The sequence below is a fragment of the Bubalus kerabau genome, chromosome 6 (genome assembly GCF_029407905.1).
Source record: "Bubalus kerabau isolate K-KA32 ecotype Philippines breed swamp buffalo chromosome 6, PCC_UOA_SB_1v2, whole genome shotgun sequence".
Taxonomy (NCBI): Eukaryota; Metazoa; Chordata; class Mammalia; order Artiodactyla; family Bovidae; genus Bubalus; species Bubalus kerabau.
In genome coordinates, this window is record NC_073629.1 from 33,911,180 (window position 1) to 33,963,322 (window position 52,143).

A 52,143-nucleotide genomic window follows, 5' to 3' on the forward strand; every position below is an offset into this window, starting at 1 on the left:
CCATCTTCTCAGGTCTTCAGGGTGGGGCTCTTGTTAAAGAAAACTCACGTTGATTTGGCAAGGAGGCAGCCAGGTGGGTCCATCCTAAGCTGTGTTTGTACCTCCTCAGTGCTGGCCAATGTCAGACACACGATGGGGTGCACTAGGAACTGCCAGGCTGGCAGATCGGCCAGTAAGGACTGAAGAAGGGGCACAGTGGATATCAATAAACTCCACGGTCTCCCCCAACCCCACACATTATTCCATGCCATCCTCCTCCCCTTTTCCCTCTGGGGCTCTCCCACTCACCCCCAAAGCCAGGCTTTTTATTCCAGTCCACTCCAGCTCCTTCCTTGCTCCATGGAGAGTTGTATTTGAGGGACTCTGGGACACAGGAGGGACAGGACAGCCTGGGGTCTTGAGCCCAGAGACATGCCCCACAGTCTAGACCTGGGGAAACTTCTCCCATAAGGCCCAGCCCAGGAAAAAAGAGAAAAGAGCCTGGGGGGCCCTTCTCTCTCTGGCTGTGTTCTCAAACAGTGGGAATGCAAGTACCAAGTTTGGGGGTTAGATGATTGGCAGGACAATTTCCTAGCCCACCTGTCTCACAGCCGGTGGGTCCCACCCAGAGCACAGCTTCCTGATCACCTGTCTCCCCAGCCAGCCCACGAGTGGTCTTCCCTCCCACCAGCCTGTCACCCATCAGCTTCCAGACCCTCTAGCCCTAGACAGCAGTCCCAGAACCACACTGGCTCCCTACTTCATCAGTTGCAGCCCAAGTGGGTGGGTAGGCTGTTTTCAGTGGGTCTTGAAATGGCAACCAAACATGAGAAAGAGGCTTCAGATTCTTAGCCGGGAAAAGCAGGCAGGATGGCCACCTTCCACTGCAGTAATCCACTACAGAGCTATCTACAGCATCATCTGATTGAATTCTTACAACAGTCCTGAGGGAATATAATTACCCATTTCACAGCTGAGAAAACGGAAGCTCAGTAATTACCCAAGTCAAACAGATCGTAAGTCACAAGGCTGGAATCTGACCCCAAATCTGACTTTAAATGCCTGCTTCCAAGCACCATGCTACCCCGCCTCTTACCTAGGCAAAAGGATGATAGAAGGAGGGTGGCTGAAGCTTCTTCTGTGTCACTTCAGAGGATGAAAGTGGGAGGAAAGTATGGAAGTTATCGGGAGGAGGTTTTAACCCAGGACAAGGATGACGATTCCAGCAGGATAAGAGCCCTCCAGGCTCCTCTGTCCACGGGATTCTCCAGGCAAGAACAGTGGAGTGGGTTGCCATGCCCTCCTCCAGGGGATCTTCCCAACCCAGGGATCAAACCCAATTCTCCCACATTGCAGGCAGATTCTTTACCAACTGAGCCACCAACAAAGACCCCTCTAGAAAATAGGGATTTGCAGATGCTGCACCTTAGGGACTGTCCTGGGGAAGAGGAAGCCTCCCATGGCTAGTGAGGTCCAACCAAGGGTCCCCCACCCTGTCCAAGAGAGCAGCTATTCTCAGCTGTCATATTCTGGGGTTCCACATGAGTTCCCTTAATCAAAGGACTTGTGCTTTGACTTGTTAAAAGACCACTGGGTGACTGGGTCTTGAATGTTCCTTCCAAGCCCTAGAGGCAGTTTTAGAAAGGAGAGCTCAGTCAGTCCCCCAGGACACCTGCTAAGATGGAGCCCCTCATCCAAGAGTCATTACTGAGGCCTCCTATACCAGGACACACTCCAAGCCCTCTGCCTGTCTAGTCATGAGGTCACATCAAAAAGAAGCATGGGGTTAGTATGTACTCTTGCCTGGATATTTTCAATAAATTTCTGGACAATCCTAGTATCTGGGATGGTTTTCTTCTTCCCGTAAGAGGATCCCCCAGGCACCAGAAATTTCTCTGGTTCATTAGCTGGTTGGTTCTCCTGTAAATGTCAAAGCCACTCCTCTATGGAAGCGTAACTGTGTCTTTGAAGTGGCATCGGCCATAAACAGCCCTGGTGCTGCCTTGCTGAGGGCAGGGCACGGAGGTCTGGGAGACAGTGGGGTGACTCCACCCTGCTTGCACTCTAATTACTCCCAGTTAAGCAGGAAGATGGCCCAGAGCTAGCAGACAAGCAGGACAATTGCTAAAAGCCAGAGGCCTAGAAACAAGGAAACCTGTGGTGGGCTAGACCCCCTTTCCTGGGCAGTTGGAGAGAGTTCCTCCTCTTTCTGCAGGTCTTAGCAGGGTTCTCAGGAGAGGGAAATTCAGGGGTAAATACTCCCAGCCAGTTCCCATCTGGTCCGGTCCACACAAGCACCTTCCTAGGCATAGATGGAGCCCGAGCCAAAGAAAACCAGAGTCCCTGAGGGATCCCCCTAACCCTGCCTCTGCATTCTCAGTGGGGTGTGGGGGTCTCCCCTGGTCCTTGGTTTTCCATCCATGGAATGAGGGGGATGCCCCTATGAAAATCACAGAATGCTAGGACAGAAATAGCTCAGAAGTCTTCCTTCAGCTCAACAGAAAGCAGGGGACTTACTGGACTGGGCTGTGGCAGTTTGCAGTGAGGGCTGGGACCCCTGCCCCCTGCCCAGTGTGCCTCTGCCTCCGGGCATGGACCCTTCTGAATCTGACTCTGCTGCCAGCTTTCTCCTGGCCAGACTCCTACTTGTTCTCTGCCTGTTCACCCAGCACTCCTCGGTCACTACCAAAAAACAGTGTCATGGCCCCTCTTGTTAACTCAAGGCTCCTACCCTACCCTCTCAGTACCTTGCTTCTCAGGCAGGTAGGTGATGCCCAATCCAAAGGACAGCACAATTACAAACAGACCTTCTTAAGAAGTTACTTCCATGTCAAAACTGAATAGTGCTTTTATTTCACAATGTATACAAAATATAAAATCATTACTTTGTATATTTGAAACTAATATATCAATTATACATTGAGAAAGAAAGAAAGACGGACAGTGCTCTAGAGCAGTTTTTCAAACTGTTTTTTACCATGATCCACCATATATGGCAAAACCAATACAATATTGTAAAGTTAAAAAATTAAATTAAAAAAAAACATGATTATAGAGAAAAAATAAATAAATAAATAAAATCAATTTTGATGTCTTTAAAAAAAAAAGAAATAAATTATAGCCCAGCACCCCCAGATATGGATGTATGTTTATATAAAACTGAAAGAAAGGGCTTGTGCAATAATATTCATTCTTATCACGTGCAATGTGTCCAGATAGTTCCTATTCTAGTCTAGTCAGTTTCATCCTTTAATGCTTATTGCAATTTTCTAGTTAGGGATCAACAAACTTTTTCTGTAAAGGGCCAGATAGTAAGTATTTTAAGCTTTGAGGACCATATAATCTCTGTTGCAACTACTCAAGGTTTCCATTGTGGTGGGAAAGCTGCCATAGACAACAGGAAAGAAGTGGGCCCTGCTGTGCTCTGATAAAACTTTATTTACAACAATAGGTAGTGGGCTGAATTTGGCCCATGGGCCGTAAATTTAAGTCCTGATTTCATGATCACCAATGGGTTAAACCATGGTTTGAAAAACACTGCTCCAGGAGATCATTCTCCACATCCTTCCCCCCAACAGAAACCAAAGTGTTTTCAGTGTGTACCCCCTCTCCATGTAGCACAACCCCCAGGGAACTTATAAACTGCGACTCAGGAAAGTGACCATACGCCCTGTACTGGCACTACGTCTTCATCAGTCACAATAGCCCATCACGCCACTCGCCTTTTAACTGCTGTAGCTCCAGCGTGGACACAGGATGTAAGCTGGCCCAATCAGCCTAAAGAGAAGGCTGTGGAGTCCATACCTGGGAGAGTGGTTTCTTTCTCCCGAGTGATACCCAGTGGCACTGTGCCTGTTTTCCCTGGCATCATTGGGGTTGGAGGATTGGGCCTGGCAGAGTAACCAGTCTTAGGAAGAGCCCAATCTGAGGAAGACAGAGAAGAAAGATGAAAACAATCTGGATTCTTGATTTGACCACATGTTAAACCGCTTTGAGTCAGATCTTTCCAGTTCTTGTGGCCAAAAGCACCCAACACCAGGGCTGCCCATTAGAGCTCTTGGGTGCTTGTCCACAGATGGAAACTTGCTCCATTCCAAACAACTTCCAGCTTCTGGGGAAAGACCCATGCTCACTCTAAGTAACTGGGGCCTCCAAACCCCTCACCCACAGAGCAGTGCCCCCTCAATCAGGGGTACCCACCCCACAGAAGCAGTGGCCTTCAGGGCATGTTAGGCTCGGGTCGTCCCTCAGTCACACGTGCTGACAAGAGTAGGTTGGCACACTCTGAAATCAGGACGAACTCACTTCAGCTTTTATCTGAAAAGTTTTCTGCTGGGAGAAGTCAGGCTTAGCAGGAAATTTATATCTATCAGATGGGCAATGGTTGGGAAATTAAGCAAGGAGGCCACTAAACTGGGGTGGCTTTGATGCCTTAGCAGCTACATAAGCACCCCCATGTCTAAGTCAGAGTCAATGGACTCAACTCTGAGAAAAAGACACTTAAGGAGATCTACTCACAAACAGACAACTCAGCTTTCCCAAATAAGACAACCACTTCAGCTACAGCCAAGCAAATCATCTCACTTTGCTTCAGCATCCTCTCTATAAAGACTTTGCCCCAGCTCCTGTCAGCGAAGTGCTCCTAATCACCTTTGGTTTGGTACTGACTTATTCAAATTGATACATGCTCAAATACACTCGAAAAACATGCCTCAGTCTCTTTTAAACATGGAATAGGAACCCAATTTATAAATGGGAAATATTGGGGATCCAGGGTTTCTCAGGTGGCACTAGAGGTAAAGAACCTGCCTGCCAGTGTAGGAGACGCAGGAGACTCAGGTTTGATCCCTGGCCCGGGAAGATCCCCTGGAGGAGGAAATGGCAACCCACTCCAGTATTCTTGCCTGGACAATCCCATGGACAGAGGAGCCTGGTGGGCTACAGTTCATGGGGTCACAAAGCAACTCAGCATGCACACATGGGGCATCAAGCTGACTTTCCCCTTTGGCCCAGGAAAGAGGTCCTCATTTAGGCTACGAAGAGCAAGAATGAAATAAAGTATCTAATGCCAGTGAGTTGTATGTTCAAAAATGATCAAAATGGAAAATTTTATGTTATGTATATTTTACTGCCAAAAGGAAAAAGGAGGAAAATAAGATAAACAAAAGACACTGAGGGCAGCAGGGCAGGGCGACAGCATGTTGAAATCCTACACAACCTCCTCGGAAAGGCAGTCACAAAACACCGTCCTGCGGGGCTGTTGACCTGGCTTCACTTCCAGGAAGGCCTGGGTGGGGACTGGCTTTGGGGACAGTAGGCTAATGGGCTGGGGAAATGGGGACCGGCCTGGAGCTGAGTCAGTAGCAGCAACAACAATCAGACCCTTTCAGCAGGCATTTTTCTCCCACACCCAGCCTTCTACACCGCACTCCCAACAACTCTGTTATGAACGGGGAGGCTAAGAGGAGCATTCTTTTATTTAGTTAGTTTTGTCGAAGTATAGTTGATTTACTATGTTATGTTAGAGTCAGGTATACAGTAAAGTGATTCCAAATATATATATATTCTTTTTTCATATTCTTTTCCATTATAGTTTGCTACAAGCTATTGAATATAGTTCCCTGCGCTAGGCAGGAAGTCCTTGTTATCTATTATATATGTATCTGTTAACCCTAAATTCCTAATTTATCCCTCTCTCCTCTTTCCCTTATAGTAACCATAAATTTGTTTTCCATATCTGTGCATCTATTTCAATTTTGTAAATAAGTTCATTTGTATCATATTTTAGATTCCACATGTAAGTGATATCATATATTTGTCTTTCTCTTTCTGACTTACTTCACTTAGTATGATAATCTCTAGGTCCATCCATGTTGCTACAAATGGCATTGTTCCATTCTTCTTATGGCTGAGTAGTATTTTGCTGTGTGTATGTGTATATATATCTCTCTCTCTCCTTTATCCAGGAAGAGCAGTCTATTGGCCAGTTACTGTCAGCAGGCGCCATGACAGGAAGTGTATGGAAAATGGCAAGAACTAAGAAACCTGACAGGCTCAGCAAAGGCCTTGATTTATTTCCAGCTCTTAACTTGCAGTTTCCCAGCTGGGGCCGGGAGGAGGGGAAGGAGGCAAGAGATGCCCAGATCACAGTCACCTGAGGCAGGACCCCTCTGGTTTTACTTGGATGCTGATGCTTGTGAGGAACGAAAGAGGGAAGGAAGGCAGGCGGCATCTCCCCTCACTCCCCCAGCAGCCCCACCTGGCAGAAGCAGGTCTCTAAGGGGATGGGCTGTGGTATGCGAGCAGCAAGCCTGAGCTCAGGAAGCAGCTCCCCATTCTTGGCATTTGGGAGGAGAAAGAGGAGATGGGTCCCCAACAGTTGTCCTTTTTCATCAACTACATCCCTGATAAGCAGGAGGTGGAGCCCCGTAATTCCAGATGTCCCTATATGACAGGCTATCTGCTCTTTCCTCCTGTAGGGGTTTCACCTAGGAATGAAATTCTACCACAATAAAACAAAACCTTGGGAGTGGTTGAGATGTCTCAGTGCTAGGCAAGAAAAGTCATGGAAGTAAGGTGCCGTCTTTCAGAAAGAAAGAAAAAATAGCTTTTCTGGTTCTGGGAAGGGGCCATCTGGGATTTCCAAAGAAAGTGGGAATTTGGAGATATAGCCAAGTGATGCCAGCAGCTAGGCAAGATGGCTAGGGGGCAAAATCCATCTTCTGGCCCCTGATGGATAGCACCTCCTCAGTGTGTTGATGCAAAAGCACCCCCACACACAGTCACCAGAAGTGCTGTTCATCACTAACATTTTCATTTTCCGACCTGACAAGCCAGGCTTCCTGACAGCTAACCCAGTATCCAGTCTTCCTGGAGGAGCTTCATCTCTGACTGGAGCCTCAGCAATTTGTCCAGAAACATACTTTAGCAGGAGGAGGCAAAAGACCTGAAGGACCAAGAAACACACAAAAGATAGGAGATGAGATGGGGGGACTCCCAGTCTGGTCACTCATTCATCACAGTGTGTATCGAGCTCCTGCTGTGTGTCAGGCATTATCCCCAATAACCCTGTCAAGTAGCCATTCTTGTGGGGAGCAGGGTACAGGCTGGTGGAAAAGATGTAAGCTTGGGAATCAACTCTTGAATTCAACTCCTGCTTTGCCATATATCAGTTGGGGAAGCTGGTGGACAAACAGGTGATCCACTCCAGGAAATGGACAGACTGTTACCACAGCACTAGATCCCGTGGCGGCCGAAACAACAGGCCTCATGGAGGACAGGATGCTGGAGCTGGAGGCAGAGTGGAGTTCACTCAACAGACATGGAGAGAAAATGCTCCAGCCAGAATAAGTCATGTTTATGAAGGCAGAAAGACAGACAGGGCCCAGTGCCCTTAGGGACAGCACTCAGAGATACAGACTGGAAGTGACGAGCATCAGAAGTGAGACTGGAGCCTGCTTGGGCATGCTGACACAGGGAGATTTCTTCTTGTGGATGAAGAATTATTTGAGAGAGTCTTCAGCAAGGGCGAGATGGATGAGTGGAATCAAGTGTGGAGATGCTATGCTAACCAGGAGGCTATGTCAATAGATGGGGTGAGAATGGAGAGGGCCCAGTCTAAGTGGGTAGAGGGGTGGGTGAGGGAGAAGGAAGAATAGCAGATGACGGAGGTTTGGAGAACCATGTAGGAGTCAATGAAATTCACCAATTCAGGGTGTGCAGGAGAAGGAACACACATCTATCAGTGCCTCCACAAGAAATGGGGAGATTCAAAATAGAATAATGCAGAGAGTACTCTCTTAAAAGTACATGTGGGTTTGGTGTAAGAGAGAGACAAGAGCTAATGCAGCAACGGGGGCCAGTAATAGCAGAGAAGATGTGCTTTCGGGCCAGAAGACAAGAGAGAAAACAGTTGCCTAGACCAGAAGGGGAGTCTTATAGAGAAGTTCTCTCGAGAGGTTCTACAGTCTTTTGGCCAAGATTCTGTCCCTTTTGGCCTAGGGACAGCCAACTCAGGTGACCTCACTGGGAGCATGCCAGGGAAATAAATACCTAGTTTCATTTTTCGCTTTCCTCCAAGCATTAGAGGTTCCCATTAGCAAAAGCCATCTGGAGGCCAGCCAGCACAGAAGCCCATGGCTGCCATTCCCCAGGGACACACCCTCTGGGACACAGCAGGGCAAAGAAGTGGGGGAGTAGACTTGAGGAGCAAAGAGCTGATTCAAAGGGTACAGCTGAGTGACGGAATCAACAGTGAAGAATCTGCTTCTGAGAACTGGGGGACAGGTCAGTGGGCTCCAGTGGATGGTAGAAGACAGCCTGGGGTTAAAGGTAGGATCTCGGGCTGAGGAATGACTCCAAGACCTTGCATCTACTTGATGGCCACCTACAAAAGATTGTGAAAAGGAAATCAAAATGGAGTCAGCTTTGCTGAGAGCTCTCCAAAACGGAACCAGGAGGCCACTGAGGAAGGGTGACTTATGCACATCCCAGCCCAGGTAGAATCTAATCTTTTGACCATGTAGTGTCCTGACAAAGGCATCAAGAACTTCTGCCAGAAACTCAAGATGTTTATCAGACCCTTACCCTAAAACAACCCACGATGGTCTGTCCCTGAAGGACGAATAAATATTTTCTTTTTGTGTCAGAAGACAGTCTCATGGTTTTTGCCTTTATAACCCCCTGATTGTTTCTTTTCCTCAGAACACTTATTCAGTTTTACCCAACTCTGTGTTTCCCAAATTGCAATTCTTAAGACCCCCAAATAAAGTTCTTTGTTCTTTGTAGCCTCGATGTTGGTCAGTACGCCACAGAATTATGAGGTGACCAGCACTGTGTTCAAGACTAAAGGCTCTGATCTGTGCTCAGAGAGATAGCCACCGGGGTAAGTGTGGCAGTTTCGACCACAGAGCTGTCCACACAGCTTCACTAACCACAGACTGTTGATAGTAGCGTGGGGTGGCGGAGGCAGGGATTAGGCAGGTTGGGAGGTGCAGAATGAGTACAGCCTGATTTGGGGGGAGCGGGCAGGATGCAGGAGAATGTGCAGAGGTGAACTCAGTTTAGTGTTTAATTTTTTTTTAATTTAGTTAACGATTTAGTGAAGGAATGAGAGGCTAGATTGGGTAGGTAAGCAGGCAGGAATTCATGAAAGACCTGAGTGCCCAAACTTGGACTTTTAATCAAGTTTGAAGCAGTGGGGACAGGAGAAGAACACAGTCAAGTCTGCTTGGGAGTAGTCTGTTGCAGAGGGATGTTCAGTAAGCAGCATCCAGACAGTATAATTACTGTGAAAAGCTTCTTTTAATGCAGCTTTTGTACTTACAAATACCAGCAAGTTCCCAACAACGCTGGGGAACAAAGTCCAGGTCCCTGGTGAGGGCAAAAACATGAAAAAGAAAAAATGCAACAGTTCATCTCATATTAGGAATCCATCCACCTGGAAAAGACAATATAAGCTCAAAACCCAACACAGCCCTCCTGCCCACTCTGCGTTCTGCTATTACAAACCCAAAGGGTTGTGGTCTGTGAGGAAGCAAATGATTATCTACCAGTCCCTGGAGAAGAGAGAACTCCACAATCCCTCACCCAGGATGGGCCATGAAAACACGTGGAAAATAAACACTCAGGATGGTCTGAATGAACATCAGAGCAGACAGTTGCAGGAGCCGTCTGCCTGCCCCACTGGTCAGGACACAGAGGCAGGGGGCTCGCCGACAGGAAGCAGGTATTATTTCCAGCCGGTGCCGATTGACGAAGGCGATACAAGGAAGCTGCTATATATTAGGTCATAAATCTGAGCTTGCCAATTTCCCACTAACATAGCTCAGCTGCATCCTCCTGGAGAGCCCCGGGGAAGCAAGGGACAGCGGGGCTGGCCCAGTTCAGGCCTGAATCACTCTCTTCTTCTCATTAAAGAATAATCCTTCAATTTCTGAAGCTGCAGCAAATATGTGGATGACATTTTTAATATTATTCTTCAACCCACGATCTTTCATTCATGTGAAATATTTCATTAAAATAAATAAAAGCAGTTAAATTACAAATAATTCTCTTGGTGGTAGATTGGGGACTCTCTTCAGCTGAGGGACCTGTGCTTCTTCCCTCTATTTTTTTTCTCTTGTTCGATTTAGTGACCGAACATTAACTCTTCTTTCTTTTTTAAAAAAAATATTTATTTATTCATTTGGCTGTGCCAGGTCTTAGTTGCGGCATGAGGGATCTTTAGTTGTGGCATGTTGAACTCTTAGCTTAGCTGTGGCATGAGGGATCTAGTTCCTTGACCAGGGATCAAACCTGGGCTCCCTGCATTGGGAGTGTGGAGGAGTCTTAGCCACTGAACCACCAGGGAAGTCCCGAACACAACTTTTCTTTAGGAAGTCCTGAGATCAGCAGGGTATGGAGCACAGTTGACTCCTTTAAGGTAGGGGGTCTTGGGAGGCATGGCTGGCCAGTGCCCCGAGGGCATGGGCCAGCTGCAAGGCACCAGGGACAGAGCTCTGCCCCTTGCCGCCCCTCAGGAAGAAGGAAACCCCAGCCCCACTTCAAGCTGCCCCACCTGGAGATGGGAGAAGTCCCAGGGCTTCATTTAGGAACAGACAGGAACAGAGGTTGCTTGTGGCAAGTGAGAAGGATCATGCGTGCAGGCATGCTCGGTCTTTTCAGTCTTGTCCGACTCTGTGTGACCCTATGGACTGTAGCCCCCCAGCTCCTCTGTCCATGGGATTCTCCAACCAAGAAAAGTAGAGTGGGTTGCTGTACCCTCCTCTAGGGAATCTTCCCGACCTAGGGATGGAACCCGTGTCTCTTATGTCTCCTGTATTGACAGGCAGGTCTTTACCATTAGTGCCACCTGGGAAGCAGAGACGAATCCGATCAAGTCTTAAATCAGAAAATGGTAGGACCAGATAAAGACCCGTGGCTCTCTTTAACCCAACTTCCTTCATCTACCTCCACCCTTCCCAGCTATCTCCTGCCCACATTCTTTTTTTTAATTGAAATATAGTTGGTTTATAATATTGCATTAGTTTCTGAAGTACAGACAAGTGTATATACATATATATATATTCTTTTTCCTATTCTTTCCCATTATGGCTTACTACAGGATATTGACTATAGCCCCCTATACTGTACAGTAGTTCAGTACTGTAGTATAATGTATAGTATAGTGTATAGTGTAGTATACAGTACTACATAGGCTGGAGCTATTCGCTCAGACGGTTAAGCATCTGCCCACAATGTGGGAGACCCGGGTTAGATCCCTGGGTTGGGAAGATCCCTGGAGAAGGAAATGGCAGCCCACTCCAGTACTCTTGCCTGGAAAATCCCATGAACAGAGGAGCCTGGTGGGCTACAGTCCGTGGGGCCACAAAGAGTCGGACACGCTACTGAGCGACTTCACTTTCACTTTCACTATACCATAGGACCTTGTTGTTTATCTCATTTCGAGTAGTTTGTTTCTGTTAACCCCCAAACTCCTAATTTATCCCGCCCCCCTCTTTCCCTTTTGGTAACCATAAATTTGTTTTCTATGTCTGTGCATCTGTTTCCGTTTTGTGAATGAGTTCATTTGTACCATATTTTAGATCCCACATATAAGTGATATCATTGATGTTCGTCTTTCTCTTTCCGACTTACTTCACTTAGTATGATAATCTCTAGGTCCATCCTTGTTGCCTCAAATGACATTATTTCATTCTGTTTTATAGCTGAGTAATACTTCGTTATGTATATATCTCCATCTTCTTTATCCATTCATCTGTTGATGGGCATTTATGTTGCTCCCATGTCCTGGTTATTATAAACTGTGCCATGATGAACACTAGGGTACATGAATTTTTTTAATTTGAGTTTTCTCCAGATACATACCCAGGAGTGGGATTGCTGGATCACATGGCAACTCTACTTTTAGTTTTTTAAGGAACATCCACATTCTGCCTTCATTCTCATTGGGAAAAACAAACAAACCAAAAAAAAAGACATCCTGAGGGCCTTCTAAGTATCCTTCCAATGAGAACTTGACACACAGCTCCTGCCTATGATTATAAACTAATTCAGGAAAGTCAAAGGAGTTCATTCCATAGGCCAGTGCTGACTGATTATAGTGGCTGCATAAAGAAATGTGTTGAGACTGAGATCTGGGCTCTGTGAGAGACTGCCAGCACTGAGTGGTGAGGTCTGCCATGAGAACAGGATGGGAAAGTGTTGCCCCTCATCCCATGTATTTTCTAATCAGGGGACTCTATTCAGAAATAATTCATTTATGCTGGGAGTATCCTGGAAAATGTCAATGAGATAACCACTGAAGGCTCACGATCAAGGAAGTTTCAAATCCCAGTGCGATTTTGTCTCTCATCACAGAATTGAATTCTACAGGGTATTTGTCCTCCTGATTCAGGTCAACAAGTCAGAATCACCATTCTTCCTTTGAGAGCTATGGGTTGTTGATGCTGGGAATGGAGTTATGGCTGATGATTACTTTCCTGTATCTAGTGGTTAATGAAACAAACTGCTTTAAAAACAAACAAATACCTCTTGGCAAAGAGGCCAGGGCTGAGCCTTGGAAAACCTGCCTAGGAACCTTACCCCTGGGCTACCAGTACCTCCTAGGGAGGTCACCGACCTGGGTGGCCACCCTGGACAGAGGCTATGAGACACACACACACGTGGGCCAAGATGATTTCTATAGGCTCAGAGCATTTGCCACAAAGTGAAGTACTGTTTATTTCCCCTCGGCTGAGGTGAAAATAAGACCTTCGCACATTCAGGTCTGAAGGACAATGGCTCCTACCTTGTCCATCCATACAACATCCCTTTAAGAATTGTTTCCAGAGGCCAACAATTCATTCCCTTCAGGAAACAGACACCGGAGTGGCTGCAAGGTGTCAGCCATCCTAATGGGGCCGTGCCTCATCCTCTGTACTTACCCTTCTGCTTCTACATCCACTGCAGGGGTGGGAGTCGGGGCGCACGGCCTTGAAGCTTGCTTGTGGTAAAGACTCTCCCTCTCTCTCATAGGGTCTGAACAAGATAACAGGTCCCTCTTGAATAGGGTTCGATAGATTTACAGGCAAAAGAAGGATGTGTCACTTGCAAAGCAAGCCCTTCATGTACAAGCCAGTTCAATCTCCTGAAAAGGGCTCAGTGTCCCCTGGAGCACAGTCCAGAGAGGAAGTGTGTGACTGAACACAGAAGAAAACCAAGCTGGACAGAACATGTCTTGGATGAGTTAATGAGCTTGGGACTGAAGATGGCTTATTGATGGGCAAATGTTAACATTATACAGCTAAGTGGGAAAAGCTGGAAACAAAAAAGGAATGTACAATGTAACCCCATTTTATGTGTGAGTATGCAAATGCCTGGACACACACAAAGAACAAGGTGGAAAAGAAAGGAACTAAACTGTCCACATTTCATCTCAGCAAGGAGGAATTACTAATGACCTTGGGTTTGGTTTCTCTTGTTGGTTCTTTTGTCTTCATATGTTACTTCTACATTTTCTGTTTTTTATATGAGCACACATACCTTTTGTAATAGAAATGAAGTAAATGTTACTTTAAAATAATTATAAAAGGGTGGGAAAGGGAAAATTAAAAAGAAAATGAGTATTGGAATTATTTAGAACTAATAGGAATCCTTATTCTGTCCATTTTTAGCTGGTGCCCTTGGACAAATTATCTGTCCCCGGCCTCTGTTTCCTCTCCCTAAACCACAGTGCATGATTAGACAGAGAAGGCAGACTTACTGTTTTTTATGATGGTTGGTTATTGGTTTCATAGCAGGGGTGCTTAGCAGCCAGCAAAAGATGGTTGTGGTGCCCAGGAGAGATTTGTGGTTTCTTCTGCTGAGATGAGGGTCTAGAGTGGACGTGAGGCAGCCCGGTGAATGACAAGAAATGGTACATCTGGGAGGCTCCCAAGCTCACCACCCAAACCCCCTACAATGCCTCCAACCCAAGCATGGGGAGAGCTGACCACCGGGGACCTTGGGGACTCCAGTCAACAAGATTCTAGCCCATCTGTCACCATGACTGATGTGAGCGGACACTCACTCACTGGGACCCAGTCTCCAAACACAGCCAGCAGACATTTCCTTGAGAAACACTGTGTAGGTGCTTACGAGTTGGGGGCCAAGTCAGGCTAGGAGAGAGGACAGACGGATTCCCCTGCAAGTTGATGAGTCCCACATCCAAGTAAAGCAGCTGGGCTCTCATGGCAGAGGAACAAGAGACACAGGGGATGCCAGGATGGGGCCGAGCATGGCTCCAAAGGCCTTTGGGGATACCGTACACCATGTGCAAGATCATCCAGTGGCCCAGCAGCTCCAGCCAAAAGGAGCCATCCTGGGGCCATTCTGCTGTGTAAATTTGGCTCCAAATCACTCACGTTAATTTCTGCATGAGCTCCAGACTGTCCAGAGTTTTCAGCTGGACACATAATTTCACCTTCTTAATAGATCACCGGAGTTTCTCCTGTCATAAGAAAAACAAGATTGACAGCCAAAATCTGTCAAGAAATTATCTGAAAGCAGTAATGAGAGTCTCATGAATATGTAATAAGACAGTAATTTCTCGTTTCTCATAGGCAGCCTTGGAGGGTCAGGAACATTTCCCCTGAGGATGGCTGACCCAAGGTCGCCTGGTTGCTGGGAGGAGATGATCCTGCCTCTAGCAAACTGTAGCTGTTCCTTCTCTAGAAAAACTACAAACAGCACATCTTTGTACCCCTCCCAAGCCAACCCAGGAGCTGAGGCCATAGATATCACATGGCATCAAGGATGGTTCTAAGAAAAGCAAGGAAAGGAAAAAAAAAAAAGCCTCTGTGTATTATGTGCATCTGGAAAAGGCTCTTGTGTTTGTTCATTATATGTTTCATTTATGTATTTGCATTCAGTAACTCCTTTCTTGTATGGATGATGACCAAAGTAGGATCCAAGCATTTTAGAGCTGGAAGGAAACCCTGAGATTAAACAGCAGCCCGCACCCTCCCCCGCCCCGCCCCCAGCACAGCATCCTGGACTCAAGTGCAATATCCTCTCTTGATGGGTGAGACTAAGGTCATGGTCACAGGTTCTAACCACAAGTCTGCTGCTCCCAATGGCTCTACCCTAACATTCCTGCTTCAGTCCCATTCAAGAAACCAGAGCACAGTGAGGAGGCAAAGCTGAATAAGACAGAGCCCCTGCCCTCCCCCGAGGGACTGGTGGGAAAAGCAAGGATGTAAGTGACTGTGATGTTAAAAAATAATACTAAAAATTTAAAACCTGGAAATCAGGCCCTGAGAGGACAGTAAGTCCTTCCAACGTCATTTGGTCATTGTTTCTCAAGCCCACCCAAGGATTATTTAATCATCTAGGGGAATGTATCTTTGTTCAATGTCTATTTACTATTAATGAAGGGCTCAGACTCTGAAGTTACATGTTAACTTGAAGACCATGCCCAATAAAGGTACAAATAATGTCTATCCAATAGAAGACGTAACATCAAAGATTGATCCTTTTAATTACCCTGTAGGCCATTAACCAGTTATGCTTTGTTTTTTAATTGTGGTTAAAATACACATAACATAAAATTTTACCATCTCAACCATTTTCAAGTGCACAGTTCAAGGTCATTAACTACATTTGCCTTGTTGTGCAACAATCACCACTATCCATCTCCCGACCTCTTTTCATCCTGCAACACTGACACTCTGTACCCATTAAACAAGAACTCCCTACTCTTCCCTCCTGCCAGCATCTAACAACCACAGTCTACCTTCTGCCTCCATGAATCTGACTACTGTACATATTTTATATAAGCGGAGTCAGGCAGTATTTGTCCATGAGACTGGTTTATTTCACTTAGCATACTGTTCTTAAGTCTCATTCACATTGTAGCATGTGTCAGTTTCTTTCCTTTTCAATGCTGAATAATATTTCACTGTACACATACACCGCTTTTCGCTTATTCATTCATGCTTGGGTTGCTTCCACCTTTCGGCTATTGTGAATACTACTACTCTAAACCTGGGCAAATCTCTCTTGAGACTCTGCTCTCAGTTCTTGTGGATATATATCCAGAAGTGGGACTGATATACCCAGAAGTGGGACTGATGGATCATATAACAACTCTAATTTTTTTGTGGAACTTCCATACAGTTTTCCACAGCAAATATACAGTTTCACAGTTCTACCAGCACTGCACAAGGGTTCCAATTTCTCCAGATCCTTCCCACTTGCTATTTCTTGGAGTTTTTTTATTCTAATGGGTATAAGGCATCTTATTATGGTTTTGATTTCCATTTCCCTAATGGTTAGTTCATTGGAAGGACTGATGCTGAAGCTGAAACTCCAATACTTTGGCCACCTCATGCGAAGAGTTGACTCATTGGAAAAGACTCTGATGCTAGGAGGGAATGGGGGCAGGAGAAGAGGGGGACAACAGAGGATGAGATGGCTGGATGGCATCACCAACTCGATGGACATGAATTTGGGTAAACTCCGGGAGTTGGTGATGGACAGGGAGGCCTGGCATGCTGTGATTCATGGGGTCGCAAAGAGTCAGACACGACTGAGCCACTGAACTGAACTGAATGGTTAGTGATGTTGAGCATCTTTTCATGTGCTTATTAGCCATTTGTATGTCTTTTTCAGAGAATTCCAACTCATGTGCTTTGTCCTTTTAAAAATATCAGGTTGTTCGATTTTTGTTGTTGAGTTGTAGGAGTTCTTTTTATATATTCTGAGTATTAACCCCTTATCAGATACATGATTAGAAATGTTTTCTCCCAGTCCATGGGCTGTCTTATTACTCTGTTGACAGCATGCTTCCATGCACAGAAGTTTTTAATTTTGGTGTAATCCAATTTATCTATTTTTTATTTTGTTTCTTGTGCTTTGGGTGTCATATCCAAGAAATCGTTGCCAAATCCAATATCATGAAACTTTTCCCTTATGCTTTCTTCTAAGAGTTTTATAGTTTTAGCTTTTCCATTTTGGTCTTTGATCCGCTTTGAGTTAATTTTTGTACATGGTGTAAGGTAAGAATTCAACTTCATTCTTTTGCATGTGGATGTTCAGTTTTCCCAGCACTATTTGTTTAAAAGAAAAATCTGTCCTTTCTCCATTGAATGATCTTGGCATGCCTGCCAAAAATCATTTGACTATATATGTGAGGGTAATCGGTTTTGTTTTTAACTTAGAAATTTTACTAACATCTCCTTTTGCTAACTGCTAAGTCACTTCAGTCGTGTCCGACTCTGTGCGACCCCATGGACGGCAGCCCACCAGGCTCCCCCATCCCTGGGATTCTCCAGGCAAGAACACTGGAGTGGGTTGCCATTTCCTTCTCCAATGCATGAAAGTGAAAGTGAAGTCGCTCAGTCGTATCCGACTCTTAGCGACCCCATCGCTCAGTCGTATCCAACTCTTAGCGACCCCATGGACTGCAGCCCACCAGGCTCCTCCATCCATGGGATTTTCCAGGCAAGAGTACTGGAGTGGGGTGCCATTGCCTTCTCCAACATTTCCTCTTAAGTGCTTATAAATACCCAATTCCTCAAAATGCCTTTGAACTGGTTTTGCCATCTTCCTGGTTCCCTCATCCATGAATTTCTAAATCTCTGAACCTTGCCCATTCCATGTTTTATGAAATGCATGTTTTTAAACATTTGAACGTTATGCTTTGGCAGTGACATACAAAGTGCTGTGGGTATCAGGGTGAAGATCATTTCTAGTTGAGGGATTCAAAAACCTTTTCACTTTTGAAATTAGCCTTATGATTAATGGCTAGGCTTGGAAGATAGATATGGTGGTTTGGGGTGAACAATAAAGACCCCAGAAACAGCAGGAAGACCGTTTTCCTTGCTGGCTGTTCCTTTCTTGTGTGTCTTAGCCAGCAAAGGCTATTGGCCAACACAGGTGTTGATACATTTTATGAGAAAGCCTTGGGGAAAAAAAAAGCGCCTTGCCTCTTCCATATGGCATTTTCTTCACAACAGAATCCTGCCACAGTGCTGGGTCAGTGCCTCCTCCTGAGCCTGCACCCCTATCTCACCCCCTTCTCCTACCCCAATGAGAGACTTGAAAGGCCTGGGCCTTTCTCTCCCCATTTTAGATTCGTCTCTGATTATGCCTTAACCAGGGAACTGCATTTCCTGACTGTCTCCTTCCCACCACATGGGGCATCAATGAAATATCTCCCTGACAGAATCTAAATGTTACCAGCATCAATCACACGGATAAACCACAAACAAGCCCAGGACAGAGCAGTCATCTCTGTCGGATCCAAAGTGGTTTTAATTAGAAAACTTAACTTCTGGCCTCGGAGGATGAGAACTGCCACCCTCGAGTGACCTGTCTCAGCAGTGTGTCTGCAGCCACGGCGGGCAGCGAAGCCCCTCTTTCTGGGGACCTTTACTCTGCAGGGAGCTTCTGCCCCTGGTGGAATTTAATGCTGGAGCTTGGTTTCCTGGGATCTCAGGTGTGCACATGCCTCCTTGGGTTTTTGAGATGACATTATTGTGGTCCCCAGGCCTTCCCCACCTGAGTTTCCTCACCCATGGCATTCCCTCAGGCTCAGCGGCCACAGCAGCCTGCCTGTGGCTGGATGCTGGATGTCCCAGCTTCTGTCTTGCTGAGAGGCTGTCACTGGCCTCCCTTTCCTCCATGGGAATCCACACACAGCTGTGACCTAGAAGAGCCTCAGAAGAGCCTGCACCCCACACGCTGCTGTGACCCATGGCCTTGCGCTGGCCCATTCCTCTACCCTCCAAGAATCTCAGCTGTCCCGACTCTCTGACCGGGACCCTTCAGCCTTGGTTCAGCCTCTACAAAGGGTAAAGACGCCTCCCCGCTGGGAGGGCTCCCTATGGGGCCGACCAAGGAAGGAGTGAGTTGGGTGAAGACGCAGGGATCTTGAAGCAGGGCTGCTGGGTAACTTTCCCAGTTGGATAACCAGTATAGACTGGGTGGTTGAGGGCAGGCTCGGGCTCAGCCAGCCCACACTTGATTTGAGCCTACGCTAGCTGAGTAAACTTAGGCAACTCGCTCAACCTCTCCGAGCCTCAGTGCTCATAATAATACTTCACAAAGCTGCTCAACAGTAAATATAAAACAGTATAGCACCTGGCAGTACTCGATCCTCAACAAATGTTAACAATTTCTTGGGGATCAGGGGGTGGGTTTTGTCATGCTTGTGCTGTTGCTGTTGTATGTACACAAAGAACATAAAGTCCTAGGAGAAGGACAAGGGAACAAAGGCCAGAGATCCTGCCACTCACATCCCTAGACCCTCTCTTTGCTAATCAATGCTTCTGCAAACTCATAAAGGAGGTCATCCTACTTTCATATCTGCTTGTACAGAGAGTGATAAACTGTTATCTCCTTAAAGTAATCTGGGCTGTTTTCTGCTGGGCCCTGCTCCACCTTGACAGATGGAATTACATTCATCTCCCTTCCCCTTTGGCCATTGGAAAGATCAATGAGACATTAGTCTCCTTGCCTCCTACTTTTTCCTGGGGGAAATGCTGACAGCCCAGAATTAATGCGGCAATTGATTTACCCATGGAATCTAAAGGCAGAAGACAAGTCCTCCCACTGCTGGGTGGGGAGACGGGGAGACAGCACTTTATGGGTCTGGCTCACAGGCCTGCGCTGTCTAGACTGGTTGAGGAGACAGTGGCAAAGGGGCCGATTCACCTGGGATCTACAGCCTGGAGACTGGCCTGCCCTAGTCTTGAAGTCCCAAAGCCATGGACACTCTCAAGTTCTACAACCTTAACAAGCTGTAGGCCTCTCCAGACCTCAGTTATTTCATCCACACAATGAGGCTGGAGATCCCTGCCATGATGACTGGGGGAATATGAATAGATGTGCTTTGTAAATGTTAATTTTTTATCTAAGTACAAATGTAAATGTAATGTTCTTGAGTGAGAAACTGACCAAGTTTACAGATATTAAAACTGAGGCCTAGAAAGATGAAATCCATATCATTTAGGGAAGTTAGGAAGACTGTCCACCGCCTTCACTGCTGTTGACACTGGGATTGCCTCCCATTCCCCACTTTCTACCGGTTCCTTGGGAGCGAGAATAATGGACAGATGAAGGGTTGAGAGGGTCACGTTCTTGAGATTCTCAAAGGAGATTTCCTCTTGAATAGAACATCTGTTGGACACCTTCTGTGTATCAGATGCTTTCCTAGGGACCATGGAAAGCAGACTCTCCTTGAGAGTCCCTTGGACAGCAAGGAGATCAAACCAGTCAATCCTAAATCAGTCCTGAATATTCATTGGAAGGACTGATCCTGAAGCTGAAGCTCCAATACTCTGGCCACCTGATAACAAAGAGCCGACTCATTGGAAAAGACTCTGATGCTGGGAAAGACTGAAGGCAGAAGAAGGGGGCGACAGAGGATGAGGTAGTTGGATGGCATCACCGACTTGACGGACATGGGTTTGAGCAAACTCGGGAGCTGGTGATGGACAGGGAGGCCTGGCATGCTGAATGCAGTCCATGGGGTTGCAAAGAATCATATGAAGCAAGTGAACTCATAACCATGAGACCACCAGGGAAGTCCCCCCCATATAACTCATTACTCACACAAAGGATGAGATGGTTGCCTGGCATCACTAACTCAAATGGACATGAGCTTAAGCAAACTTCAGGACACGACTGAGTGACTGAACTGAACTGAGGGACCAGGGGGGTAAAGACAACACATTCAAGTTCTGAAAAGCCCTCGATCCTGAGGATTTGGTGATTCTCTTTTCACCCCCTCTCTCTCTCTCTCTCATCTTCTCCTTCCCAGAAGCAGCTCTGCCTGCCCCTCTGAGTCCTTTCCTCACAATGAGCCAGACATTCGGGTTGTTAATGGTAATGATCATTGGTCTGCAAAGTTTCTCTTACCCAAAATAAAACTTGGGTGTCTTTTTTTTTTCCTTTCATTACCTCTAGCTTATTTAGTGTACAGAACATAACTCCTCCAGTGAGGAAGCTCTGCCTCATTTACTACTACTATCCACATTGAATTTGGCAAACTAAGAGTGAGAAATTGATTTTAAAAAATGGAACTACAGATCTATTGGGGGGGGGGAGGTGCACAGCATGCAGCTGGCTGACATACAGACTCTGAGATGCAGAGTCTTTATGGCCCTTATCTTTGGAAGCACAAAGCAAAATGACCAGCCCCTTGAATTCTACATACTTCTTTTTTTGTTTTTTGGCTGCGCTGGCTTTTGTTGCTGTACTTGGGATTTCTCTAGCTGGACTGACGGGAGGTCCTCTGTTGCAGTGCTTGGGCTTCTAATCAAGGTGGCTTCTCTTGTTTGGAGCACAGGCTCTCGAGTGTGGCTTTCAGTAATTGCGGCATGTGGGCTCAGTAGCTGCAGCTCCCTGGCTCTGGAGCGTGGGCTTAGTAGTCGTGGTGCATGAGCTTCGTTGCTCCGAGGCATGTGGAATCTTCCCAGACCAGGGATAGAACCTGGGTCCCCTTATTTGGCAAGTGGACTCATAACCACGGGACAACCAGGGAAGTCGTCCCCCCCACACACACATAACTCATACTCACACTAAGGATGACATGGTTGGCTGGCATCACTGACTCAGATGGACATGAGCTTGAGCAAACTTCAGGACATAGTGAAGGACAGGGAAGCCTGGCTTGCTGAAGTCCATGGGGAGCAGCTGAGCAACAACTCACACAGAAGAAAGGGCAGAAAGCTCCCCGCTTCGCTTGCCAGGAGGCGGAACGCTGCCCAGGAAAGTTGCTCTTGGAGCTGTGGAAGGAGCTGTGGGTGCCCCACCTGAGAGCTTCCCTCATGCAAAGCAGGAAGCCCCCTATAGGAGACACGGGAAACACGCTCCAGCTGCCGCCCCCCTGTGAATGCCTTTGCTTTGCTCAGGGCACTTTCAGAACAGATAGAAAAGGCAGGCGTTTCCTCTTCAGCCTCCTTTGCACCTAAAGCCAGGCGTGTGATCCAGACTGCATCACTTAAGCCTACCCACATGAGACTTCAATTCAGAGGCTCTGTGAAAATCCTACCCTGCTAGCAAGGGCAGCAACAGAGGGGTCTGTCTTCAGGGGCATAGTGGTTACAGAACTGGGCTCCTGCCACAGTAACAGCCTTGGTGCCACAACTGCTGTGTGTGTTGCTGTGATGCCAGTGGCAGGGGTGGCATGGTGGGATTAGAGCTTTATCACCAGAAGCTTAGACTGAGCTCTCCAGCCCGCCTAACAATTGGGTAACCATGAACTACTCAGTGTCATTTTACTGATTTTTTTTTTAAAGCTCTGAGTTTTTTGTTTGTTTGTTTTTTGGCTGTGCTGGGTCTTCATTGTGGTGCTCTGGCTTCCCTAGTTGCGGCACGAGCCCAGTATCATTTTAAAATTTCCTTTCCTACTCTATAAGCCAGGGTCAGCTTCTGTTGCTTGCAACTAAGAGCCCCGAATGACAGTCTAGTTCAACTTCACCTCAGCCATCATTTCCTGAGGTCCCAGCAACAAGAGAAGCACTCACATGTTCACTGTCTGCGGTGGTCCCAGCGACTGGGTTAGGGGCTTTGTATGCATGTCTCAAGGAGTTCCTACACTGTGAGGTGGATACTATTCTCACCTTCCGTGAGAGGTGAAAAATATCTGAGCTATCAAGGCATTAGAGGACTTGTCCAAGGTCTTACAAGAGGGTAATTCAATGTTGCAGCAGTAGGTGAGCTCTCATAGTTACACTTGGATTCCAGGAGAGACAGTGGCAGTCAATTGCTCTGCATAGCAGGATGTGCAGAACTAGGCAGACCATCTGTCTTCACAACATTCTCTACTCTGAAGGAAGGACCCGAAACACTTCATTAAGTTCACAGAGGGTGAAGTAAAGACACAAAGATGGTTCACTGTCCGAGGAGGATTTTTCCAGGACAGTGGCAGAGATTATTAACAAGGGATCACATTGTAACCCCACAAGCATGTTTTCTGAAACTTGCAAGGGGAGGGCTAAGGGACTCCACGCCTGGTAGACAGTGAGGGGTAGCCAAAGAAGCTGAAAGCCTGCATTTAATTAAAAAGCATCAGTTTGCTCAGGCCTGCACTGCAAATACATTCTAATACAGGTAATTTCTGTTCCATTCATTTTCAAGCACTTATTTCATTTACACAATTCCAAGGCCAATAAATCTTGGCATTAAGGCTGGCTTGATGCGTGATGCAGACAGTCTAATTAAGGATAGGGCATTTTATCAGCTCCTCGAAATTTCCTTTTCCCTAGTATACAATTTTTTATACGGGGCTGATATTTTTTTTATTCATAAGGGCTTCATTGCCATTTGTCATAGCTGCATTAACTGGGCATCTAATGAAGACTTGGATATGGAAGTCTGCATCTCATCTCTCCTCAATAGGGAAATTAATAAAGCAGCAGGAAAATAGCTTCCTGAACTGAAATGTTTTTAGCCCACCCTGAGTCATCTAAAATAAATTTTGCTTGTGTCTTCCAAAATTGGGTTTCGTATAAACTTTAGGAGACAGTATTCAATTTCAGCTTGCACCCACTGACAGCCTGTACCCTACTCCCCTACCTAATACATCACTTGGAGAGGCTTGGATCAGAGTAGCCACAGCCTATTTTCCCACTACCCCCTCTACACACATTTACTGAGCACCTGTCATAGGCCAGGTTCAGGGACAGAAAACAGGCTCTAGAAGGCCACAGTCAAATGAGTCATGCTACCACTATTGGCCAGTGTAAGAAAAACATCTTAGTTAGCCAAGCATCAAGGTTGGGAGCAAGCTAGGAAGATTAGCTGCTCTATCCTTTTGCCTCTGAGAGTGAGCCTCCCAACTCTTTTCTCCATAACTGCTGCCTGTGATCACAGACATTAACTTTTATGGATATGTGAGTACACTGGTTTCCCAGGGATGTCACAACAAAGTACTACAGGCTGAATGGCCTGAACAACAGAAGTATATTGCATCACAGCTCTGGAGTCTAGATGTCCAAAATCAAGGTGTCAGCAGGGGTGGTTCCTTCTGACAGCTGTGAGAAAGGGTTCACTCTTTGGCTTGGAGATGGCCATCTTCTCTCTCTGTCTCTTCACGTTGTCTTCCCTCTATGAATGTATCTAAATTTCTCCTTTTTATAAGGATGTCAGTCATATTGGATTAGTGAAAGTCACTCAGTCATGTCTGACTCTTTGCGACCCCATGGACTGTAGCCTGCCAGGCTCCTCTGTCCGTGGAATTCTCCAGGCAAGATACTGGAGTGGGTAGCCTATCCCTTCTCCAGAAGATCTTCCCAACCCAGGAATTGAACCAGGAGCTCCTGGATTGCAGGCGGATTCTTTACAAGCTGAGCTACCAGAGAAGGACCCACCCTAATGACCTCATTTTAACTTGATTACCTATATAAAGACTCTGTCTCCAAACAAGCTGACATTCTGAAGTACTAGGGGTTAGGAGTTCAACATATGAATTTTGGAGACACACAATTCAACACATAGTAATGAGTGTCTCTAAAACTGGTTTAACTGGGAAATGCCCTGGTGGTCCAGTGATTAGGACTCCACACTCCCACTGCAAGGGGCCCAGGTTTGATTCCTGGTCAGTGATCTAAGATCTTGTAGGCTGTCCGGTGCAACTAGAAAAAAAAATTTTTTTTTAATTTAAAATAAAATAGGTGTAAATAAGCAGTAGCAGCACAAAACAGCTAGAACACTGCATAGAGGGCTAAGAATTCCATGTTCAAGTTCTAAATTAGCCACTTCCCCTCTCAGAGTCTTGGATTTCTTCTCTAGAGAATAAGAGAGCTGGACGGGGCCTCCAGAACCCTCTCACCCCCCGGGATCCTGTTGCTGACAAAGTGAGAGAAGTTGAAGCAGCACAGCAGGGAGGTTAATGATGAGGCTCCCCCACTCACTAGAAGACTGATCCTGAGCAAGGACTGATGTGAGCCTTGGGGATTTTTTTTGTTTTTAATACTCTAAAGTGAGGACAGTAATAATAACTACTTCAAAAGGTTCTGAGGACTAATAAGGCCTGTGAATTGCCTGACACATGGTTGTCATGACAACAGTTATGTTATGAACTTCTAAAGGTATTACTGCTCTTATTACTACCAGGAATCAGGCGTTGGACCTAGGACTCAGCTCTCAGGTGGTGTCCGCGATGATCGGAAGGCAGGGGTCTGTGTCCCAGGGTCCTATCCCATAGCTCACGTGGAGTGAGAGGCTGCAGCTGGCAGGATTCCTGTGAACTTTGTAGCCATTCTCTTCTCCAAGGGACCTTCCTGACCCAGGGATCGAACCCCGGTCTCCTGCATTGCAGGCGGATTCTTTACCACCTGAGCCACCCGGGGAAGCCCAACTTTCCCCACCTCCACCTTATCCAAATCCCATCCCATTCTGACATCCACATTCATGTCATTAGGGTTAGGGCTAGGATTTCAGGTGATTTTTTTTCTCACTGTTTTATCGATTTTATACACCCTAGAAAAGTTTAATAAAATCTATTTAATTATCTCATTTAAATGCAGCCCTGTGACCTCACCCCCACATGAACACTAGATTGCTTGGGGTCTGTAGTAATCATTCAGCTCTCACCTTCATTGAACTGTTAATTGTTCATATGTGTCTCCACCTAGACTGAAAGTAACTTGAGGAAACAAATGGGTCTTCTTAGTGATATTTAGCAAAGCTTATTGATTGACTCCCACAATGCACTGGCCCTCTACATAAACTATCTCATATCCTCCTGATGACACGATGAGGCAGGTAATGGTGCTCCTGCATCACAGATGAGACTCTGAGGCTCAGAGGTCGCATGGGTAGGCAGTGACCAGGCTCAAAGTCCAATTCCACATTTGTCTGACCCTGAGGTCACCAACCTAGCCTAGTGCTGTCCTCAGCAAGCTACCAGCTACGGAATCATGAGCGCTCCTGTCCCTCACCTAGGCTCCTCCGGCCTGATAGGGTTTTCCGTGAGCTTGCTGCCCCCTGGTGGCCTGTGAAGGCCTGCTCCCCCTCCCAGCTTCAGGCTCATTCCACTCCAGACCTGGGACCCTAAGCACCACCAAGAGTTACCAGCGGGGCTGGCCTTGGCGCAGCAGAGCGCTCTGCACCTACGGGAAGGCTAGAGCCTCTTGCAGAGTGTCACTTTTTAAATGGACCCCCCTACCAGGAGGATTCTGCTCCTAACAGCCAAAGAAGAGGGCTTAGTGTCCGGGGCCAACAGCTGTGAGATGACCTACAGGGTTTGGTTCACCCCACCCAGCTTCTCATCTCCCCCTTCCCAGTCAGGACACGTGGGCGTGGACACTCTCTGCAGTATCCTCCTGGGATTTCCATTTCCCAAGAGCTTGTTTACGGACCAGAGGAGGGAGAAAAGGATAAAGGTGGTTAAAGTGAAGAGCTTAAAGTTTCTTTACATAACACAGAGTCCTTTTCTCAAACAACCCATCAAGATTCTTCAATAAGTACTACTGGATTCCTATTGTGCTCCGCAGCTGCAGTGCTCAGGATGCAGAAAACACTCTGTCTTGAAAGTAAACATATAAAAAATTACAATTCAGTGAGACAAGTACTCTGATATTGGCGTCCTGGGACTTCAATCACACGAAAAATGGTTATCAGCACTCAACACTGAGAATAGTTTCATCACAAACTGAAGAAAGTAGAAAACAATGAGGGCTCAGACCTCCTCCAACTAACCATCACTCCAACCCCCAGCACTTCTGTAACTTATATAAGCCACTTGCTCCCTCTGCCTACCTGGGCAGGGGAAAAACAGCAGGAGGACACAGCAAGAGGGGGTGGTGTGGAATAGCCTGTCTCCATCTCTGGAGGGACGAGGATGTTTGAGCCAGCGGTCATCCTCTTCCTATTTGCTCATTTTCCCTCCAAAGACCTTCCTTAACAGAATAAAAAGTGATCACTACCTTTTCTGAGACTCCTATAATGACTGTGGAAAATTCTGAAAGAGATGGGAATATCAGACCACCTACCTGCCTCCTGAGAAACCTGTATGCAGGTCAAGAAGCAACAGAACTAGACATGGAACAACAGACTGGTTCCAAATTGGGAAAGGAGTACTTCAAGGCTGTAAACCATCACCCTGCTGATTTAACTTATATGCAGAGTACATCACGTGAAATGCCAGGCTGGATAAAGCATAAGCTGGAATCAAGATTGCCGGGAGAAATATCAATAACCTAAGATATGCAGATGACACCACCCTTATGGCAGAAAGTGAAGAAAAACTAAAGAGCCTCTTGATGAAAGTAAAAGAGAGTGAAAAAGCTGGCTTAAAACTCAACATTCAAAAACCTAAGATCATGGCATCTGGTCCCATCCCTTCATGGCAAATAGATAGGGAAACAATGGAAACAGTGGCAGACTTTATTTTGGGGGGCTCCAAAATCACTGCAGATGGTGACGGCAGCCATGAAATTAAAAGACGCTTGCTCCTTGGAAGAAAAGCTATGACAAACCTAGACAGCATATTAAAAAGCAGAGACATTACTTTGCCAACAAAGGGCCGTCTAGTCAAAGCTATGGTTTTTCCAGTAGTCATGGATGGATGTGAGAGTTGGACTATAAAGAAAGCTGAGTGCCAAAGAATTGATGCTTTCGAACTGTGGTGTTGGAGAAGACTCTTGAGAGTTCCTTGGACTGCAAGGAGATCAACCAGTCCATCCTAAAGGAAATCAGTCCTGAATATTCATTGGAAGGACTGATGCTGAAGCTGAAGCTCCAATACTTTGGCCACCTGAGGCAAAGAGCCGACTCACTGGGAAAGACCGTGATGCTGGGAAAGGTTGAAGGCAGGAGGAGAAGAGGACGACAGAGGATGAGATGGTTGGATGGCATCACCAACTCGATGGACACGAGTTTGAGCATGCTCCAGGAGTTGGTGATGGACAGGGAAGCCTGGAGTGCTGCAGTCCCTGGGGTCGCAGAGTTGGACACAACTGAGCACGACTGAACTGAAGATGCTCCAGCCCAGCAAAGTTTTACACCACAGGGGACCACTAGGGGGCGGTACTGCAGTGGCAAGCTGCCTGGGGCAGGACTTCCACCGCCAGCCCGCCAGCTCGTTACGTTTTCTAATGCTAATTTTTAAGGACAGTTTTAAACTGCTCTTTCTAAAATTTAAATGACCCATAGCACGTGACCCCTGCTGTTGCTGCTAAGTCACTTCAGTCGTGTCCGACTCTGTGCGACCCCAGAGACGGCAAACCACCAGGCTCCCCCGTCCCTGGGATTCTCCAGGCAAGAACGCATGACCCCTAAGTTAATATAAATAATTTCTCTAGGGCAGGAATCTAAAACTCCTGAATTACAACATTCAAGACTGGAATTAAGAAGGGGGAAAAAAAGTAATTTTTAAGGCAGCTGCAAGTTTCTCACGGTCACAGCTCGGGAACGAAGAGAGACTCTGAATTTGAGAAGAGCCTTGAAGCTGAGCCCCAGAACAGAAGGTGTACTGTAAAAGCTCGAGGTGAGAGGGTTGGAGAAAAGGTAGATCCAGGAGTGATGTAAGGAGGGCTTAAGCACAGGGAGTGAGTATCGGCTTATGGAGGATGGGAGAACTCGGGACATAACTCCCATTTTTATCAAAATGCTACCAATCTTATTGTAAATTGGCACCACCTTTCTGGGGTACAACATGTAAGTGCATATTAAGTCTTAAAAATGTCAATATCCTTTGACCCAATAATTCCATCTTAGTAACTTATAAGGAAAATTTTTAACTGCACAAATATTTGGCTATAAGGATATCCAGCATTTGTAAAAGCCAAAACCCCCAAAATAACAAAAAAACTATAAACAACCTAACTTCAGTTTAATATGAGTTGCTTAAATCAATTAAGGACTATTTTGTAAGTATTACAAAGGATGTGTAAATAAAAACTTACATGTGCGTGCATGTGTGCTCAATCGTGCACACTCTTTGGGCCCCCATGGACTGTAGCCCCACACGCTACTCTGTCCATGGGCTTTTTCAGGCAAGAATTTTGGCGTGGGTTGCCATTTCCTTCTCCAGAGTGTAAGGTATAGTTCAGACCGAGGCAGAAAGAGGAAAGACGACCTCAACAGAAGTAGGTTACCTTTATTCAGGCAAGGAGGGGAGAAAGTCAGCCTAACGACCAGGCTGAGCGCTGAGAGGGATCAGGGAGGCTCCATATTTATAGGGAGGTTTGTGGAAGCCATAAGGGAAACATTAGTCAGGCAGGATGTTTTGGGTATTCTTTAGTCGAGATGGCATTTGTAGTTGGGCAGGGGGTGATAAGTCTTCTGGGCAGGTGCAGGGGGTTACAGGTGAAGGTTTCTGGACAGGGGGTGATAAGTCCCAGATAGATGCAACCAGCCTGGAGCATCAGGGTGGGGCCTAAAGTTCTGTTTTGTTTTCTCTGAAGTTAGATGATTCAGCAAGGGCCTTTGAGACCGTTGTTTTCTTTTCTAGGCCCAAAAGACTCCTTCATTCCAGACCCTGAAATCATAAAAAAATGGGGAAAAGGGCGCCGTATCTCTCTGACTACTTCCTGCTGGATAGGGGTGACGATTTTGGGTCTGGAATGGAGGATCATCCTAGGGCCTAGGGTCTCCTTTTTCTGAGCTTGGGGTGAGGCTCTCGAGAAGAATGGTCTTGACCTGATCTCGAGAGATGGCCCAAATCCATTCTTGGAGAAACCTTTGAAAGAGATTGAAGAGACAGAGTCCAAATAAGAGAAATAGAATGATAAGTACCAGTGGTCCCAGGAAAGGGAGCAACCAAGGGAGGACCTGTTGGAACAGGTTTTGGGGACTGTAAAGGTTTTGTAACTCTTTTCTGCAGCCTTCAATTCTGTCTCTAAGTTCTTTGACTCTGCCCTGGACTATGCCTGTTTCATTAACAAAATAGCAATTGTCCTCTCCTAGGAAAAGACAGGTCCCTCCCTTTTTTGCGGTGAGAAGGTCCAGGGCTCGCCTATTTTGTAGGGCCACAGAAGCTAATGAGTTAATTTGTCTTCAGATTGAAATGAAGGACTCCACTACCTGCTCCATGTCTTCATTAAGTTCTTGGAACAGCTTGTAGTAAAAATGGGCCGAGGTCGAGATGCCCCCAGTCCCAGGGCCTAGGGCTGCGGCTATGCCGGTACCAATCAGGAGGGGGGCTATGACAGCTCGTCTTTTCCTGTGGGAAAGTTCCCCTTGGGGGTAGACTATTTGTTCTACCTCTTCCTCTTTGAGGAATGTTAGGCCCGGGGTCAGGAAGACCAAGATGCAAAGTCCAGGGAGGTCCAAGGGGAGACATGAATATGCATAGGTCCCGCAGAGAATGAAGATTCCTGGATTGGTGCAATTATTTGTGCTGTTCCAGAGAACCCAAGTGAAACAGAAGGTGGGAGTGGAGTTTATAAGACCAGTGTAGTTGGGACTAGAGTAGTTGATACAGGTTAGGTTTGAAGAGGCTGAGGGTAGGACATTGTCAGAGACTAGCCCAATGAGTTGTGTAGTTTTTTGTTGGGAAGGGGAGGTATAGTTGCCCTGTAACAGCCAGGATGAAGGTAAGGGAGTTGTTATGTGTGGTGAGAAAGACAGTGGCATGCATATCCAACACTGGGATGTGTGTTGTGTGTACTGGAAGAATTGGAAGGAAGAGTTGAGAAGGCGGGTAAGGTGTTGGTTGCCAGAGGGAGGTTTTAGGAGAGGCCGTAATTGGGAAAGAAGGTCTAGGCATTTATAAGGCTCAGGGGTCGCCTGTAACCAGGAAATTATGTTCTTTATGACTTGTTCTTGTTTCTTTTCCCGATTTTGATCTAGTACCCCGCCCCCGTCTGAGTTCCCCTAGTGGGTAATGGGATAGAAACATATGTTTCTTCCATTTGGCTTATGGCAGGTACTCACAAAACTCCCTCTCTTTTGTACTTTAACAGTGAGTAGGGATTTGGACTTCTGCCCCCGAGGTTCATGGTGCATGGTTTTGGAGCTGTATTATAACATGAGGAATGTACATAGGAATAAATGTCAGAGCAGGGGCAGGGAGTAGCCAGAAGGCTGTGGAGTGCAGCAAGGATAAGGAACAGAGGAGTCATGGGGCTGTTAGTTAGGCAGTGCACAGGAAATAGCACCCTAGGAGTGGAACACAGCTAGCAACGCAGGCGATACCCACGGAAAGACGAAGGATAGGTGGCCAGTCCTGAGGGGAGACAGTTACTAGACCTATAGCAGGATTAAGATTAAGAGTGCTATGATAGTTAGAGAGACAGGGAGAGGCCAGTCAGGGCGAGGGGAAAAAGGCTCCAAGTTGGTGGTTGTTTGAATCTGAGGGGGAACAGTGTTCATTAGGATGTAGAATGATGTAGAGAATGAGAGTAAAGAAATCAGTTTCGTCTGGAGTCAGGTTGTAGAAGGTTCCCTGGAGCCACAGTTGAGACACCAGTGTGTCAGGTCTTTGAAGGAGGTTCCTGTCAGGGTGCTGGTCCAGAGGGCTTGTAGTAGTTGGGTCAGGATCAGTTGTAGGTTAAGGAGAGTCCAGGTCACTCAGTGTCTTCTTGGATGGTTGACAGAACTTGTTGCCTGGTGAATTTTAAGGAGGTGGGTCCTGTGAGGGAGACCTGATAGGGGTCAGTTAAGGAGGGAAGTGCAGGGTCGGAGGTGACCTGTTTTAGGCAAGAGAGGTGTACCCAGGAGGTGACCTTCTCGAGTTTAGCTGCAGTTGGGGTAAGGAGGGTGATTTTGAATGGTCCCTGCCACTTTGGGTTTACGTCACCCTGGGGATTATCAGACAGATAGACCATGTCCCCAATTTGTAAAGGGGGCGGGGAGGCTTGGGGGTCAGGGGCAGGAAAGTTGTGGTTGACGTATTTCCAGAGGGCATTGCGGAGTTCCGCCAGCAGAGGGGAGTGTAAGAAGCTTGGTATTGGAGGAGGTTCAGGGGGGAGTCCAGGAGGGAGCATGGGCCTTCCATACATCACCTCAAAGGGGCTCAGCCCCAGGGGCTTTCTGGGCAAAGCCCATATTCTGAGGAGAACAATTGGCAAAAGTTTAGTCCAATACAGATGTACTTTGAGGGTTAGTTTAGTAAGGGTTTCTTTATTCTTTTCATCCTTTCTACCTTTCCTGAAGACTGGGGACGGTATGGAATGTGAAATTTCCAGGATATCTGTAAGAATTGGACAAGTTGTTGGTTGACCTTGGATGTAAATTCCAGGCCATTATCAGACTGTAGGGATGAAGGCAGGCCAAACTTGGGGATAATTTCTGTGAGGAGGATTTGGGCCACGGTGTGGGCTCTTTTGTTTGTAGTGGGAAATGCTTCTACCCATCCCTAAAAGGTGTCCACAAGGACCAGGAGGTATCTGACTCTCCGGACTGGGCACATATGAGTAAAGTCTATCTGCCAATCCTGTGCTGGGAGGCTGCCTCGCATTTGATGGGTTGGAAAGGATGTCGGTTTAAGGTTGGAATTGGGGTTAGTACGTTGACATGTTTGACAGGAGTGGGTAAGGTTATCTAAATATTGTTGGTCAGCATTGGATATGGGGAAGTGGTTACGCAACAGTTGAGGAACTGTTGGAGTGTCTTGGATGAGGGATGAAAAAGTGAGTGTAGACAAGAGAGGATTTCTCTGGTGGTGGGAGGGTCGGGTGGAGTCAGAGCTAACATGACAGGGGACTGGAGGGAAGGATGGGACAGGACTATATCTTTTGCCTTCTGGTCTGCAGCATTATTGTAGGCTGATATGAGACTTCTCTTTTGATGTCCCCTACAGTGGAGGATGGCGGCTTTATTTGGTAAGAGTGCTGCCTCTAGAGGTTTGTGGATCAGGTCTGAATTAATAATGGGGGATCCCTTTTGGGTTAGGAAACCTCTTTCTCTCCATATTAGGATGTTTGAGTGAAGTATGTTACAGGCATATTTGGAGTCTGTGTGGATGTTAACCCTTAGATTTTTAGCCAGAGTTAAAGCTCTGGTGAGAGCTATCAGTTCTGCCTGTTGGGAGGTGGTGTGAGGTGGCAGAGGTGAAGCTTCAATTGTCTGGGTCTCGTAATTGTGGCAAAGGTCCCCCTGGATGATGGTATACCCTGCTGCGAAGGGTGGGGATTTTTGAAAGCTGCCATCAATGAACCAGTGTGGGGTGTCTGGGTCTAGGATGGGCTGATCTGTTAAATGTTGGAAGGGGTTTTAGGTAAGATCTACTGTTAGGCTGCAGCTATGTAGGAGAGGGTCTGTTGTAGAGGATGTGGGTAATACGCTGGCGGGGTTAAGGGGAGAGCAGGGGGAGAATGAGAGCTGAAGGTCGAGGAGAAAGCCATGTAGGACCTGTACCCTGGAAGGGGGAAGAGAGAGGAAAGTCCAAAGTGATAGTAAGTCTCGGAAGGTGTGTGGAGAACAGACTGTTAAAGGGGCATGCCTAGAGAGTTTATTTGCTTCGGGTACGAGGGCTGCGATAGCAGCCATGGCCTGTATGCAGGGAGGCCACCCCTTGGTCACCATGTCAAGCTGTTTTGACAGATAGGCTATGGGACCCCAGGTGTCTCCAGCCCGCTGACACAGAAGTCCTAGGGCCTGTCCTTGGTTGGAATGGGCAAAGAGAAAGAATGGTCTGGTGTGATCTGGCAGGTGGAGAGTTGGCACTCGGAGGAGGCTCTGGGTGAGCTGGCGAAGAGGATTGGCCAGCGAGGAGGGATTAAAGAACGGCTCATCCAGACATCCTTTAGTTGCCTCATAGAGTGGCTTTGCAATGAGGGGGAAGTTAGGAATCCAGATACAGAAAAAGTTTAGGAGATCGAGCATAGACAGGAGTTCCCTTTTTGTTTTTGGAAGTGGACAGTTAATCAAGGTCTGGATTCTATCTGGGGGGATAGTTCTTTGTTGATGGGATATGGAGAGCCCCAGGTAGATGACGTTTGTCTAGGCTATTTGGGCCTTAGATTGGGATACCCAATAACCCCAGGATCCCAGGGCCCCAAGGAGTTTGGCAGTATGTTGGAGGCAGAGTTTTCTGGTTGGGCGACAAAGGAGGAGGTCATCTATGTATTGGAGGAGATGACTCGGGGCTAGGTCGAGTGTCTGTAGGTCCTTTTGTAAAGCCTGTCCAAAAAAGTGGGGACTGTCTCTGAACCCCTGGGGGAGAACTGTCCATGTTAGTTGTTGGGAAACGTGAGTCTTGGGGTCTTGCTTGGTGAAGGCGAAAAGGAGTTGGGAGAGGGGGTGGAGGGGGATGGTGAAAAAGGCATCTTTGAGATCTAATACGGTGAAGTGGGTTGCAGTCGGGGGTATGGTAGACAGAAGGGTGTAAGGGTTAGGGACTACTGGGAATGTCGATGTGATGGCCTCATCAACTTTTCGCAGATCCTAGACCAGTCTCCAAGAGTTTGGTCCCTTCCTTACTGCCAGAATAGGGGTGTTGTGTGGTGAATGGGTAGGAATTAGGATAGACGCTTGAAGAAGACGGTCTCTGATAGGCTTAAGTCCCTTGTGGGCATCTGGGGTGAGAGAGAGTACTGTTGTTGGGTGATTATAGTCGAGGGGTCTTTTAGGGTAATGTGGACTGGGGGTTGCTGTTTGGCTATGGAGGGGTGATCAGTGTCCCAGACTTGGGAGTCCAAGGGTAGATCCAAGGGAAAGTCAGGGGTGAGGGATAGGGACCGTCCAGCTGCCATCTGCATGCAGAATATAGAGACTGTATCGAGGTGGGGTATGGTAATAAAGACCCCCAATTTGGATAACAAATGTCTCCCTAGGAGTGCCATCAGGCATTGAGGCATTATGAGGAATGAGTGTATAAGGGTCAATTTTCCAAACTGACAGAGTAATGGAGGGCTGATTTTTGGCCTTAGGGGAACTCCAGAGACCCCCTTGATTGTGAGTTCTGAGTCTTAAGTTGGGCCAGAGTAGGAAGTTAAAAGAGAGAGAAAGTGGCTCCAGTGTCTACTATAAAAGAGGTCTTTTTTCTGGCCACTAACCCCATCTACCCTAAGTTCCAAGCTCGTGTTCGGGACATGGGCTGGGGGTTGGAACCCAGGCCCCATCATTGGAACAACTCTTGTAGTGTTGGGCTGGGGTTCTGGGGAGAAGTGGGGGTTTCCCCAGAGGCACCAGGGCGTCCCTGTGGGCATTCCACTCTCCAGGTCTGGGAGGTGGGGACCACTCCAGGGGCATCAGGGCGCCCCTGGGGACAGTCCATCTTCCAGTGTCCCCATTGGCCACAGGTTGGGCATGCTTTTGTGGGGGACCGCGGGTTTGGGCATGCCTTTGCCCAGTGTCCTGACCGGTTGCATTGGAAGCAGTGTCCGGTGGTGGGGCCGGAGGGGGGGAGGGGGTCTTAAGCCCCATTCTGGGATGACTTGGGCCAGGCTGATCTCTTTTTTTAATTGCTGCCGCCAAAAAGGCATATTTAGCTTTTCTCTCGTGTTCTTTTTTTCTCTTAGCCTCCTCTTTATTATTGAACACCTTGAAGGCTACTTCTAGAAGGTCTCTTTGGGAGTCTCAGGGCCCTTTTCTAGTTGTCCAAGCTTGCGTCTAATGTCAGAGGCGGACTGGCTGATGAATTAACGTGAAGGTAGAGTAACCCAGCAGGGGTGGTGATACCTAGGTTGGTATACTTCTGGACTGTGTCTGTGAGGCGTGCTAAGAATAAGGCCGGATTTTTGTCTGCCTCTTGGGTGATTTCCCTGACTTTATCATAATTGACATGGATATGAGTATTTTTTTGCATTCCTTTGAGAATGCAAGTAATCATATGATTGAGTCTCTTGATACCTGGGTCACTGGGCTGGTAAGTCCAGTGGGGATCTAACTGAGGCACCACCTCATCAGCAACTGGGCTATCCCAGTCTTGGTCGTGTAAATGATCAGCATGGGCTTTTGCCACTTGCCAGATACAGTCTTTTTTGTCAGGGGTGAGAGTGGCATTTAGGATATAATATATGTCACTCCATGTGAGGTTATAGGCCTGGGAGAGTCTCAGGAATTTTTTTTCTGTATCTGGTAGGATTTTCAGAAAATGATCCTAACTTTTCTTCTATCTGGCTCATATCTGACAATGAAAATGGCACATGGACTCGGGTGGAACTTCTGGTCCTGCCACCTCTCTCAGGGGAAACGTGTTGGGTACATGACCGTGGTGGTGAGGTGGGGGGGGGCGGGGCGGAGTCGGGGAGATGGGGTAGCAGGGTCGAGGCGGATTCAGGAGAGGTTTCCGGGCCAGTAGGAGAGTTGGATGAAGGGGAAGGAGAGGGTTGGCGGGGGGTGGCAGGTAGGGACGGGGCTCGTCCACGGGGTCAAACCCCGGGGGTGCGGAAGGTCGCAGTCTGCAGTTAGTTGAGGAAGAGAGCCCTTTTGCTTGGGAGGCAAGGTGCATAGAAGGACCTCGCGGGTGGAGCAGGCCTTGTATAGGAGGGCCTGCTCCGAAGGGTTCAAAAGGCTTGGGCATATGGGACCTCCGACCACTTGCCATTCTGTTTAAGGAAGTCAGTGAGATTTTGAAGAATGTTAAAGTCAAATGTGCCGACTTCAGGCCAGCGGTCTTGATTGTCTAATTGGTATTGAGGCCAAATCTGTGTACAGAGTTGTTTTAAACGGTTATCTTTGAGTTCAGTGAGTGAGAGTGGTTTGAGATTTTTGGGAACACAGGTCAGAGGGGAATCTTTTGGGACAGATTGGTCAGACCCCATAATTGAAAGGCAAGCGGAGGCTCCTATTGAGAGCTCGAGTCCTCACCCGTAGTCGCAATAGGAGTTTTGAGAGGAGCGCTCTGTGTTGAGGTGGAGCATCCCCCACCGTCGCCCTCAGAGCGGCCCTGGGCCGGGTTCCCTGGGACCCGGAGAAGCCTGAGTTCTAGGGCGCCTCTAGAACACCATCTGGATCTTACCTTAATCTAGGGCCGGCTTGAGTGGAGTGTTGCATATAGAGCAGTCTAATGGCAAGAGTTCCCTATTCCGGAGGTCATCAGAGAGAGAGAGAGAGGGAGAGGGGGTACAGCCGAGGCCTGGGGGTACGCAAATCATCAATAAAGCCTTAGCCCAAGGCTTGCACCACTCACGAAGGCACTAGGCGTCCCCGAGGGGAACCTGAGCCCCAGGAGAAAAGTGAGCTCGGCGGACGTTCACCCTCCCAGACTCTGGGAAAATGGAAAGCAATGAGAGGAAGGGAGAGTGAAAGAGGGTGAGACGAGTGTCTCGCCCCTTCCCGGTTTCGGCACCAAAAATGTAACGTATAGTTCAGTCCGAGGCAGAAAGAGGAAAGACAACCTCAACAGAAGTAGGTTACCTTTATTCAGGTAAGGAGGGAGCGACAGTTGGCCTAACGACCAGGCTGAGCGCTGAGAGGGATCAGGGAGGCTCCATATTTATAGGGAGGTTTGTGGAAGCCATAAGGGAAACGTTAATCAGGCGGGATGTTTTGGGTATTCTTTAGTTGAGATGGCATTTGTAGTTGGGCAGGGGGTGATAAGTCTTCTGGGCAGGTGTAGGGGGTGGAAGGTTTCCGGACAGGAGGTGATAAGTCTTCTGCGCAGGTGTAGGGGGTGGAAGGTTTCTGGACAGGGGGTGATAAGTCCCAGATAGATGCAACCGGCCTGGAGCATCAGGGCGGGACCTAAAGTTCTGTTTTGTTTTCTCTGAAGTTAGATGATTCAGCAAGGGCCTTTGAGACTGTTGTTTTCTTTTCTAGGCCCAAAAGACTCCTTCACAGAGGATCTTCCCAAGCCAGGGATCAAACTCACGTGTCCTACACTAGCAGACAGATTCTTTACCCCTGAGCTACCTGGGAAGCCACTTACTGACAGGGAAAGACATTTATGCTAAATATGTGAAAAAGATCAGCAGCAGAATTGTATACCCAGTATGTGTGTCAATTTTGCTTTAAAAAGATACAACAACATAAAAGCATTTACTTGCAAAGATAATTGGTTGAAGAATATTCTCCAAGGGATTAATATTCATCTTTGGACAGAGACTATGGGTGGGCTAATTAACTTTCTTAAAAGGTTATTCTAAAGTAGTCCTGCTGCTGCTAAGTCGCTTCAGTCGTGTCCGACTCTGTGCGACCCCATAGACGGCAGCCCACCAGGCTTCCCCATCCCTGGGATTCTCCAGCCAAGAACACTGGAGTGGGTTGCCATTTCCCTCTCCAATGCATGAAAGTGAAAAGTGAAAGGGAAGTCGCTCAGTCGTGTCCGACTCTTAGTGACCCCATGGACTGTAGCCCATCAGGCTTCTCCATCCATGGGATTTTCCAGGCAAGAGTACTGGAGTGGGGTGCCATTGCCTTCTCTGAAAGTAGTCCTACCTAGTCTTTATCACAAGGGCCAGGTTCTTTCCCTTGCCAAAGGGGAAGAACCAACATTTTCCTTAAAATCCCGACAGTTTCCCCAAACCTCCATTAGCCTTGTTCCATCTCGTCCTCTAGTCTGTGTTCAGTCATTTCCCCTACAAGCCTGGGGATCCTTCACTGGCGTCCTGTGTCGCTCTTGTCTGTCCCTGCCCCACCGCCTGGATGAGATCCCGCAGAACAGGGCAGGTTATTTATTGTAAAACTTCAATTAGATCTGGCCCGACTTCTCGGAGTCGGTGGGACTGCAGATCTCCCTCCGCAGGGAACATTCCACGCCATCCAGTCGCCCGTCGCCCGTCGCCGCGCGGGAAACAGAACCCCTGCCAATACGCGGCGGCGGGCGCGTAATGATGTCATCCTGAACATAACGCGCCGCGAAATTTGTCCCTTTGGAGGCGCCGTCCTTGCTCGCGGCCCGCTCACGTCATGTGACCGCCCGAGAAGCACCTGACACCAGTGGCGAAGAAGGAGGCGACCCGCGACGAGATGGAGGCTACCTTAGAGCAGCACTTGGAGGACACGTGAGTAGTATCCTTGTCGGCCCTTCCTGGGGTCGCGGCTGGAGAAGTTGAACGGGACAGAGTGCGAGCTGCGAGCGCCGGCTGGGCGTCTAGGAGACGCTCTGTCCCAGAGCCTCCGGTGGGGGTGCGAGGTGACCCGGAATTAAATCGCGCCGGGGCTCCGCACACTCCCTCCCGAGCCGGTCTCCGCGGTCCGAGCCCCAACCCCTCTGCTGTGCTGACATTGTCTGGACAGGGTTGTTCTTCGACAGTTTCAGGAACCTGGTTCTTTTGAGGGAAAGATGTACCACCTGTGCCGAGCCCTGCCTTTATAAACGTAAACACACATGCATATTTCCTTCCGGGTGTAACCAGTTACTTGTCGCCTAAGGAAATGAAAGGCATCCTTGAAATTTTTCGAATGAGTAATATCTACATAAAATCCAAAATTGGAAAAATATAAGACAGCGTACAGGGGAACACCTCCTTCCCATCAGTACCGCTGAGCTTCCCACTTCCTCTGTATGAGGCAACCCATTGTTACCTAAGAGTTTCTCAGCAGTTCTTTCAAGTGAGTAGGTATGCTAAAGTATGCATTTTTAACAAAGGCAACAAAATCCCAGCTATTGCAGCGTTCCTGGCACTCCAGAGCTCAACAGTACCGTGCCAGTCTTTTCTCTTATGAGAGAGAAATTGGTTTAACTTCATTCAAAATAGTTGTAATTGAAGTTTTCTTGGGGTAGGAGTGGATGATAAGTGAAAAAAGATTGAGTAACACGAATTTAATGTCTGGTACATAGAAAGCCTCTTTGTGTTATAAGTAATGTCATTTTCCCACATCATTTTCTTCCTTTTTCCTGTGTTTCTGGAATTAGAATGAAGAATCCATCCATTGTTGGAGTCCTGTGCACAGATTCACAAGGACTCAATCTAGGTTGTAAGTATATCACATCATCCCTTTTGGTGGACTGCATAGCACTTGATGTTGACTGAGAGCCTGCTGCTAAGTCACTACAGTCGTGTCCGACTCTGTGCAACCCCATAGACGGAAGCCCACCAGGCTCCCTCGTCCCTGGGATTTTCCAGGCAAGAACACTGGAGTGGGTTGCCATTTCCTTCTCCAATGCGTGAAAGTGAAAAGTGAAAGGGAAGTCGCTCAGTTGTGTCCGACTCTTAGCAACTCCATGGACTGCAGCCTACCAGGCTCCTCTGTCCATGGGATTTTCCAGGCAAGAGTACTGGAGTGGGGTGCCATTGCCTTCTCCGGACTGAGAGCCTAGTATGCTATTGTTCTCTAGTTTTTATTTCCTGTTATCCGGACACTTTCTGGGGACTTTTATGAGAGTAGATATCATCTCCAAATAACAAGATTAGAAAACTGAAACTTCTCAATTGACATTTATAAAAGTAGAAATGTTCCTTGCAGTTCTGGCACTGCACAGTTGCTTCTACTGAAGTAGTATTTGAATCATTTTAAATTGGGTCTAGAAAGGACTTCAGATGATGACAGTAGTTACTATTTATTGAATAGATGTTGGGGCTGCTAAGCTCTGTATACATTATCTCTAATTTTCACAGTAACCCTGCTAAATGTGTGATGGTGTTATTTTTCAGTTCAACTTCACTTAACGGTAAGTGAGTAGGCAATAAAAATGTGGGATGCAGGGTTGGACACACGTAGGTTCAACCCCTTGCTCTTCTATTTACTAGTAGTGTGAACTGGGACCAAAAAGAACATCTCAGAGGCTCAGTTTCTTTACTGAGTTGTTTTTTTAATAATAAATATTATGGAATTGCATCCATGAGCTCTTACTGTGTACCAGGTACTATTCTAAGTGCTTTACATATACTAAGTCATTTAATCCTCATGACAACCCTATGAGGTAAAGAAACTGAGGCACAGAGGTTGAGTAAACTTGCCTAAGGTCACACAGTTAGTAAATGGTTCAGCTAGGATTTGAACTGGCTCCAAAGTCTTTTAATCACAGTACTATAAGATTATATATATAATACACTCAACACAGAGTTCAGACATAATGCTCAGTAAATGGTAACAGTTACACATGAGAAAATAAATCCAGAAAAGTAAACAATGGAAGGTTTCAGCTAAGTCATGTCAGAACAAGTAAACCCAGGACATCTTGTCTTTACTCCTCTGTACTATAGGGCTTTTTAAAGCTCAGAATTGTTGCTGGGAGAGTAATTGAAAGTAGTAGTCTGTGTCACCCAGTTAGATTTTGCACACAAACCGGTTGGTTGGAGGAAAAAGGGCAGATTTTTTTGAGGTGCTTGCCACGCTCACAAATGGAAAGGCTGAAATTCAAGTGCAGAAATCTAAAACTAAATGTATTCCTTCAAGAAACCTTCAAGGCCCAAAAGACTGCACTGTATGTCCGATTAATGTTTTACATAATAACAATAAATCCATCATCCCTGCCATAGTGGCATATCTATGACCTGACTTAGTTTCAAGCAGAGGGGCTTGTGTTGCCTTTATATACAGAAAGATATTGTAAACTTAGTAATTACTTTTTGGACCTGGCAACTAAGATTTAGTTATTATTTACAGGCTAAAACAAACATTAGTAAAAAGTCAATTCTGTTGCTGTTTGAAAACAATCAGCTTATTCTAGTGGAAATAACTGCTCGCAGAATATTTATATGTGCTGTCAAGGTGATCTGACAGCTGAACTCCTGAGTAAAAATCTTTATATCCCTTGAGGTTGAGCTCAGTAAAAGGAAATCAGATTTCCCATGAGGAATTAGTTTCAACAAGTCTCTGGCCCTTACCGGCTGCTTTTTGTCAGTCTCACCTCTGAATTTCTTCTTGGTTTCAGTTTGCTATCAGATTGACTTGAATTATAGCTTACTCATATGCTTGAGAAGGTGTTTAGAGATGGTGATGGGAATGATCTGGAAAACTGAGTAGTTAAGACCTTACTGAGTTAAAAGCTGTTGTTGGCTTTCTCGCTAACGTAACCAGCTGAATATCAGGGCAGAATGATTTTGTCACCACATAACCTAAGAGACCATGAGAACCCTCTTTTTGTGAATAATTCAATTCAGTTCTATGGTACCTCTGTACTCATGTTTGGACAGTCAGGCAACATGATATCATCTCTGTCTTCCAGGCCGCGGAACCCTGTCAGATGAGCATGCTGGGGTGATATCTGTTCTAGCCCAGCAAGCAGCTAAGCTAACCTCGGACCCCACTGATATTCCTGTGGTGTGTTTAGAATCAGATAATGGGTGAGTAGATGGCAACAGATCCTTTCCTTTCCTATTTATTCAGGAAAATGCCTCAGAAACGTGACCAGGGCTTGCCCTGTGTTCATCAGTGATTCCTCATTCCAAGTACTTGGAGGGAGGTTCCACCCTTTGGACGATAGGACCAGATGGGTTGGTCTCTGAAGCTAATGTGCTTTCAGACCACAATGACATTTAAATGAAGAGTAAGAGTTGTCATGAACTATCAGTAAAAGAAAGCAATAAATAACACAGAGGAAGACTCAACAACAGAAACAATGTCTGTAATAATAGAAGTACTAAAGACATTCCAAGTGAGAGTCCTCCGAATAATAGTGAAAAAAGCAGAATACAAAAGTATGCACATTATGATCACAGTTTTATATCAATAAAATGAGAGAAAATGTATATATAGTATACATGCAGATGAAAAAAAGGAAAATATTAATAGTGGTTGTCTTTGAGGGATAGGATTATAAGATTAATTTCACATTTATATTTTATACTTTTCTGTATTTCCCAAATGTTTTATTGTGTTTAGATATTGCTTTCATATATAGAAAAATAAGTATTACTTTTTTAGTTGTATCCTAAATCAAACAGCCTCTTTAATCTTACATTGCCACCCACTTGTAGCACTGTACTGATATCTTCCACGTTGCCTTTCAGGAACATTATGATCCAGAAACACGATGGCATCACAGTGGCAGTGCACAAAATGGCCTCTTGACATCTCGTATCAGTTCTCCTGCATATCAGTTCTTCTGCAGCCTGTCACAGGGATTCAGTCGTACCTTATGTTAATTATCTCATAGAACTATTAAACCATTCATGTAATATGCATTGGGCACTTTTCTGTTAATTTTAGAGTAGGTTGCTTTTTGACACTTTGTGGATTTAGTTAGGAAAGGATCATGTTTTGAAGCAGCAGGTTTAGGTCACCTTGTATATAGAATTTTGTTAAGTTTAATAAACCTGGTTGGAGGAAAGCTTGGATCTTTTCTGAATTCTTTAAACTCTTAACAAATGTTCATTTTTTCAATTATCAAATTGTAATTTTTCTTGAAAAGGTTAACTACTACAAATTGTTCTCTTTCAGAAGCTCCTGAAATACATAGATTCTCACAGAAGCATCTATGGATATGTAAACCAAGTCAAGCTTACTGTTACCCCATAATAAAACATAATAGCAGATATCATAAGTATTTACTATATGCCAGGAACACATTTAATTCTCATTAACAACCGTATATGGGTTTTCCTAGCAAAAAGGTGAAAGCAACTCAAATGTCTTACCAATGGGTGAATGGATAAGCAAAACATGGTATATACATACCATGGAATATTATTCAGCCTTTAAAAAGGAAGGAAATTTTGACACATGCTATAGCATGGAGGACTCTGGAGGACATTATGATAAGTGAAATAAGCCAGTCACAAAAAGACAAATACTGTATGATTCCATCTATATGGGGTGCTACCAAGAGCAGAAGAATTCATAGAGACAGGAAGTAGAATGGTGGTTGCTAGGGTGAGAGAGGGGAAAAATGGGGAGTTACTGTTTAATAGGTACAGAATTTTTGTTTTACAAGATGAAGAGTTCTAGAGATGGATGGGGTGATGGCAGCAACAATATAAATTATTTAATCCCACTGAACTGTACACTTAAGGATGGTTACGATTAAAAAAATGATTACAATAGTAAATGTTATGTTTTATGTATTTTACCACAATAAAAGTTTTAATTTAAAAACATGGATAAAAATACCACATGAACTAATAAATAATTCAGCACAATTACAAGAGCAAGATCAACTTATAAAAGTGAAAAGGATTTTTCTATATCTCAAAATAGAAAATAAAACATTTGCAATAATAATAATAATGAATTTAGGAATTTAATAAAGGATGAAAAAAACCTGTATAGGGAAAAAGTTTTTACTCAAGGATTAAAAAATGAGCAGCACTAAATAATTATACAATGTAACAAAATATCAAATCTGCAAGGAATTTTTCCTGAATATAGTTTTTCTAATAGTAATATAGTTTTCCTGATTTTTCAATATAGTCCTAATAAAGATGGTGGTAGAAAATTTTTTTGTAAACTTGATACACTTTTCTAATATTTCATGGAAGAATAAAGTTTTCATAAATAGTTGTAAAAGAAAAAACCCATATGGTAGGTACTCATTTGTCCCATTTTGCATTTGTATAATTAAGAGATCAGCAGTCACCATTTGTACCTAAGATTCCAACTCCTGATCTTACTTGTCTTGGTTTCTCCCATACAACAAGGCAAATCAATCATAATTATACATAAATTCCTTCCCTCCAAAGCCTCCCTCCCCTTCCCTCACCCCATCCCTCCAGGTCATCACAGAGAGCCAGACGGGGCTCCTTGTGCTATACAGCAACTACTCACCAGCTATCCATCTTACACCTAATAGCATGTACATGTTGAAATGGGCAGAAGACCTAAACAGAGCCTTGTTTTTAACAGCCCAATCACTGCAGAAATAGGTATGATTGGCCAGAAGAAAATCTACCGTTCGAAATACATGCTATCTTCTTTTCAGCCTTTATCATTCTCAACAACAGAACGGTGCACAAGCAGATTAAAAAGTCTTCATTTTGTTGAATTTGAATGCAGCTTCTGTTGCGCTCTAGCAGTTTAATATCTGACAGTATAAAAAGAAATCTCTAGAATAATATTCAAAAATACCAAGCACCTACAAATAAAAAGTGCTAAAGTAAGCCCAGTGGCCTACTCTTATAACTTAAGAAATGGTGGGAACTCTCCCCATATCTTAACTCTTCTGCACAAAGAGTGAGGACAGAAAAATTCAGCTAAAAATAAAATCTTGGTAGTTCTGTATTAACACTCTTAAGTCCCTAAGTGCCAAAAAGTATTCATGGGCTATGTTTGTCAGTGGATTGACAGTGGTGACAGGAAAATCATGCTGTATTCTTGCTGAGTAACTTTAAGGCCAAGAATTAGAAAGTCAGAGGTTGAGGGAATTATTTATGCTTAGTTCAAGATCCTAAAAGCTTTATGAAATCGATTGGGTACAGATGTCAGAATTTAACCAATATTCCAATGGTGGCTTAAGAATTCTGCTCTTGATATTAAGCCCCACATGATTAATAAGAACCATTTTAAATGAACTAAGTATACCAATAGCAGGTCATTTAAGTGCAGTTACTATATATACAGAGTCCTCACAACAAACTTTCAAATAATATTAGCCACATTTTACAGGGCTGGAAACAGATTCAGAAAGGGTAACTTGCCCGGAGTCTGCAGACTTAAATAACGGTAAGGTGGAGATTCTGCCCAAGTTTGCATTTCCCACTGTATTTCAGAGTTTTCTGTATGAAAGATATGTTTCAAGGGGTTCATCTCTTACAGCATATTTGCAGCTTTCCTAGCCTCAGTGAATGACTCACTGTTCTGCTGCATTTTAAATCGGACCCCGCCCTCAGTATCAGACCTGACTATCAATACAAAGCTAGCTTCTTGTCATCCTATTATCAGAATCAGCCCTGCTTTAAAGAGTAACAAGTTCCTACCCTTACCCCAAAAAAAATCTTACAGATGTTTACTAAAAAGTTATTTTTAGAGTATGATCAGTATTACCAACCACACATAACTGCCCACTTAGAGGGCATCTTCTCAAACCACAAAAGCTCTGCTTCTGGTAGCACTTTAGTCAAAAAGTATTATAGAGTTGGTTTTAAAAGCCTGAGAAGCCCCTTACTTTTTAAAAAGGAACATGCATAAATATGTGCAGATTTTCCAGATAAGAAAAACACACATTGGCCTAAAACACGCTCTGGTTTAAAACCTGGAATGTTGGTGCTGGGGAGATGAAAGGCAATTTCCTATTTACTTTTTTTTTTTTCTTTTTAATGTGGAAGGTGGAGCAGAGGAAGGAAATGGGATAAGAAAACTGAATCATCCCAGTTATTTTCTAGGAGACTCAGCCTTCACCATTTCCAGAATGAAATGGGAAAAAACAAGTTGCATTAAAATTACAAGTATATACCTTTCATAGGAGGTGTTTGAAGTTAAAGTAATCAAGTATAGAAAAGTAATTAAAACCGGGCTTTGAACTTCAAAGTACTAACCAGAATCTTCAGTCATACACAGAAGCACACACAAATGGGCTGCAGATTGCCATTTGTAGCCCAGAAACTATATCTCTCTGGAGAAAGAAATGTCAGTGCACTCCCGTATTCTTGCCTGGGAAATTCCATGGAGAGAGGACCTAGTGGGCTACAGTCTATAGAGTTACAAAGAGTCAGACACAACTGAGCAACTGAGCATACACCTCTCCTGGACTTTACAGGTTTCTCAAACTCCTACAGAACTCAACTCTCCCCAAACCTGTTTCTTTGTTTTGTTATCTGTCCCAGCTCGGGACCTTGGAATTATCCTAGACTTCTCATTCCCTGCATCCTGGCAGTCTTCAAAATCTGTTTCTCTTAAAGAATTCATGGGCCTTGTTCATTCTCCTGCTTGATTTTCTTCAAAAATACCATGTTGACTTAATTTCCAGGTTTAAATGTATTATTTGTAGAGGCAGTATTTTCTTTAGACATTCTTTAGGAATTTTTTTTAGGTATTCTTTAGACAATGCGAACATACAAGAAAGGTAGTCATTCATCCCACCAGCAAGTGATAGTTTATATTATTTTACTGTATTACTTGTCTTTCAAAAAACAACAGCTTACATGCTTGGGAACAAATGTATGCTTGCTATATCTTTTTTTGCTTTGTCACTTAAGTAGCATTTTTCTTGTCATTAACAATTCTCAGGAAGCACGGTCATACTCTTGAGAGTCCCTTGGACTGCAACATCAAATCAGTCAATTACAGGAAATCAACCCTGAATATTCATTAGAAGGACTGATGCTGAAGCTGAGGCTCCAATACTTTGGCCACCTGATGTGAAGAACCGAACCGACTCATTGGAAAATATCCTGATGCTGGGAAAGGTTGAAGGTAGGGGGAGAAGGGGACAACAGAGGATGAGATGGTTGGATTGCATCACCAACACAATGGACATGAGTTTGAGCAAACTCCAGGAGATGGTGATGGACAGGGAAGACTGGCGTGCTGCAGTCCATGGGGTCACAAAGAGTCAGGCACAACTGAGCGACTGAACAATAACAAACTGTTATACTCTATGTGTTGTTCTTAAGTTCTTGCCAAATAACTCTGATAATTATCTTTGTAAAAAAAAGAACAAACTATTTCCCAACTCTGGGGCCCCACCCCCTGCCTTGAGCATAGAGTTAAATGGTAAATCAAGGCATATTTAAAATGATAAAGAGTTTTTTTGAGCAAAAAAAAAAATATTTGAAGCAGGCACTGACAAACCTGAAGAGGTTAGGAGCAGTCTATCATCAGGAGTTTAGGGAGAGGCTTTTATAGAGAAAATGCAGAAGCAAAGCAAGGCAATTATTGATTGGCTACAGCTTAAAGCCTAGTTCAGTTCAGTCACTTAGTCATGTCCAACTGTTTGTGACCCCATGGACTGCAGCATACCAGGCTTCCCTGTCCATTATCAATTCCCAGAGTTTGTTCAAACTCATGTCCATCGAATCGGTGATGCCATCCAACCATCTCATCCTCTGTTGTTCCCTTCTCCTCCTGCCTTCAATCTTTCCCAGCATCAGGGTCTTTTCTAATGAGTCGGTTCTTTGCATCAGGTGGCCAAAGTATTGGAGTTTCAGCTGTGTGTGATTGCTTGTCTCTAGGTTTTAGTTTAAGAATCTTTAAGCATTTACAAGCTTAGGTTTGGGTTTGTTTATGTAGGCCACACAGCACTAGAGCCACCTTGTTTCTAGTGGCTTCCTTCTGCTTTAGCCAAGTGACTTCTCAACTTCTTGTATTCGCTACAGTATCAGAGGTGTTGATCCAGGTATAGCAGGAGGTGTTTGCCATGGCACAGACTCTTCCTGGTTTAGCCAACATGTAATTTAAAGCAATTCTACTGTCTCAAATCATCTTACCAAAAGCCTAGGAACTTTTGTTGTGTAGGTATGGCTTTAGCAAGATTCAGTGAGAGTTGCCAGAGGAGCATTGTCTTCCCATGTATTAACAGAGAGAAAGAAAGTAGTGAAAAGGCAAAATGAATAATGGTTTCAAATAGGCGATGAAGATCTTGATCCATGATCTTGGGAGAGCTGTCCACCTCAAGATGCTATCTGCTTCTGGGGAGGAACTTCCGTAAGCCAATTTTAATTTTAGGTCTCCAGTTAGCACACAGTTCTTGGAGTCTGGAGGAGCCCTTTTTAATTGGGAGATATGGACCCAAGGTTTAAGGCTCTGAAGTTTTACTGCTGACTTGGTGTGGTCCCTTCTAAGGAGGTTCAAGGGCAATCTTTGTTCTTAGTGATTTCAAATCAGAAGGGTGGGACAAAATTGGAAATCTTAGTTTGGAGAATAACTAGATATTTGAGAAAACTAGAACAATTCAGGATTCAGCTTAGTTTATAGGTATTTAACAAAAGCTCAAAAACAATAAACAGGACTAGAATGTGATACCCACAAGAGTCTATTATACTTTTCCATTGAAATTTAATTTTTTTGTAATCACCCCCATCATAGTAAGACTAACTTGTTTGCAAAATAAGTCTAGTCTCATTAAACTTGGCCTGATTATTTACAGAGATGCAGTAAGAACAGTAATTGACCATACAGTTTCTATTAAAAATCTTTTATTCTAGAACTTTTTTTTTTTTGCTAGAACTTTTAATAGGGAACCTTACATTGAACTTTTAAAGGCTCTCCAGATTAAGAAGCCAAATCAAGAGTTTGTCATTTCAGACTGTATCTGGAATACCTATAGATTTGGGTGAAATCCTCTCTTCTTGAGGTTCCCAAGATACCCTGAGGTTCCTGGGCCTGCCAGGAAGTGACCATTCTTACTTACCTGGTAAAGTTTCTAGGAAACCTGTAAACAAGATGCCAGGTCAGTTTTTCTTTAGGAGCTTTATTGCATCCATAAAGTCAACCTTAGTTCCTTAAAACTGCCTGGTCATATCTGATTTTATGTATATTCTTAAATATGACATTCTAATCAAAGCCTTGGTAATATACAATGCTTTCAACTGTATCCTGTTATAAGAACATATTCTTATTGCTGCTAAGTCGCTTCAGTCGTGTACGACTCTGTGTGACCCCATAGACAGCAGCTCACCAGGCTCCCCCATCCCTGGGATTCTCCAGGCAAGAGTACTGGAGTGGGTTGCCATTTCCTTCTCCAATTCATGAAAGTGAAAAGCGAAAGTGAAGTCGCTCAGTTGTGTCCGACTCTTAGTGACCCCATGGACTGCAGCCTGCCAGGCTCCTCTGTCCATGGGATTTTCCAGGCAAGAGTACTGGAGTGGGGTGCCATTGCCTTCTCCGCATATTCTTATTGGGCTTATGTAAATCACAGTATTGCCATGAAAATAAGACTATGTAACAAATTTCCAAATTCTGGAGGGATCAGGTAGGGAAAAAAAGTGAATGTTTCACTTTTGTTTACCAAGGTACACTTTACCAAATTGCCTGAAGTCATAAGTAGTTTAAGAGAGAACAAGGTTTTGTTAAATCTGGAAAACAAAACATTAAGGAATTAGCAGTGTTTCAAAGAAAAAGTTGTTAAAAAATTATCATCAGTTCATTTAATCATGTGTTATTAATTCTTATTGATCTTGAATCCTGTTTTTTTCCTTAGCTTTGAAAATTCTTACCCAGTTCACTTTTATGATCTTAAACTTATCAGAAACCTGTATTCTAGATCTTTCCATGAATCTCTCAAGACAAAGAGGGACTTCTGTGAAAGCATCAGTCACTAAGTCTCTGTAAATGACAAAAAGACTTTTTAATAAAGTCCTTCCATACCTTTCCTTACCCTCCAGACACATTTTACCTTCCTTCTTACTTTATACACACAGTTGTTTCCTTTCACCCTTGTATTTCTAAGTGGTTTTTAATTACATATAATAATTAGCATTTATAACCCTTAGAATACTTACTTTCTAGTAGAAATTAAAAAGAAGTAAGCAATTGTAGACTGACCGTTACACTAGCATTCTGTGGACTGGCACATTTATAAATACATTTCATAATTTCAAGAAATATATTTTTCCTCATAGTAAAATTCTCAACATGGCATAAAACATGTTTACCAATAAACCCAAATATCTTTGAAATAAGGGTCTGGGGATCAGTGGTAAAGAATCCACCTACCAATGCAGGAGACACCGGTAATCTTTAGTTCCTCTGTGATAAGAAGCCAAAGTAGATAAAAAATCAAAAGTAGGTAAAACTGTGTTCAATAATTAAGGTTTCAGTATTTTATCTTATTTGGAAATGATCTAGTCAACAAATATCCAAAATTTAACTTAGTATAACTTTTCCCTAGTTTCCAAATTGCCCTACACACACTTGTTTTTGTCCTTCTAATAAAAATCACCTTCCTGAGATCTACATTTCAAACAAATGTCTCTTGAGATCTAGAATACTTACATCTCCAAGCTCTAAGGCACAGAAAAAAGATATTAAGTTCCACCAAGAAGGACCCTGATTCCCCAAATCCAGATGTTTTATAACATCTGCAAGCCTTTTGAACTGAATGGGGAGCTTTCAAGATTGGTAAAAAGGATAGGTGGGCTTTTCATTATTTCTAGAGTTACATTTCTGTTCTTGTCAAGACTTGATTTGTAAGACTTGATTTGTCAAGACTTGATTTGTAAGAATGATTTGTAGTCATTCTTAACTCCTCAAAGAACTGGGTTGCAAGCTGAATGATATGAAGAGGCCCAAAGGACCCACCCATCCAACCATATTATCTTCAATTTGCTTCTTCATGTCAGGGAGATTCCCAACTAAAATAGAAATTAAAAGATTCCTCTGTTCCAGATTTAGGGCTGTGCCTCTTTTGAATGGTTTAGTAAATCCTTCCAGAGTGGCTTCATAATGTTTTTCTTTTTCTCTGGGTACACAGTTTCCCTACAGCTTAGGGAAGAAGGCCTAAAACATGTTCCTATCAGACTCTGGATATCAGCTTCCAAAGTGGCCGACTTCTAACCACAGAGCTCACTAAAAAATCCTTTGAAATATCTTACTAACACATTTTAGGTGGGGCAAACAGTAAATACCAAACAAAACTTTATTTTACTTTTAAACCAAAGGTATCCATATCAAATGAATCAAAACCAAAACCATGGCTTAATCATGGATGCAAGAGGCATTGCCAAAGAAGATGAAAAAGATATTACTCCCCCATCCACAATATCCAGAGCCACTCCCTAAGATGGCCAAAGAAAGACTTAGACAATACCCCTGAGAGTGGGTGACAGTGGATACTAGCTATAAACAGGGTGCCACCCACATTTCCATCCAGCCATATTTTGGGGGCCCCCAACATGACAGCTGAGCTGCCTGCACAGATACAGAACTGCCAACCTGCATGCTCCGATGGGCAGAAAGCCAAGCCAAGGTCTTAACACAAAAGACAAATGAGAAAGAAATAGCAGTCTGTGGGTGTAAGAAATAAAAACTTAAAAATGGACCATTTTCAAGAATAGCTAGCTTTGAGTGACAGCTTGCTGATATAATAGACAAGAGCATCAGTCCTTCCAATAAATGTTCAGGACTGATTTCCTTTAGGATTGACTGGTTTGTTCTCCTTGCAGTCCAAGGAACTCTGAAGAGTCTTCTCCAATACCACAGTTCAAAAGTGTCAATTCTTTGGCACTCGGCTTTCCTTATTGTTCTGCTCTCACATCCATACATGTGAGAAGGAATAGGTGCTCAAGAAAGGAGGAAACAAGATGTCAAGGAGGGGCCAGCCCATAAAATGGAAGGAGATAAAGCTAGGTGATGTCTGGGAAGATTGTTTACTCCATAGTACTTAGCTAATGAGGAACTGGGGGAGGGACTTATGTGCTAGGGATAAATTGCTCATTGTAACGACTCTGGATGTGCCTACCCACCAGACACCCAATCTTGCAAGACCATCATTAAAGCTTTGCTTCCCACTCATCTGTCTCCAAGTCTTTGAGTTTGGGTTGGTGAGTGTGTTTCTCACACTGGGGAGGGGAAGAATCCGATCATCAATGCAGATGCAAATGAAAA

At 45.1% G+C, this 52,143-nt stretch overlaps 2 protein-coding genes across 2 annotated transcripts; one reads left to right on the forward strand and one right to left on the reverse strand.

Annotated features, from left to right (window-relative positions):
* Nucleotides 1–7,682: 7,682 nt before the first annotated feature.
* LOC129656418 (uncharacterized) lies at nucleotides 7,683–36,701 on the reverse strand. Its single transcript, XM_055587098.1, has 6 exons — nucleotides 36,649–36,701; nucleotides 31,689–31,944; nucleotides 29,977–30,162; nucleotides 9,568–9,755; nucleotides 9,305–9,351; nucleotides 7,683–8,365 (listed from the first exon to the last, which is right to left on the reverse strand). Exons 1-6 carry the CDS (start codon nucleotides 36,699–36,701, stop codon nucleotides 7,992–7,994), a joined length of 1,104 nt encoding a protein of 367 aa, XP_055443073.1. The 3' UTR covers nucleotides 7,683–7,991.
* A 1,941-nt stretch (nucleotides 36,702–38,642) lies between these two features.
* LAMTOR5 (late endosomal/lysosomal adaptor, MAPK and MTOR activator 5) lies at nucleotides 38,643–42,997 on the forward strand. Its single transcript, XM_055584787.1, has 4 exons — nucleotides 38,643–38,783; nucleotides 39,638–39,699; nucleotides 41,894–42,011; nucleotides 42,678–42,997. Exons 1-4 carry the CDS (start codon nucleotides 38,749–38,751, stop codon nucleotides 42,736–42,738), a joined length of 276 nt encoding a protein of 91 aa, XP_055440762.1. The 5' UTR covers nucleotides 38,643–38,748; the 3' UTR covers nucleotides 42,739–42,997.
* The last annotated feature ends 9,146 nt before the right edge of the window (nucleotides 42,998–52,143 follow it).

Excerpts from the sequence above, each read along its gene's own strand:
- LAMTOR5 (XM_055584787.1), top strand. The coding sequence starts at position 38,749 with ATGGAGGCTACCTTAGAGCAGCACTTGGAGGACAC. Across the intron at positions 39,700-41,893 it reads ACAAGGACTCAATCTAGGTT|GCCGCGGAACCCTGTCAGAT; the intron begins GTAAGTATATCA and ends TCTGTCTTCCAG. Across the intron at positions 42,012-42,677 it reads TGTTTAGAATCAGATAATGG|GAACATTATGATCCAGAAAC; the intron begins GTGAGTAGATGG and ends GTTGCCTTTCAG.
- LOC129656418 (XM_055587098.1), bottom strand. The coding sequence starts at position 36,701 with ATGCTCCACCTCAACACAGAGCGCTCCTCTCAAAACTCCTATTGCGAC. Across the intron at positions 31,945-36,648 it reads AACTCCTATTGCGACTACGG|AATATGGGCTTTGCCCAGAA; the intron begins GTGAGGACTCGA and ends TGTTCTCCTCAG. Across the intron at positions 9,756-29,976 it reads TTAATGAAGACATGGAGCAG|CAGCTTCCTTGTATCGCCTT; the intron begins GTAGTGGAGTCC and ends CCTAATATATAG.